Raw genomic sequence first — 72089 nt, forward strand, 5'->3', positions numbered from 1 at the left:
ATACATTTCACAGCTGGGCCTCCGGGGGGAGCTAAGGGTGCTATTCATTAGGCCACTCCCCACCATAGTGGGTAAACTGGGGGTCAGGCAGGAAGTTAGATCAGAAAGCTGACTGGATTGGACGAAGCAACACCTTGTGGCAGAGGGTGTTGTGGAGGAAGAGACAGTAGGGTCTCTGTCAGGGGTGGGATCCTGACAGAGGCTTGGCATTGAAAAGAACGTAACGGGTCCGCGCCAGCTCCGGGAAGCGGCGGGACCCAAGAAAGGATTAGAAGCAAGATAGATTGTGCTGAGTGAGAAACGGGATCACGCAAAGGAGAAATACCAGTAGGAGTCGTGCTGTAAGACCGAAGCAACATCCTACTGAGGCGCATAACCGGTGGCCGGAACGCCGAGGGAGTAGAATAACATTCAGCTTCAAGCAATACTCCAAACAGCGGCAGGGCAGTCAGTCTCAGGCGGGCTGTCTAACTCAAATCACCTATGAAGTCTTGGGAGGCAATTGCGGGAGAGGGGCGTCTCTAGGGTCCCAGAAGAACTCCAGGCCTACCCGACAAACGGGTGCCGTTCCGACCCGAACCTCAGGGAGGGACAAGACTAGCAGAACATCATCTAGTCGAGTTGTGAGGGAACATCAGAAACAGACACAACAGTTGTGGGGTACTTTCCGTAAGCACAACAGGGAAGGACTACAACACATAGCGCTAGGGGGAAGGCACAGATTTCCTCCTGTGAAGAGAACTCTGGACGTGTCATTGGACCGGCCGGACTTGCGTAGCCTGGTGAGCCGTATTCTGGATTGAGGACTCAGAGATCTTCAGTAAAGAGGTAAAGAGACTGCAACCTGGTGTCCTCGTTATTTACCGCGACCTGCACCTCACAACTGCACCGTTACAACACCACTTATTGCACCGGACGTCCCCCACTGACAGACAGGGCCACGGACCGGGTCTAGCCACCGTGACAACCCCAGGACTGAGATCCCAGAGGCCCGGCTCCGGGTACCCCTCGGCCCTGCGGCGGTGTGGGGGCGCTCCAGTATCGCTCAACACTAGTCAGGAGGACTGGGGCCCACAGCGTTATGGAACTGTTGTAAGATTCCGCCTGCAAGGAGGTTGGGGTTTTATTAAAGAACCAAGCCTCTATCCTGAGGTATTTGTGAACCGGCGTGATGTGAAGGCACACCTCATGGAGGGACACCCAGGCCGGGATCTGTACCCTGGTGACCGTGTCACATATACGCGACATTGGGGAGACAAGGGTTGGTATGACCTCCATGTTCACAAGTACAAACTTGAAACCACCGCATCACCATCTCACAGCCCTGATCCCGCATCAAAAGGAACACTACGATCTTCACCCGAACAGGTGACCCCTGCACCGGTCACCATGTGTTCCAAGTGTACCAAAACAACTGTGGCGCGGAGAACTGTGAGTACACAGACCCCCATCAGGAGTGCGGATGCACTCTATGTAGTACCAGGTAGTCGCCCGTATCCAGCAGGACTACTTCCGCTGGTGCTACCTCCAGAACCGTTTAAGTAGAGAAAAATCGACAAGAATGTAAATAGTTCCTAAAAACATTTCCTTTTTCTTACCTTAAAACCCGTCCAGGGTTAACTTTTAAAGGGGTCCCCTGCTTAAAGGATCCTATGTTTTGTTTGCACCAGTTTGCACAAGTTCATCATTGCCTTAAAAACTGCAGGATCATGGACGGTGAATGATTCCTTAACTGCTTGTAAATAGTTTGTACCTTCTTAAAGGTGCTTCCTACTGGTTTTACAAAGGAGGCTTTTACAGAGACTTCCTCTTAACAGAAACTGCTGTTAATATTACTGTAAAAATAACTTTGCTTTTCAGACATGAAGAAAAACCATTGATGTGGCAGAATTCCGGGTCAGGATTACACTGTGTTCCAAATTATTATGCAAATTGGATTTAAGTGTCATAAAGATTTAATTGTTTTGTTTTTCAAATAAACTCGTGGATGGTATTGTGTCTCGGGGCTCAATGGATCACTGAAATCAATCTTAAACACATGTGATAATTGGTTTTCCAGGTGATTCTAATTAAAGGAAAACTACTTAAAAATGATGTTCCACATTATTAAGCAGGTCACGGTTTTCAAGTAACATGGGAAAGAAAAAGGATCTATCTGCTGCTGAAAAGCATCAAATAGTGCAATGCCTTGGTGAAGGGATGAAAACATTAGAAATTTTCAAAAAACATAAGCGTGATCATCGTACTGTTAAGAGATTTGTGGCTGTATCTGAGCACAAATGTGTTTGTGCTGATAAAGGCATAATGAGGAAGATTTCTGCCAGGCAAGTTCATCAGATTAAGAGAGCAGCTGCTAAAAAGCCATTACAAAGCAGCAAACAGATATTTGAAGCTGCTGGTGCCTCTGTAGTCCCTCGAACCTCAAGGTGTAGGCTCCTTCAAAGGCTTGCTGTGGTGCATAAACCTACTATTCGGCCACCCTTAAACAGTGTTCACAAGCAGAAATGGTTGTATTGGGCCCACACATACATGAATACTAATTTCCAAACAGTCTTGTTTACTGATAAGTGTTGAGCAACCCTGGATGGTCCAGATGGATGTAGTAGTGGATGGTTGGTGGATGGCCACCATGTCCCAACAAGGCTGCAACGTCAGGGAGGAGGTGGAGGAGTCATGTTTTGGGCCAGAATCATGGGAAACAGCTGGTAAGGCCCTTTAAGGTTCCTGAAGGTGTGAAAATGACCTCTGCAAAGTATATAGAGTTTCTGACTGACAACTTTGTTCTATGGTCTAAAAAGCAGAAACGTGCCTTCAGGAGCAAAATCATATTCATGCTGACAATGCCCCATCTCATGCTGCAAAGAATACCTCTGAGTCATTCGCTGCTATGGGCATAAAAGGAGATAAACTCATGGTGTGGCCACCATCTTCCCCTGACCTCAACCCTATAGAGAACCTTTAGAGGATCATCAAGCAAAAGATCTATGAGGGTGGGAGGCAGTTCACATTCAAACAGCAGCTCTGGGAGTCTATTCTGACTTGATGCAAAGAAATACAAGCAGAAACTCTCCAAAAACTCACAAGTTCAATGGATGCAAGAATTGTGAAGGTGACATCAAAGAAGGGTCTTATGTTAACATGTAACTTGGCCTGTTGGGATGTTTTGGCGTTAAATAGCTTTTTTGTTCAGTGAATGTAACCTCCTAATGCTGCAAATTCCACAAATGAGCATTTTCAGTTCTTTAAAACATATCAAATGTATAAAAATTCTACTGTGCATAATAATTTGGAACAGTGCATTTTGAGTTTTTATTCATTTTGGAGATTATACTGTTATCATTGGGAGGTTTCTTCAATAAAATTCGATGTATAATCTAACGGGTGATGACTTTTATTAGACTGACTGTCATTTGCACCGACCATTTGGGAAAATCTGAGAAAAATTTAATTTGCATAATAATTTGGAACATAGTGTACACGTCTTGCAGCCCACCCAAACCAACGTTGGGGGTTCGTCACGGGTCCCTCGCATCACGTCACCTTTAACTAGACTTGAATATTGATGATGTGATTGCTTGCACTACATCAGAAAAGACTTGAATGTTGTTTTGCCCTTAAAGGGAATGTTGAATTCTTGCACCTTGATAAACAGTTAATATATTATAAAGTTAATATAATAGATAGTGAGTTCATATAATAAAGATAAATAATTAATTTGAATTTAAATAGTCATAATGTTTACATAGCTGATAGTATGTAGACTAGGAAATAGTTTGAAATGATGTACTCTGAATAAAATTGAAGGAAGATACAGTGAGCCCGTAGGGGGGGTGATAAACTGTTCTGCATTTCAATAAAGTGAACCCGTAGGGGTTAGTGAATTAGTGAATTAGTGAGTTAGTTGGTTAGTTCAAAGTTTGCACTTAGAGGAGAATAACTGTTTTACACTTGAATAAAGATAAGATGCTCGCATATACACTTAGTAAATAGTATACTTGTATGGATAGTTATATTTCATAGTAGTTAGTCATCTAGTATTGGTCAGATTGAAGCAAGGAAATGTAAATATGTTATTGTTTGTAACGTTCAAGTGTCCTCACCTCCCATAAAGGGAAGCATAGTTAAATTAATTTGTTTTATAGCATTTCAAAAATATTGCATGTCTTTTTGCTAATGTATTGTTGTTTTCTTTTCCCAGTCCGGGAGTACTGGATTTAACAGGGGGTAAGGGGGAGTGCAGCGCCCCAGAGTCCAGGTAATTGCAGTCTTGTCATTCTTCCACCAGGGGGAGTGATGTTATGTCTGAAGGCAATAAAGGAGATCACTTTACCTGGTATCACAAACAACACAACACACTTCACACTCCAGTCCGCCAGGGGGAGCTATGCTCCTATTTAGTAGGGCACTCCTCAGAATTAGGTAAAACTGGTGGGCTGGATAGGAAGTTAGGCAGAAGCGAGCTGGACTTCACCCAGTAAGCTGCTATCTGAGCTCCGCTCAGGTTGTGGGTCCCTGACAGGGGTGGGATCCTGTCAGAGGCCTAGACAGAAGGCCACAGAGCTGCACCTGCCCCACGTGCGGCAGCATCCTAAGAAAGAGACAATGGAAGAGAATTATTTTTCGGAGGGTGAGAAACGAAGTCATAGCAAAAGGAGAGGAAACCAGAAGGAGTTCTGCCCTTTAAAAGGCTGCCTCATACCTGAGGCGCAGGATCCGGTAGCCGGAACACTGAGGGAGTCATTGTCTCCAAGCCTAGCTCCAGAGACCGACAGGACAGCTAGTTCCATATTAGTTGCCCGACCTTATACCCAGGAGGCACGGTGGCAACTGTGGAGGCCGGGGCGTGCTAAAGTCCCTGTAAAAAGCCTCAGGCCATCAGTCATACGGGTTTGCCCTATCCTTACCATCAGGGGACAGGGAGAAAGACATAACATCTAGAACATCTACAGCAGTTGTGAGGACCTTACCGAGACGCACAGCAGGGAGTTACTACAACACCCAGGCTCTAGAGGAAGGCCACTGATTTCCACCTGGATAAGGGGACTCTGGATTTGTCTTCAGACCGGCTGGACCCTGCCAACCCTGTGATCTGGTGCTCTGGACTGTGGATGCTGAAGCCTTCAGTAAAGGTAAAGAGACTGCAACCTTGTGTCCTCGTTCTTCACTGCGCCTCACACCATCCACCATCTACAACTCTGGGAAGCCCTGGGCATACATTTCACCTGTGGGAAGGTATACCATCTAGCTGCCATAACATCACCCCAGTGGACCCCTCACAGCAGAGTCGGTCACCCTGACCGAATACCACAGGTGGCGTCACGAACATTTTCCCTTTAAAGACCTTTCCCCCAATTCACAACAGACTTCCCTAGGGCCATGGACCAGGTCAGCCACCGTGACATCCCCATCGAGAACCGAAGGGCCCAGTACCGAGTACCCCGCTGCCCTACTGGGGGCGATCCATAAGCAGGTTGCGGGATGCAGTGATATGCAGAAGGCAGAGCAAGGGTTAACAAATATAACAGTTTTAATTTAACAAGGGTTAACTCCTCGCAGGGAGGTGCAGCGTTAAATGGGTAGAATAACAGTCCAATTGTAAAGGATATGCAGAGTTAAGGAACAATGAATCAGATAACAGCAGTTCTTGTGAATGCTCCGGGGGAGGCATTAGCGCCAACAGTGGCTGGAGCGGTGCTTGTACAAGAAGGTTTCAGCTGGTATCGGTGGTCCATCTTCTGGCAGCAGCGGTCGGTGTCCGGTATCTTCCGCTGAGCCACTAGTCCATGAACATATGCGGCCGGAGAAAACAAGGCCTCAGCACAATCAGAGTCTCATGTGGGCGGAAAGGTATACGTTGGTAAGGTGGGCTGAAAACATCTGTCCAGTACCCGGTTCTCTCTTTGCAGCACGTGTGCTGTACTCACGGTCACGAAGCACACAGCACCTCACTCTCTGCCAGCTACTCTGCATGCTGCACTTCTCTCTCTATGCTGCATGCTGCCTGTTCCCACCAAGACTGAAGCATTGACAAGAGCTGGCATGCAGTGCTTAGCTCAACAGGGCTCCCAGCTCTTTCCTTATTATTGTGGTGGGATCCGGCAGCGTCCAGGCATCGGATCGGTAGCGTCCTGGCATCGGATCGGCCACGTGTCATTGCGGCCCAGCTGCGTACCCCTCAGAGCCCGCTGCACATGCACCTTGCCTCTGTCACTGCCAACGGGAAACTGCCTGATGGTGCGTGAGCTTTTAATTATAACCGTGCCCCTAGCTTGCGGGTCCGGGTCTGTCCAGTACCCGGTTCTCTCTTTGTGGCACGTGTGCTGTACTCACAGTCACGAAGCACACGGCATCTCGCTCTCTGCCAGCTACTGTGCGTGCTGCACTTCTCTCTCTATGCTGCGCCCTGCCTGTTCCTGAAGCATCGACAACAGTTGGCATGCAGTGCTTAGCTGAACAGGGCTTCCAGCTTTTTCCTTATTACTGTGGTGGGATCCGGCAGCGTCCTGGCATCGGATCGGCTGCGTGTCATTGCGGCCCGGCTGTGTACCCCTCAGAGCCCGCTGCTGACGCACCTTGCCTCTGTCACTGCCAGCGGGAAACTGCCTGATGGTGCGTGCGCTTTAATAATAACTGTGCCCCCAGCTTCTGGGTCAGAGAACCTGTCTGGGCCTTTTTGTCTGCCCCTGGACAACATGGGACGCAGCCTCAGCAGTTCCGGACCCAGCATGATGCAGGCACCTGTAGCCCGGTCTTCCTCCTTGCACTGCCGCCTTCTTTACTACATGGGTTTGCTGCATCCTGATGGTGCATTTGTTCAATGACCTGGGCAGGTAAACACTGCTGGCCCTTTTCTGCTGTATTAATACTTGAATTTTTGGAGGATTTTTAGTCCTCTTTTTGTGGCTTTGCTATTAAATGTAAGTATTGTGCTCATTCACATAGACCAGCAAATAAAACAGGGAGCACCCAGCAGTTGCAGAAAAAATTATAAATACATAAATTAAATAAATTAAATTAAATTAAAAAATAATTGAGCTAATCAATAATTATTAATACAAAAATAAAAATCACGACACATTACCTTTATTGACATTGGCTTTATGATTGGGGCTGTTGTCCTGTTGCAGAATAAATTTTAAGTCATTAGGACTCTTCCCTGAAGGTACTGCCTGACAGATAAGAATCTGCTAGTGTTTCTCAGAATTGAGGAGACAATTAATCATGACTAGTGTTGAGTGATATCTTCCGATATTCAAAAGTATTGTATCGGATTGGATTTGCCAATATTCGAAAAATATCGGATATCGCCGATACCGATACCCGATACCAATGCAAGTCAATGGGACCAAAATATCGGAATTAAAATAAACCCTTTCTTTCCTTGTAGGTTCATTCTACAGGGAAACAACAAATAATAATGTAGGATGTATTGGGTGAGGTGGAGGAGACATTAAAGGCATAGAGGTTTAGCCCAATCAACTGGAATAGCAGGAATTAAAAAAATTTTTAAGACGTTTGGAGTTTTCAAAGATATTGACTATGTTAATATTTTTTATATTTTGTCAGATATTGATGTTTCACTAATTCCATGCTCTTCACCTTCTTTTTTACTTCTCCAACACTTTCTTCTTCATCATCCTCAGCAGCAGCATCTTTTACATCTACTTCTTCTTCACCTTAATCATCTTCTTTTTCACCTTCTTCCTATTATTCTTTTTTGTTACATTCTTCATATTCTTTTCATTAAACTATTATTCTTCTTCATATTCTACTTCTTCATCATATTCTTATTTGTGACAGGCATTCCTGTAGTTGTGATCTATTAGGGTATGTTTCACGTTCAGGAAACGATGCGTTTTTGACGCTGCGTTTTTCCGCAGCGTCAAAAACGCAGCGTCCAGATGTTACAGCATAGTGGAGGGGATTTCATGAAATCCCGACTCCACTATGCGTTAAAAAACGCATGCGTTTTTGCTGCAAAAACGCATGCGCGGTGCGTTTTTTCAAAACGCAGCATGTTGCTACAATGAGCAAAACATGCAGGAACACCGCAGGTGACCTGCCAGTGACCTCAGGTGCAGTTTTGGTCAGGATTTTACTTGCATAAAATCCTGACCAAAGCCTGAAGCAAACCTGAACGTGGAAACATACCCTAAGGGTATGTTTCCACGGTCAGGAAACGCTGCTTGTTTGACGCTGCGCAGAGCTGCAGCGTCAAACAAGCAGCGTCCAGATGTTCCAGCATAGTGGAGGGGATTTTATGAAATCCCGTGTCTACTATGCGTGGAAACCCGCACGCGGCGGCCCTGCGACTCCGGACATGCTGCGCGTCTTTTCAGATCGCAGCATGTCCGTACACCTTGCGGGGACGCAGCGTCCCCGCAAGGCATATCACAGGGCCCTATGGGACAGAGCGATCATCCCGGATGTGAAGAGTTAACACATCCGGCATGATCGCGTCCCAGAAAGGGGGCGGGGCTTAGCGCCGAGCGGCTTCGCCGCTGCGGCGATACCGCCGGCCATCCTGAACGTGGAGACATAGCCTAAGGGTATGTGTCCACGTTCAGGAAATGCTGAGTTTTTGACGCAGCGTTGAGCAGCATGCATAAAAAACGCAGCGTCCAGATGGTACAGCATAGTGGAGGGGATTTCATTAAATCCTGTCTCCACTATGCAGTAAAAGACGCATGCGGCACACCCGAGAAAACTCACATGCGGCGCGTCTTTTAAGAACGCAGCATGTCCTTACATTGCAGAAAAAACTCAAGGACAACGCAGGTGACCTGCCAGTGACCTCAGGTGCAGATTTGGTCAGGATTTTACCTGCATAAAATCCTGACCAAATCCTGAAGCAATCCTGAACGTGGACACATACCCTAAAAGTTTGAAGATTACACCTTCCGTTCTGCCTGTCACAAACGAGTTACAACAAGATTTGTCCGCGTTCAGTTTGGCCTGCAGCAGCAGGCTTTTTCCAGGGGCACCACGAGGGGGAACAGACTCACCCCCATACACTGCTTAGTCTTCTTCTGCTTATAATTTAGATAATATCTTTTGCTCTGATGTCTAGTTTTATGCTTAATGTTCTTCTGCTCTTTGTTCTGCAGCTTCTTGTTCTTCTGCTTCTCGGTCTTCAGGGTCGTCATCTCCAGGGTCGTCGTCTCCAGGGTTGTCGTCTCTGGGGTTGTTGTCGTCTTCGGGGTGGTCTTCAGGGTTGTCGTCTCCAGGGTCGTCGTCTCAGGGGTCGTCGTTTCTGGGGTCGTCGTCTTCAGGGTCTTGAACTTGGAAATGTAGCAGAAGGTACAAGAAGGCTGAGGAAATGCCGAGAACCAGCTGATGGTACTGGAACCCGGATGGCTACCCGAAGGTCCAAGAGCCAATGGAACTACCAAGGACCAGCTGACTGTACTGGAACCCGGTTACTACGCAGGAGGTACCCATGCCAGAAAGCACTACCAAGGACCACCTGACGTTGGTGGAACTCGGACACCGAGTAGGAGGCACCTAAGCCAAAGGCTCTGCCCAGAACCAGCTGATGGTACTGGAACCAGGATGGGTAGCCGAAGGTACAAGAGCCAATGGAACTACCGAGGACCAGCTGATGTTACTGGACCCCGGTAACTAAGCAGGAGGTACCCGTGCCAGAAAGCACTACCAAGGACCACCTGACGTTGGTGGAACTCGGATACCCAGAAGGAGGCACCTAAGCCAAAGGCTCTGCCCGGAACCAGCTGACGGTACTGGAACCAGGATTGGGAGCAGAAGGTACAAGAGCAAAAGACACTGCCGAAAACCAGCTGACGGTACTGGAACCCAGATGGCTACCCAAAGGTCCAAGAGCCAATGGAACTACCGAGGACCAGCTGATGGTACTGGAACCCGGTTACTAAGCAGGAGGTACCCATGCCAGAAAGCACTACCAATGACCACCTGATGTTGGTGGAACTCGGATACCCAGAAGGAGGCACCTAAGCCAAAGGCTCTGCCAGAACCAGCTGACAGTACTGAAACCAGGATGGGGAGCAGAAGGTACAAGAGCAAAAGACACTGCCGAGAACCAGCTGACGGTACTGGAACCCAGATGGGTAGCAGAAGGTACAAGAGCCAATGGAACAACCGAGGACCAGCTGACGTTACTGGAACCCGGTTACTAAGCAGGAGGTACTCGTGCCAGAAAGCACTACCAAGGACCACCTGACATTGGTGGAACTCGGATACCCGGAAGGAGGCACCTAAGCCAAAGGCTCTGCCCAGAACCAGCTGACGGTACTGGAACCAGGGGACCTATTCAAGATTGTCTTCCTAAGAACCAGCTAATGGTGCTGGAACTCAGATAGGCAGCAGAAGGTCCACAGAAAAAACAAAAGTTGCTAGGCCGCGAGCCGGCCGTAGTTACCAAAAATCCACAGTCCTATACAGGGGGAGCTTGTCCTATTGGCACTGCGGAACCAGCCTTGATTTCCAGTTCCCGCAGCCCACATAGGAAGCTCCTAAACTGCATGCACCATAGAGTTGGCTAGCCCGACCGCAACATGACAGGGCAACGTATTGGAGGCAAAGTGACCTTGACACTACCCGGAAATAGCTGTCATGCTGGAACCAGGCTGGGCAGGAGGGAGTACCCGTGCCAAAGACACTTCAGAGCAGCAACTGGCGGTGTTGGAGCCCAGGGATTACATGACAAACAAAGTGTAGGCTGAGGCCTAATTGGAGCAAGTTGAAAGGGAACCTTTAACCTCCCAGGCGTTAGCAACTAGAAGAGCCACCTTGTGCAGCAGTAATGCTGCACAAGGAAAAGGTGGCTCTTTTAATTATGCTCCTTGCACACGCTGAACGAAACACTTATAAAGTTTGGCCCCTCATATCGTGAAACCGTCACGGAGGCGGGACTTTCCTTCATAATGAGACGCAACACAGCCATCATTCCTACCCCCTTGGCGCCGGGTGCCGCCTTCTCAGCGTTGTTTGATTCTGTCCCATAGCCTGCGCTGTTATGTTAAAACTTGGCCATGCGCAGTTAGCGCTGCCCGTCTTCTGACATCATTTGGTGTCAGGCTGACTGTGCCTGTGCGGTCGCGCTGTCCGAGATCACGCCCCGCAGTGCCTTCTGATTTATTCACACTGCGGGGCTGGGATTCATGGCCTTGCGCAGTGCATATGTTCACCTCTCACTCATCTCTTTCTGCCTTCTTCTGACTGTGCGGCGTCAGCTGATCCCTAATCACATGCCACGGCCGTGATGCCGCACAGTCTGAAGAAGGCGTAAGGAGATGAGTGAGAGGCGAAGATATGCACTGTGCATGCCCATGAATCCCAGCTCCGCAGTGTCTTCTGATTTATTCACACTGCGGAGCTGGGATTCATGGCCTTGCGCAGTGCATATCTTCGCCTCTCACTCATCTCCTTACGCCTTCTTCAGACTGTGCGGTGTCAGCTGATCCCTAATCACATGACACGGACGTGAAGCCGCAAAGTCTGAAGAAGGCGTAAGGAGATGAGTGAGAGGCGAAGATGTGCACTGTCATGCCCATGAATCCCAGCCCCGCAGTGTCTTCTGAGTTATTCACACTGCGGGGCTGGGATTCACGGCTTTGTGCAGTAAATATCTTCCTAGTAGAAAAAATGCACATTGATATAACTCACATAGGACGCCAGTCACACTGATAAGTGTGGTGCAGTGTCTGGTATGCAACCTATTAATGACGCCCCTTGTATTAACAGGCAGGCTGCCCAGCACTATAATATGCAGCACACAGTGACAGACGCCCCAGAAAAACCTAACCAACATAGAGGCCTGGCCACATCCTGCAAAAAAGGATATGATATAGTGCAAAAAAAATGCATGCATATGACAAACACATACACTATATGAGGTATTGGTTTAATATATTGGCCAAAATAAAGATAGCCCGCAACCCAACGTCAAGGGTCCTCATTATATTGTGGGTTCTACCACTAATATAAAAAAACAGCTAACATAGAAAAAAAACTCAGAAAAAATACATACAACAAGATACGGCCTTCCCAGAACCCTGTCTGATGACAAATGCAGACTTAGCAGGATGCAGCAGGCCTCCACTGATAAAGGCTAGGAGCGGCACATGTGCAAACTACTTGGTAAAAACAACCACCCCCACCCTCCAAACATTGCAGGGGTTGGCTGCCTAGTAGAAAAAATGCACATTGATATAACTCACATAGGACGCCAGTCACACTGATAAGTGTGGTGCACAGTGTCTGGTATGCAACCTATTAATGACGCCCCTTGTATTAACAGGCAGGCTGCCCAGCACTATAATATGCAGCACACAGTGACAGACGCCCCAGAAAAACCTAACCAACATAGAGGCCTGGCCACATCCTGCAAAAAAGGATATGATATAATGCAAGAAAAAAAAAATGCATGCATATGATAAACACATACACTATATGAGGTATTGGTTTAATATTTTGGCCAAAATAAAGTAAGCCCGCAACCCAACGTCAAGGGTCCTCATTATATTGCGGGTCCTACCACTAATATCAAAAAACAGCTAACATAGAAAAAAAAACTCAGAAAAAATACATACAACAAGATACGGCCTTTTCTACTAGGCAGCCAACCCCTGCAATGTTTGGAGGGTGGGGGTGGTTGTTTTTATCAAGTAGTTTGCACATGTGCCGCTCCTAGCCTTTATCAGTGGAGGCCTGCTGCATCCTGCTAAGTGTTCATTTGACATCAGACAGGGTTCTGGGAAGGCCGTATCTTGTTGTATGTATTTTTTCTGAGTTTTTTTTTCTATGTTAGCTGTTTTTTTATATTAGTGGTAGGACCCGCAATATAATGAGGACCCTTGACGTTTGGTTGCGGGCTTACTTTATTTTGGCCAAAATATTAAACCAATACCTCATATAGTGTATGTGTTTATCATATGCATGCATTTTTTTTTTGCACTATATCATATCCTTTTTTGCAGGATGTGGCCAGGCCTCTATGTTGGTTAGGTTTTTCTGGGGTGTCTGTCACTGTGTGCTGCATATTATAGTGCTGGGCAGCCCACCTGTTAATACAAGGGGCGTCATTAATAGGTTGCATACCAGACACTGTGCACCACACTTATCAGTGTGACTGGCATCCTATGTGCAGTAAATATCTTCGCCTCTCACTCATCTCCTTACGCCTTCTTCAGACTGTGCGGCGTCAGCTGATCCCTAATCTCATGCCACGGCCGTGGCGCCGCACAGTCTAAAGAAGGCGGAAGGAGATGAGTGAGAGGCGAAGATATGCACTGCGCATGCCCAAGAATCCCAGCCCCGCAGTGAGAATAAATAAGACACTGCGGCCGCACAGGTGCAGTCATCCTGGCACCAAATGATGTCAGAAGACTTGCAGCGCTAACTGCGCATTCCCAAGGTTTAACATAACAGATTCAAACGACACTGAGGAGGCGGCGCCCGGCGCCAAGGGAGTAGGACCGACGGCTGTGTTGTGTCTCATTACGAAGGAAAGTCCCACCTCTGGGACAGTTTTACGGTATGAGGGGACACATTTTATAAGTGTTAAGTTCAGTGGGTGCAAGGAGCATAACAAAAAGAGCCACCTTTTCCTTGTGCAGCATTACTGCTGCACAGGGTGGCTCTTTCAGATACAAATGCCTGGGGGGAAGGGACAGGTTCTCTTTAATGTTGACACTACAATCTCTGTTGTAGTGTCAGTGTGGCAGTCTCAGGACACATTGCCGGATACACAGCAGGGGAGCAGCTGGCGTTACTGACATCATTTGGTGTCAGGCTGGCTGCGCCTGTGCGGCCGCCCTGCCCGAGATCCCACCTCGCATTGTCTTCTGATTTAATCACACTGCGGGCCTGGGAATCATGGGCATGCGCAGTGCATATCTTCACCTCTCACTCATTTCCTTCAGCCTTCTTCAGACTGTGCAGCGTCACGGCCATGGCATGTGATTAGGGATCAGCTGATGCCGCACAGTCTGAAGAAGGCGGAAGGAGATGAGTGAGAGGCGAAGGTATGCACTGCGCAAGGCCATGAATCCCAGGCCCGCAGTGTGATTAAATCAGAAGACACTGCGAGGCCGGATCTCTGGCAGCGCGGCAGCACAGGCGCAGTCATCCTGACACCAAATGATGTCAGAAGACGAGCAGCGCTAACTGCGCATGCCCAAGGCTTAACATAACAGCGCAGGCTCCGGGACAGATTCAAACAACGCTGAGGAGGCGGCGCCTGGCGCCAAGAAGGTAGGAATGATGGCTGTGTTGCGTCTCATTACGAAGGAAAGTCGCATCTCCGGGACGGTTTTACGGTATGAGGGGACACATTTTATAAGCGTTAAGTTCAGCGGGTGCAAGGAGCATAACTAAAAGAGCCACCTTTTCCTTGTGCAGCATTCCGATAATACACTAGCAGCAGGGCAACCAGCACCTCCAATGCATACTAGCTTAGCTCTGGCCATGTATCCAGCTTAGAGACCCAAAATTTGAAGGGGGCAGAGCCGTCTGGGAGTACAGTAAGAGGGCAAGACATGTAGTCTGTCACCATCTGACGGAAACGTTGCCTCCTGCTGACTGGAGCTATCTTTGATGGTGTAGACATTTGTGGCGGGCACACAAAACTTTGCCACAGTTGGGCCATACTGGTCTTGCCTTGTACTGAGGCACAGCTTCTGCTCCCTCTTTGTGCAGAGCTTCCTCCACTGCCTTGACGCACTGAGCTGCTTTGTAAAGCACTAGCAGCACTGCTCTCAATTGGACTAGAGAAGATGATGGACTGCACCAGTGTGTCTTGGTACTCCTACATTTTATGCTCCCGGTTCAACGGTGTAATGAGGCTTTGAAAGTTGTCCCGGTAGCGAGGATCTAGGAGGGTGTACACCCAATAATCAGCCGTGTTGAGAATGTGGACGATGCGGCGGTCATTTCTCAGGCACTGCAGCATGAAATCAACCTTGTGCTGCAGACTGCCAACTGGCCAAGAAACGCTGTCCCCTGCTTGAGGCGTGATCTCTGCCTGCTCTGCATCACCCCACCCTCGCTCTACACACTGACTACTGGAGAATTGTGTAACTCCCTCCTCTGGACAGATGACTTCCTCCTCCATTGACTCCTCCTCATCCTCCTCACAAAGTGTCCCCTGCCTAGGCCTTTGTGAGGAACCACATTGCGCTGACTGTCCAGAAGCAGATGGAATTGTTTACTCCTCATCCTCCACCTCTTCCACAACATCATCCCTTAGCGCTTGCAGTGTTCTTTCAAGCAGGCAGATAAGGGGGACAGTCATGCTGACTAGTGCATCATCTGCACTCACCATCCGCGTGGAATCATCGAAGGCACGCAAAACCTGGCAGACGTCCTTCATAGTGGCCCACTCAGTGGTTGTGAATGGCGCGCATTGCGACTTCTTTGCGCCTGATGCAGCTGGTACGCCATTACTGCTGGCTGCTGCTCACACAACCGCTCCAACATATGTAACGTGGAATTCTACCTGGTGTGTAGGTCACATATGATGTGATGTTCCGGAAGGCGGAATCGGCGCTGCAGAGCTGCAATGCGCGATCTTGCCATGCTGGAACGCCGCAAGTGAGCACACTGTAGGCGGACCTTGTGCAGCAGTGCATCAAGATCCGGATAGTTCCTCAAAAAACTCTGCACGACCAAGTTGAGCACATGTGCCAGACATGGGATGTGAGTGAGGTTGCCTAGGGCCAGAGCTGCCACCAGATTTCGGCCATTGTCACACACTACCATGCCTGGCTGGAGATTCGCTGGCACAAACCACACGTCGCTCTCCTGCTTGATGGCATTCCAGAGCTCCTGCACTGTGTGGCTTCGATTCCCCAAAGAAATTAATTTCAATACGGCCTGTTGACGTTTGGCCACAGCTGTGCTCATATCGGTCGTAACAGGTAAACGTTCACGGGTCCATGTGGAGGTGGACTGTGACGGCTCCTGCAGTGCTGATTCTGAGGAACTTGAGTATGAGGAGGAGTCAATGTGTACAGACTGGATTCCTGCAATCCATGGAGTTGGCAGAACACATCCTGCGCCACTCGCACAATCTGTACCCGGCTCCACAACATTTACCCAATGGGCAGTGAGGGAAAGGTATCGCCCCTGTCCATGGTGACTGGTCCATGCATCGGTGGTGAGGTCAACCTTGCTACTGACGGCATTCAGTAGCGCGTGTTTTATATTTCCCTCCACATGCTTTTGCAGGGCAGGGACAGCTTGCCTGCTGAAATAAAAGCGTCTGGGCACATTGTATTGTGGGACTGCCAATGCCATCAAGTTACGGAAGGTGTCAGTCTCCACCAGCCTGAATGACAGCATTTCAAGGGACAGTAGTTTTGCAATGCCAGCATTTAGAGCCTGTGCTCGGGGGTGGTTTGCCGAGAATGGCCACCTTTTCTCCCATGCCTGTGCTACCGATGGCTGTAGACAGGGCTGGGAGTGTGAGGATGACTGGGAACTTGGTGCTGTGGGTGGAATTACACTGGATGTCTGGACTACAGTGTCAGAGGTTCTTCCATGGAGATCCTGTGAGGAAGCTGAACCAACTGTGTGTGAGCTGGAGAAAGAGGCAAAAACATGAGCTGAAGAGGTGGTAGGTGCCGCTGTAGGTTGGCCTAGGTCTTCAGTGTGTTTTTGTAACTCCACCGCACATGTTTCCACAAATTTGTGGTATTGAGGTTGCTGACACTTTTCCCTCTTTTGACTTTCTGATGACACACCTTGTATTTGACTAAGGAAATGTCATCTGCAACTGTGTCAAAAAAGGACCAGGCACTGCAAGTCTTGGGAGTGCCCGTTTTGGCTTTTTGAAGAGGCATGCTCCTAACGGGTGCCAAAGTGGAGGCTACAGGCACCACAGTCTTCCCCCTCCCTCTCCCTCTTTGGGCCGTTCGGGGAATCTCTTCCTCAGAGCTGCTTCCACCACCTTCCTGTACCTCACGCCATTATGGGTCAATGACCTCATCATCTACACTACCCTCTTCCACCTACTGCTTCTCCTAGGTAGTCTCAGCAGCACAGTAAGCACCTGAAAGTGGCGCCTGAGTCTCATCATCAAATGCGTACTGAGGTGTGCTGATCGGAGGCACTGGCCCACCCGTCTCTTCAGAGTCAGAGAGACAAAGCTGCATACTGCCTCTTCTTCCATTTCTCCAATGCTGCTTGGCTGGCCCCCTCTTTCCAAGCCAAGAGATTCAGAGAACAGAAGTAGAGATGGCTTCTGTCCTGGGCTCTATGACTGCCTGGGCAATTTGGCAGGTGGTGAAGAGACAGATGGGTGCTCTTCAGTGCTCTGTGCCTGAGAGGATGTGGCACTAATTGAAGTCGATGCGTTAGCTGCCATCCATCTGACAACGGCTTCCATTTGTTCATCCCGCAGCAGCGGGGCACGGCGAGCTCCTACAAAGCTGCGCATGAAGGAATTTTCCCTGCTAAAACTGGGGGATGATGAGTCACCAGTGCCCGCAGCAGGCACAGTATCCCCACATCCTCTCCCTGCTCCGCCTCCATGCCCATGCCCACGTGCCTTACTCCCTACCTTCTTCATCTTGGTAGACTGATAAAGATAGGCAGAAAAGTACTAAGGGCTTAGTGTGCTTATTCCTGAACAGCTGCTAACAGGTATAAGGAACACTAATTTTATCAAGTGTGGACTAGACTTTAATATGAGCTAATGTGGCCTACACAACTCTAAAGTGGAGTGTTTGGTGAACTTTATAAACTTTTTGTTTTTTCAGCAGAACAGACTACAGAGTGAGCTGCACTCACAAAGAGACCGTGCACACAGCCGTAAACGGCGCTGCAAGGCCAAAAAATGCTCCACTATGTAATCCTATATAGTGTTTTTCCACAATCTAGCAGGATACGGATGGAAAGCCTCTAATAGGATAAATTTGAAAAAATGTGCAGCAGGCTGCACTAATTGAGAAACGGACAATGGAACGGTATGAGGCAGTGATGCACCCTGAGCTGACTACAACCGGCTGTGGCGGCAGAACAGACTACAGAGTGAGCTGCACTCACACAGACACCTTGCAGAGAGCCGTGAACAGCGCTGCAAGGCAAAAACAAGGTTCTCACACAGCGGTTGCTAAATTAGTGTGGGTAAAGCACAATGAAGCAAATCGCTATCTCTAAACTGGCCCTCAGTCAGAACACAGTGTCCTGTCTGTAACTGAATTCACAGCAGAGTGAACCCAAAATGGCGGCGGCGACTTTTATAGTGCATCATGACATCATTTTAGCAGCCAATCACAGCCATGCTAGTACTTACATGCCTACCATGCAGAACAGGATGTGCCCACACTTCTAATCATTCCTCATTGGCTGAATTCTGGCTCTTTGGATTATGGGAACTTCCGATTCCAGTATCCGATATACTGAAAGTATCGGAACTCGGTATCGGAATTCCGATACCGCAAATATCGGCCGATACCCAATACTTGCGGTATCGGAATGCTCAACACTAATCATGACCAATTCCCCAACTCCATTTGCTGAAATGCAAGTAGTGGATCTTGACAATTTGCATGCCCAAGTACATTCAGCGTGACAGAGCTTTCCTCAGCAATAGTGATGACCAAGCATGCTCACCACTACTCGGTGCTCGCCTGAGCATCGCAGTACTCGCGATGCTCGGAGAGCGCCGAGTATTTCCGGCTTTGCTCGGCGGAAGTTCGGATCCGTGCCCTGCATGTTTGGCGCTCTTTAGAGTGCCAATGAACATGCAGGGATTGTCTGCCACACACTGTATTTCCGCAGCCATGTTGGTTGGCATTGCAGTGATTGGCTGGCCGCACAGCGTCATCAGGTCTATATCAGACCTGGTGCCACCATGCTCATCCCAGTCTGCTCCGGAATCAGGCAGTGTAGGAAGAGTTGCTGCTGAGCTAGTGAGAGATATGTTTGTTTGTTTACTTAGAGTGGGTATATCATATATTATACAAATATCCATCTCAGCTAACAGTCCTTCTGAGGACTAATAAAGCTGCAGAGATATCAGTGCTAGGCTGGCAGGCAGTTTATGTGGCAGACTGCAGTACATATAGCAATAAGGTCCATTCCAATTCTGTCTGCTGCTGCCTATTGCAGATATTTATAGACATAGCCCCAGGTATCAGGGGCCAGTAATAATTTTTTAAAAATCTTAATCCGCATTATTTGCTTTAAAAGCAATCCAGAGAACACCATTTCTGTGCTCCATTTGCGTGTTGGCACTGCAGATTACAGCCAGATCCTTTCCATATTACAGTGCTAATAATTCAGCTATTTTAAACTGGGGTTTGTCCGTCCCATGATCACATATCAGTGTGCTCAAAATTGTGTCATTTCAGGACTCCATTTAAATTTTTTAGCAGTGACTTAGCCAAGTTATTGAGACCAGTTTGCTGGAAAAAAATAGTTACCTACAGGCCAGATTTTTCAAACAGTGGTTTGTCTGTGCCACGGATCACATATCAGTGTTGTCAAAATTGTGCCAATTCAGGCCTCCATTTACATTTTGTTGCAGTGTCTGTTACGGCTGGCGGAACGCACCGAGTAATGATATGGATTGCTATTGGTGCGTTCGCAGCCTGGGGTCCACCGTGCAGGAGAGAAGCCTGCTGCAAGAGGAATGGCGGCCCTATATGGCGGTATAATGTCAAATTAGATGCGAGCTCCATCACTCGGTCAGTATAGCACGACCCCTGTTGCTTCACAGGGTCGTAGAATGATTAGTGGGACTAAGATGCTAGGCCAAGCGACTAATTGCCCTCACTGATGCTAGCTACCTGCCTAACAGAATTCCCACGGCTAACGGACACTCTCCATGTGTAGCCTGAGTAGCAGAGTAAGACTAGCAACAAAATAGAAGTGATATTAGTGCATGGCCATGCGGCCATGCAAACCTTTTATAGCTGCTGCAACTTCAGGACCTTCCTAGAGGACCAATGGGAGCTGCTACAGGACCTGAGCGTGTGACCCCCGACCTCCAATGAATGGTCCTCCCTTGGGCATGCTCAGAAGGGAAAAAGCAGGATTTAGTCCCAGAGACGTCTGTTCGCCATAGACCAGTACTGGCTACAATGGCTGAGCCTGGAAGAGCAGCAGTAGCCAAGCGCAGAGTATCAGCCTGAGCCAGACGCTGGGACCGACGCCTCCGCTGAGCAGACTCCACTGTGGCTGGAGGAGAATGAGAGACCGCAGCGGAGGTGGCTCGAGATTCTCACTGTGCAGCGGCGGGAACTCAACACCTTTTTCAGCCATTTGTAGTGAACGTGGAAAATATTATAGTTCATTTAAAATGGGCAAGGCGTGTGGCAATGGATAGGGAACTCGACGTGATGGTGATGGTGCATGCAGAGGCCGAGGCTGTAGACAAGCTGAAATTGTGCCACAACAAACACCCACATCTTCTCACAAGACCTTCCTGTCCCTATTACAAGGGGACCGCAGCACTATTGAACCCAGAGCAGTGTCAAAAGGTTGTTGGTTGGATAGCAGATAATGCTTCCAATCACTTAGCAACCACTACCATCCTGTCTTCCTGATGGTCAAGTCTCAGTAGCCATGAGTCTAGACCGCATATTCCTTACCGTGATCCTCCTACCTCCCAACATGCCAAGTGCCTGGAGACAACTGGTCCACATTTGGACACTCTGAAGAGCTATTCACTTTCCCATTTATAGATTCGGGCCTCTTGCCCTGTCCACTTGAAGCGGGGCAAGAGGAGATCGCATGTTGCGATGCCCTAATATTTTAGCAGCCACGGTCACACGAAGTCGACCGTGGGACAGTGTCACAAGAGGTGGACGATAATGAGACACAATTGCCAGAAAGTCAGGAGAAGGACCAGGGTGCAAAAGTGGAGGACGAGGTGGTGGATGATATAGTAACTGACCAAAGTTGGAAGGAGGACATGCAGCACACATGGAGAGGGAGGTGTAGCACCCCAGCAGGCAGTAAGAAGCAGTGTGGTGGCTGCAGACAGAAGGCAGGCAACTGTTCCCCATAACACCAACACGATGGAAGTTTCCAGTCCAAATATTAGGTCTTCCCAGGTCTAGTTGCTTTTTAAAGACTCTGCCGATAAGCCCAAACAGGCCATTTGCACCACCTGCCATGCCTGCAGCAGCAGAAGTAGCAAAACTACCAGTCTGACCACCAACAGCATGATCAGGCACATGGCAGCAAAGCACCTGACTTTGTGGGCCAAACCCCATGGTCCAGGAACAGTGTCTGCGGGTGACATCACTGCTTCTTCTGCTGTTGTGCATGCAAGCCAATCCCCTGTCCATGGTGCATGCAAAGATGCCTCCTGCCCTACATCTGCTGTTTCACACACTCAACCAGCACCATCATGAAGCACGTCCACGTTCTCGATGTGCCATCTCAGCCACGTCCACGTTCTCGATGTGCCATCTCAGCATTACACAAGCACATGTCCCACACCATCAACCATGCCCTCAACAATGCAGTTAATGGGAAAGTCCACCTAACCACAGACATGTGGACAACTGCTTGTGGGCAGGGACCGCACATCTCGCTGACAGCACACTGGGTTAACATAGTGGAAGGCGGGACTCAGTTGGACCTTGGGATGGAACATGTCCTCAGCTCTGAAAGAGCAGGCAGATCTGTGGCTGACACCACTGAACCTAGAGCCAGGCATGGTCATGTGTGCCAATGGCCGGAACCTGGTGGCAGCTCTGAGGCGAGGTGAGCTCACACACGTACCATGCCTGCTCCATGTGCTTAACCCGTGGTACAGTGGTTTCTCAAAACCTATCCAGAACTGCTGCATCTGCTTGCCAAAGTACACCGCCTATGTGCCCATTTTAGAAAGTCAGAAACAGTTTCAGCCGCCTTTGTCTTGCTTCAGCAGTGTTTGCAGCTTCCGTCTCACCGACTGGTGTGTGATGTCCCCACGCATTGGAACTCTACACTGCAGATGTTGGAAAGGATTTTTGAGCAGAAGAGGGCAGTTGTTGACTACCAGCATCAACAAGGCCATTAGTATTCAGTTCAGACTCCACACATAAGACCTCAGGAGTGGACATGTATGTCAGGCATATGTACCATCCTCAAAAACTTTGAGGACTCCACCGAGATGGTGAGAGGCAATGAGCCATAATTAGTATCACATTCCCCACTTCTCTGTGTTCTGAAATGCTCTCTGCTCACAATCGAAGAAGATGCATTGCAGGCAGAGCATGATGAGATGGAGCAAGGAACCATACAGGGTGATTACCCACTGCCCAACCCCATCTCATTCCAATGTAGATTGGGTGACAATGAGGAAGAGGAGGAGGCAGAAGAGGAGGAAGAACAAGAGCTAGTTTCATGCTCTATAGATGGTACTACAAGCACAATAGAGAGTATGAGACCTCTTATTGATCGGATTAAATTCCTAGGTCATATCTCATATTAATTCATGTACAAAGTTCTATTGACTGCATTGTATCATATTAAATCCTCATATTATATCTTTGGATTATAATTCGGACTTTATGTCCTGATTTTTTTTTCCATGGACACTTGGACCTTCTTTTGCCTGCAACATTTGCCAGTTGCCATTTGCCATTATCATATTGCCACTTAGGTCCTCTTTGGATAGCGCATTTATTAATTATACTCAATTAGGTCCCCCTTCTTTTGATATCAGATTTGTCCTCTTACTTATTCTATAAACGTCCTATAAACTATTCACCATCTTCTTTGACCACTTCACCACCTGGCTACTTCATTTCCTTTCCGCGGACATCCCCACTATCATCATGGGCGACTTCAACATCCCCATTGACACGTCCCTCTCAGCTGCCACTAAACCTCTATCTCTCACTTCCTCCTTCGGCCTCACTCAATGGTCTTCTGCAGCCACTCACAAAGATGGTCACACACTGGACCTCATCTTCACCCCCCTCTGCTCCCTATCTAACCTCTCTAAATCACATTTTCCTCTTTCTGACCACAACCTTCTCACATTCTCTTCCATCTCCACTCCATGTCTACAATCCCCACCCCACAAACTTTCACACCCTCGCAGAAATCTTAAACATCTTGACCTACATTCATTCTCTGAATCCCTCCTCCCTCTCACAGATATAAGTTCCTTACACAATGCGGATGACGCTGACGCTCTATATATTTGACAAAAAAAACTGACCGTCACATCCATACATAGACTAAGTGTGAACAGGTGCTGAACCTAGAGTAACCAACTCATATATAGTCAAGTAAAAAAGGCAGCACACTGCAGCGCTAAGACATGCAAACATGAAACATGAAAACTGAACTGCAATACTGCACTAGAAATATGAAAAATGAGACCAGTCTAGGAAGAGGTTTTCACAGGTACACATTCACATGGAGACGTTTATTCTCAGCGAGGTAGGCAAGCGTAGGACCTGATATACGAGAGATGCCGTAAAGGGGCTATCAGGTACACATAAAATTGGCCATTTTTTATGCGCTAAACGCTCTCATTTTTCATATTTCTAGTGCAGTATTGCAGTTCAGTTTTCATGTTTCATGTTTGCATGTCTTAGCGCTGCAGTGTGCTGCCTTTTTTACTTGGCTGACGCTCTATATAACACCACAATAGCTGTAGCTTTGGAATCTGCTGCCCCACTTACACATACCAAAGCTCACAAAATCAACAGACAACCCTGGCACACCAGCTTGACCAAAGAACTGAGGCGAGCTTCCAGGGCTGCTGAGCGCAGATGGAAAAGATCCCACTCCAACGAGCACTTCATCGCATTCAAACAGTCCCTCACTACTTTCAAGACCACACTCGCCACAGCTAAACAAACCTACTTCTCATCTCTCATATCCTCCCTGTCTCACATTCCTAAACAGTTATTCAACACCTTCAATTCTCTCCTCCGTCCCCCAGCACCTCCACCCTCCCCACTTATCTCAGCTGAACAATTTGCCTCATTTTTCAAGCAGAAGATTGATAACATCAGAGACAGTTTTGGTCAACAACCCCCAGAGCCCTTCCTCCCAACTTCCCAGCCCTCCACCTTCAAAACCAACTTCTCCACCATTACAGAAGATCAACTCTCCACTCTACTCTCAAAATCACATCTCACCACCTGGCACTTGACCTGCTCCCATCCCACTTCATCCCAAACCTCACCACAGTCTTCATCCCAACCCTAACCCATCTCTTCAACCTATCACTAACAACTGGTGTTTTCCCCTCAAGCTTTAAACATGCCTCCATCACACCTATTCTCAAAAAGCCCTCTCTTGACCCATCCTCTGTATCTAGCTATCGCCCTATATCACTTCTCCCTTATGCCTCCAAACTACTGGAACAACACGTCTACCTTGAACTGTCCTCCCATCTCTCTTCTTGCTCCCTCTTTGACCACTTACAATCTGGCTTCCGGTCACACCATTCCACTGAAACTGCCCTAACTAAGGTCACCAATGACCTCTTAACCGCCAAGAGCAAGCGACACTACTCTGTCCTCCTCCTCCTCCTGTCGGCTGCCTTTGACACAGTGGACCATTCCCTATTATTACAGACCCTCTCATCCCTTGGCATCACAGACTTGGCCCTATCCTGGATCTCATCATACCTAACAGACCGGACATTCAGCGTCTCCCACTCACACACCACCTCCTCACCTCACCCCCTATTTGTCGGAGTCCCACAAGGTTCAGTCCTTGGGCCCCTGCTCTTCTCCATTTATACACCTTTGGCCTGGGGCAGCTCATAGAATCTCATGGCTTTCAGTATCACCTCTATGCTGATGACACACAGATCTACATCTCTGGACCACATATCACCTCCCTACTAACCAGAATCCCTCAATGTCTGTCCACTATTTCATCCTTCTTCTCCGCTAGATTTCTGAAACTTAACATGGACAAAACAGAATTCATCATCTTTCCCCCATCTCACGCGACCCCCCCAACGAACCTTTCCATTACAGTACATGGCTGCCCACTCTCCCCAGTACCACAAGCTCGCTGCCTCGGGGTAATCCTTGATGCTGATCTCTCCTTCAAACCACATATCCAAGCCCTTTCCACTTCCTGCCGACTTCAACTCAAAAATATTTCACAAATCCGTACTTTCCTCAACCAAGAATCTGCAAAAACCCTAGTCCATGCCCTCACCCCCTCTTATTGCATGCAGACCTTTATTGCAGACGGACTTTTACCGACAGGGGCACCCACTTGGACACTTGGACTCTTTACCCAGCCACCCCGTGGACGCAGTTTGCTCCAGGCCTGATCCAGTTGAGTATCGTCGGCATACTATGCCTTTTCATTTATATAGGAGTGCTTTACAGCCTGCCTTGTGATCATTTTTTCACTTAGGCGCTACTTCCTCCTACAATAGGTAACTCAGGGATTCAGTGCATGCAGCATTGCACTACTTTTTTCATCAGGCTTACCATACAGGTCCTTTAGAGCCACGGCCCGGGCATGGGCTATCAGGTGGGGCTGGGTCTAAGGGTTGTTTTAGTGGAACAGGTCTTTGCATTATGTTATACACTATGTTCCAAATTATTATGCAAATTACATTTTTCTCAGATTTTCCTAAATGGTCGGTGCAAATGACAGTCAGTCTAATAAAAGTCATCACCCGTTAGATTATACATTGAATTTTATTGAAGAAACCTCCCAATGATAACAGTATAATCTCCAAAATGAATAAAAACTCAAAATGCACTGTTCCAAATTATTATGCACAGTAGAATTTTTATACATTTGATATGTTTTAAGGAACTGAAAATGCTCATTTGTGGAATTTGCAGCATTAGGAGGTTACATTCACTGAACAAAAAAGCTATTTAACACCAAAACATCCCAACAGGCCAAGTTACATGTTAACATAGGACCCTTCTTTGATGTCACCTTCACAATTCTTGCATCCATTGAACTTGTGAGTTTTTAAAGAGTTTCTGCTTGTATTTCTTTGCATCAAGTCAGAATAGACTCCCAGAGCTGCTGTTTGGATGTGAACTGCCTCCCACCCTCATAGATCTTTTGCTTGATGATCCTCTAAAGGTTCTCTATAGGGTTGAGGTCAGGAGAAGATGGTGGCCACACCATGAGTTTATCTCCTTTTATGCCCATAGCAGCGAATGACTCCGAGGTATTCTTTGCAGCATGAGATGGGGCATTGTCAGCATGAACATGATTTTGCTCCTGAAGGCACGTTTCTGCTTTTTAGACCATAGAAGAAAGTTGTCAGTCAGAAACTCTATATACTTTGCAGAGGTCATTTTCACACCTTCAGGAACCTTAAAGGGCCTTACCAGCTGTTTCCCATGATTCTGGCCCAAAACATGACTCCTCCACCTCCTCCCTGATGTTGCAGCCTTGTTGGGACATGGTGGCCATCCACCAACCATCCACTACTACATCCATCTGGACCATCCAGGGTTGCTCAACACTTATCAGTAGTGTTGAGCATTCCGATGCTGCAAGTATCGGGTATCGGCCGATACTTGCTGTATCGGAATTTCCGATACCGAGATCCGATATTTTTGTAATATCGGATATCGGTATCGAAACAACATTAATGTAAAAAGGTGTAAAAGAAAGAATTAAAATAAAAAAAATCGCTATACTCACCTGTCCGACGCAGCCGGGACCTCGGCGATTGTAAGCGGCAGCGTTGTTTCTTTAAAATTCGCGCTTTTACTTGCTTACGTGAATTCCCGGCTTCTGATTGGTCAGGGCGGCCATGTTGCCGGGACTCGGACCAATCACAGCAAGCCGTGACGAAATTACGTCACGGCTTGCTGTGATTGGTCCGCGTCCCGGCAACATGGCCGCCATTAACCAATCACAAGCCGTGACGTCACGGGAGGCTGGACACGCGCTTATTTTGAAAAGCGCGCGTGTCCAGCCTCCCGTGACGTCACGGCTTGTGATTGGTCACGGCGCCATATTGCCGGGATGCGGACCAATCACAGCAAGCCGTGACGAAATTACGTCACGGCTTGCTGTGATTGGTCCGCGTCCCAGGAACATGGCCGCCATTAACCAATCACAAGCCGTGACGTCACGGGAGGCTGGACACGCGCTTATTTTGAAAAGCGCGCGTGTCCAGCCTCCCGTGACGTCACGGCTTGTGATTGGTCACGGCGCCATATTGCCGGGACGCGGACCAATCACAGCAAGCCGTGACGTAATTTCGTCACGGCTTGCTGTGATTGGTCCGAGTCCCGGCAACATGGCCGCCCTGACCAATCAGAAGCCGGGAATTCACGTAAGCAAGTAAAAGCGCGAATTTTAAAGAAACAACGCTGCCGCTTACAATCGCCGAGGTCCCGGCTGCGTCGGACAGGTGAGTATAGCGATATTTTTTATTTTAATTCTTTATTTTACACATTTATATGGTTCCCAGGGCCTGAAGGAGAGTTTCCTCTCCTTCAGACCCTGGGAACCATCAGGAATACCGTCCGATACCTGAGTCCCATTGACTTGTATTGGTATCGGGTATCGGTATCGGATTGGATCCGATATTTTGCCGGTATCGGCCGATACTTTCCGATACCGATACTTTCAAGTATCGGACGGTATCGCTCAACACTACTTATCAGTAAACAAGACTGTTTGGAAATTAGTATTCATGTATGTGTGGGCCCAATACAACCATTTCTGCTTGTGAACACTGTTTAAGGGTGGCCGAATAGTAGGTTTATGCCCCACAGCAAGCCTTTGAAGGAGCCTACACCTTGAGGTTTGATGGACTCCAGAGGCACCAGCAGCTTCAAATATCTGTTTGCTGCTTTGTAATGGCTTTTTAGCAGCTGCTCTCTTAATCCGATGAACTTGCCTGGCAGAAATCTTCCTCATTATGCCTTTATCAGCACAAACACATTTGTGCTCAGATACAGCCACAAATCTCTTAACAGTACGATGATCACAGTTATGTTTTTGGAAAATTTCTAATGTTTTCATCCCTTCACCAAGGCATTGCACTATTTGATGCTTTTCAGCAGCAGATAGATCCTTTTTCTTTCCCATGTTACTTGAAAACTGTGACCTGCTTAATAATGTGGAACATCATTTTTAAGTAGTTTTCCTTTAATTAGAATCACCTGGAAAGCCAATTATCACATGTGTTTAAGATTGATTTCAGTGATCCATTGAGCCCCGAGACACAATACCATCCACGAGTTTATTTGAAAAACAAAACAATTAAATCTTTATGACACTTAAATCCAATTTGCATAATAATTTGGAACACAGTGTATATATATGTCCTTTTGCACATTTATTTGACTATTATGGTTACAGATTTGTATAGGGGTGTTGTGTTTTCATTTGTTTTAAATGTTTTTATAACTGTTGTGGTGTTGAATAAAAAGGTTTTCTATTTTTTCATATCATATGTTTGTGCGTGCCTGTTTTAGTCCAATACTTTTTTCTCTGTCTTGGTACTACTTATATAATTGGACTAGGCATCGCACCCTTTCTACATACCTGATCTACAGCCTGATGCACCCTTCTTTTCTTTAGTTCATGCCCTCATCATCTCTCGCCTTGACTACTGCAACCTCCTGCTCTGTGGCCTCCCCTCTAACACTCTCGCACCCCTCCAATCTATTCTAAACTCTGCTTCCCGACTAATCCACCTGTCCCCCCACTATTCCCCGGCCTCTCCCCTCTGTCAATCCCTTCACTGGCTCCCCATTGCCCAGAGACTCCAGTACAAAACCCTAACCATGACGTACAAAGCCATCCACAACCTGTCTCCTCCATACATCTGTGGCCTCATCTCCCGGTACTTACCTACATGCAACCTCCGATCCTCACAAGATCTCCTTCTCTACTCCCCTCTTATCTCCTCTTCCCACAATCGTATACAAGATTTCTCTCGCGTATCACCCCTACTCTGGAACCATCTACCACAACACATCAGACTCTTGCCTACCATCGAAACTTTCAAAAAGAGCCTGAAGTCCCACCTCTTTCGACAAGCCTACAACCTGCAGTAACCACCGATCGACCAAACCGCTGCATGACCAGCTCTATCCTCACCTACTGTATTCTCACCCATCCCTTGTAGATTGTGAGCCTTCGCGGGCAGGGTCCTCTCTCCTCCTGTACCAGTTATGACTTGTATTGTTTAAGATTATTGTACTTGTTTTTATTATGTATACCCCTCCTCACATGTAAAGCGCCATGGAATAAATGGCGCTATAACAATAAATAATAATAATAATAATAATAATAGGAACATTGCTTTCAGGTGGCCATCCAAGACGTCTGTTCAAAGGGTTATTGGGGTTCATCCAAATTAGGAGCAGGACTTGCATTTACTTCATGGGCCAACAGTATGGAAGTACAGAATTAATAAAAAAGGGAAATTTGTTTTCATGTGGCCATCCAGTATGTCAGATCAAAGGGTTTTTTGGGGGTGTGTAACTTTGGGACAGGTCAGGCCTTGCATTCAATGCATAGGTAAACAGTATGAGAGTACCAAATTTCGAATAATGGGAACAATGGTTTCAGGTGGCCATCCAGGACGTCTGTTCAAAGGGTTATTGGGGTTCATCCAAATTTGGAGCAGGCCTTGCATTTACTTCATGGGCAAACAGTATGGGAGTACACAATTAATAATAATGGGAACTTTGGTTTCATTTGGCCATCTAGTATGTCAGTTCAAAGGGTTTTTGGGGTGCGTGTAACTTTGGGGCAGGGTAGGCCTTGCATTCAATGCATAGGCAAATATTGCATTCAATGCATAGGCTGATTAACTCCCTCAGCACATAGCATCCTGAAAAGAAACTTATAGGTTTCTACATCATGGAAGAAAGCAATCTCCCTTACATATCTCCCCTCACATACAGTGCCAGTGACCCTGTCACAATATATATACAGTGGGTACAGAAAGTATTCAAACCCCTTTAAATGTTTCACTCTTTGTTTCATTGTACCATTTGGTAAACTCAAAAAAGGTCATTTTTTTCTCATTAATGTACACTCTGTGTTAGGGTTGGGGGAACGCACCGAATATATATATTTATTAGAAGACGTTGGTGCATTCTCAACCCGGGATCCACCGTGCAGGAAAGCACCTGCAGCTAGATATGGTGGTACAATTTAGTAATATAAACAGACTCTGTTACTTCACAGAGTCTGTTAGCAAGGATAACGCTGTGCCCTGTTTGGCTCACAGAGGAACACAGCTACTTAGTAGAGCAGATGGTGGTCATGAAGTCAAATGCAAACACGCAGCTCCTCGCCGGATGTGCCAGCATTCTAGGGGCTTATTTCAGCCGGGTCCCTGAATACACACACAAACATGACCACACTGGCGCAGAGCTCGTACAGACCACAATTTGGGATTTGTTCCCTTCTTGGTGAGGGCTACCAAGGGAGCTACCAAGGTTGAGAATTGAGGAATGAACTGGCGATAATAGTTAATGAACCCCATAAAGCGCTGCACCGCTTTAAGGGAATGGGGTTCTTGCCAGTCCATCACAGCCTGCATTTGGCAGGATCCATAGCCAATCCTTGGGCGGAGATGATATAGCCCAGGAAAGGTAAGGACTCCTACTCAAACACACATTTCTCCAACTTGGCGTAGAGGTAGTTAGTTCATAAGAGGTCAAAGACTCTGCAAACATCTCTCCGGTGGGAGTCAATATCTGGAGAGTAGATGAGAATATCATCCATATAGACTACGACCGAGGTGGAGAGCATATCCCGGAAGATATCGTTTACAAAGTCTTGGAAAACGGCTGGGGCATTACAGAGCCCAAAGGGCATCACTAGATATTCATAGTGCCAATCCCTGGTGTTAAAAGCCATCTTCCATTCGTCCCCCTCACGGATGCGAATCAGGTTGTAAGCACCACGCAGATCTAGTTTAGTAAACACCCTTGCACCCCGAAGCCTATCAAAAAGCTCAGATATCAGGGGCAGAGGATATTTATTCTTAAGGGTGATGGCTTAAAAACCGCTGTAGTCTATGCATGGACGCAGTTCTCCACTCTTCTTCTGCACGAAGAAGAACCCAGCCCCTGCAGGTGATGCTGACTTTCTAATGAACCCTCTTGCCAGATTTTCCTGGATGTACTGAGACATTGCCTCTGTCTCCGGGAGAAATAACGGATAGACTCGACCCCGGGGAGGCTCAGCACCAGGCAATAGGTCAATGGGACAGTCATAGGGGCGGTGAGGCGGAAGGGTCTCCGCAGCCCTTTTGGAGAACACGTCAGCATAGGACCAATATTGCTTGGGCAGAGAGGAAAGATCTGCGGGTACCTCTGTTGTAGCAACCTGAACGCTCTCCCTCTGACATCTACCCCCACAAGATTCACCCCATCCCAAAATTCTGCCTGTGGACCACTCGATATGAGGAGAGTGGTACCGTAGCCAAGGCATCCCTAACAGGACCTCATCAATTCCTTCAGGAATGACGAGCAGAGAAATAATCTCCTGATGAGACGGCGTCAAGGAGAGATTGAAAGGGATGGTCTGGTGTGTAATCTGTGAGGGCAGTGTCGACCCATTTACCACACGTACTGTTACTGGTTGAGCTAACATTACCAGGGGAATTGCGTGAAGTTGGGCGAAGGCAGAAGACATAAAATTGCCCTCCGCCCTAGAATCCACGCAGAGCTCTACCGAGTGGGTAAATGAGCCTTTAGTAATTGTCCCCTTAAAGGACAATTTGGAGGCAAACGTCGCCGTGTCTAGTGTACCTCCACCTACTACCACTAGATGCTGACATTCCCTCGACCGTTGAGGACATCTGGTGGCAAGATGTCCTGACTGCTGGCAAACATGACAAGCCTGGAGTGCACGAGCGGTCCGGGACTTAGATCCCGCTCGTGACCCTACCATGGCCTCATGCGATTCAGGGACCAGGACCGGAGATTCCAGAGGTTTGGCAAAGGTGGGAGCCAGCCGAAACCTCTGCCTACACTGGGCTTGCTCTAACCTCCGCTCGTGAAAACGGAGGTCAATATGAGTGGATACAGTTATTAACTCCTCCAGTGTGGCGGGAATCTCCCTAGTGGCCAGAGCGTCCTTCACGTGGTCAGCCAGCCCCCTCCAAAATATCGGAATAAGGGCCTTATCCGCCCACTCCAGCTCAGATACTAGGGTGGGAAAGTGGATGGCAAAATGGCTGACCAAGGACGAGCCCTGAGTCAATGCCAACAGCTGGAGCGCAGTATCATGGGTGACACGAGGTCCTAAAAAGACCTGTTTCAGAGTGCTCAGGAACCACATGATCGCCACGCTCCCACAGCGGCGTAGCCCACTCCAACGCCCTGTCCAACAGGAGAGACACAATAAATTCCACCTTAGCCCGCTCTGTGGGCCAGAAGCTCGAGATGTATAGAGCACTGGCTCACAAAACCCCTACAAGATTTACTATCACCCGAAAATTTTTCTGGCAGCGGGAGGCGAGAGAGAGTCGGAACAGGGGTGGCAGTGGACATGGTTGCTGCAGCCACGCTAGCAGCCTGTACAGCAACTGTGGTTACGTCCACAGCTGAGGTTATGCGCTCGAGAGCCGCCAACCTACCCTCCAGCTGCTGGATGTACCGCATGGATTGCTGTGTGTCCGCCATAACTAGCCAGATCCTGGCAAATAGTATGGGAGTACCAAATTTCGAATAATGGGAACAATGTTTTCAGGTGGCCATCTAGGACGTCTGTTCAAAGGGTTATTGGGGTGCATCCAAATTTAGAGCAGGAATTGCATTCACTTCATGGGCAAAAAGTATAGGAGTACAAAATTAATAATAATGGGAACTTGTGGCAAATCACCTGCTGGTTTATTATGGAACAGCATAAACCACAGCAGGGTTCAGCAAAGTAAACACTGCCTTTCTGGCATAAGAGCAAAGCAAAAATATAACATATAGCAAATTCCATATGACTGAGGGGTTCGCTGCTCAGACTACTATGCGTCTTCAACTCTACCTGGAGCCACGTCTAGAGTCTCTCTTCTCCAAACTACTACACAGAGAAAAACAACAGTGGCTGTACATTTAACATCCCAGCCACACCATTGATGTGGAGATATCTTGAGCAGGCGTCCCGCCCATCTCTTACCTACTTATTTACAAACCCATCCCAAAACATGGCTGGCGGAATGCACCGAATATATATATTTATTAGAAGAAGTTGGTGCATTCTCAACCCGGGATCCACCGTGCAGGAAAGCACCTGCAGCTAGATATGGCAGTACAATTTAGTAATATAAACAGACTCTGTTACTTCACAGAGTCTGTTAGCAAGGATAACGCTGTGCCCTGTTTGGCTCACAGAGGAACACAGCTACTTAGTAGAGCAGATGGTGGTCATGCAGTCAAATGCAAACACGCAGCTCCTCGCCAGAGGTGCCAGCATTCTAGGGGCTTATTTCAGCCGGGTCCCTGAATACACACACACCAAACTCCTCGCTGGACGTGCCAGCATTCTAGGGGCTTATTTCAGCCGGGTCCCTGAATACACACACAAACATGACCACACTGGCGCAGAGCTCGTACATAAATTGACACTAGCGCATGGCCGTGCGGTCATGCGCACCTCTTATAGCTGCAGCAAGTACAGGACCTTCCTAGAAGGACCAATGAGAGACTGCCACAGATGTTGAACACCTTCAGGACCTTCCTAGAGGACCAATAGGATTTGCTGCAGTACCTGAGCATGTGACCCTTGATTTCCAATGAGAGATCTTACCCTGGGCATGCTCAGAAGAGGAAAAGTAGGACTTAGTCCCAAAGACGTCTGCTCGCTGCTGACCAGTAAAGGCCACAATGGCAGAAGCTGGAAGTACAGCAGTAACCCTTCGCACAGTGTCAGACTGAGCATGATGCTGGGACTGACGCTGTTATGATCCTTAGTGGTTGAGGATCACGAATTACTCCAGCTAAGTAACAAACATAGGACAAGCTCTAGGGAGGTGGCAAACTGGACTAACCACAAATCTGAAATCCAAACACACTAGAAGTAGCCGGTGAAAGTGCCTAAAAAATCCTAGACGTCTCGAGCCAGCCTGAGGAACTAACTACCCCTAGAGAGAAAGAAAGACCTCTCTTGCCTCCAGAGAAATAATCCCCAAAGATATAGAAGCCCCCAACAAATAATAACGGTGAGGTAAGAGGAAGGCACATACACAGGGGTGAAAACAGATTCAGCAAATGAGGCCCACTAATACTAGATATCAGAAAATATTAAGGGGTCTGTGCGGTCAGTAAAAAACCCTAACAAAATATCCACACTGAGATTTCAAGAAACCCCGCACCAACTAACGGTGTGGGGGGAGAAAACTCAGTCCCCTAGAGCAACCAGCAAGCGAGGAGATCACATCTTAGCAAGCTGGACAAGAAACATGATGAATGCTGATAATCAAAAAATGAACGGACAAAAACTTAGCTTGTCTTGGAGAGGCTGGGAGCAAGGTAATCACAAGGAATCTGAAGAGCACTGAATACATTGATAGCAGGCAAGGAACTGAGTATCCAGGTGAGTTAAATAGGAAACTAACCAAGGATAACGAACCAGCTGATGCAGCCAACCTGCAGAAGACAACACTACACAGTACCGCTTGTGACCACTAGAGGGAGCCTAAAAATAGAGTTCACAACATGACGCCTCCGCTGAGCCGGCTCCACTGCGGCAGGAGAAGCATGGGAGACTGCAGCGGAGATGAATCGAGATTCCCCCTGTGCAGAGGCAGGAACTTGACCCCTAACATTCTGCACCCCAGTTTGACTGGAAAAAAACTGAAATGTAGAAATCTTTCTTAAATTTATTAAAAAAGAAAACGGAAATATCACATTGTCATAAGTATTCAGACCCTTTGCTCAGTATAGAGTAGAAGCACCCTTTTGAGCTAGTACAGCCATGAGTTTTCTTGGAAATGATGCAACATGTTTTTCACACCAGGATTTGGGGATCCTCTGACTTTCTTCCTTGCAGATCCTCTCCAGTTCCGTTAGGTTGGATGGTGAACGTTGGTGGACAGCCATTTTCAGGTCTCTCCAGAGATGCTCAATTGAGTTTATGTCAGGGCTGTGGCTGGGCCAGTCAAGAATGGTCACAGAGTTGTTCTGAAGCCACTCCTTTGTTATTTTAGCTGTGTGCTTAGGGTCATTGTCTTGTTGGAATGTGAACCTTCACTCAAGTCTGAGGTCCAGAGCACTCTGGAAGACGTTTTCATGAAGGAAATTTCTGTTCTTGACTGCATTCAAACTCCCTTCAATGGCAACCAGTCATCCTGTCTCTGCAGCTGAAAAGCACCCCCACAGCATGATGCTGCCACCACCATGTTTCACTGTTGGGAATCGTAATGGGCAGTTGATGAGCAGTGCCTGTTTTCTCCACACATACCGCTTAGAATTATCACCAAATAGGTCTATCTTCCTCTCATCAGACCAGAAAATCTTATTTATCATAGTCTGGGAGTTCTTCATATGTTTTTTAGCAACCTATGTGGGATTTCATATGTCTTGCACTGAGGAGAGGCTTTCGTCGGGCCACTCTGCCATAAAGGCCTGACTGGTGGAGGGCTGCAGTGATAGTTGACTTTGTGGAACTTTCTCCCATCTCCCTACTAAATCTTTCGAGCTTAGCTACAGTGATCATGGGGTTCTTCTTTACCTCTCTCACCAAGGCTCTTCTCCCATGACTGCTCAGTTTGGCTAAACCTCCAGGTGTAGGAAGACTTCTGGTGGACCCAAACTTCTTCCATTTAACGATTATGGATGCCACTGTAATCTTAGGAAACTTGAGTACTGCAGAAATTGTTTTGTAGCCTTGGCCAGATCTGTACCTTGTCACAATTCTGTCTCTGAGCTCAGTGGCAAGTTCCTTTGACCTCATGATTCTCATTTGGTCTGACATGCTCTGTGAGCTGTGATGTCTTACATAGCAGCTTTGATAAAGAACATGCTATTGTTCGAAACACGTTGCCTGCTACTCACTATTATGTGAATTATTTGTCTGGACTTTGCATTTAATACTCAATAAATCTGGAATTTTTTTGGAAGCTGGATTTTTCCCTTTTTTTCTGAATACGTATGACCATGTGATATTTCATTTTTGTCTTTTTTAATAAATTTGCAAAAATATCTACATTTCTGTTTTTTGTTCCAGTCCAAATGGAGTGCATAGTGTACATTAATGAGAAAAAAATGCACTTTTTTTGAATTTACCAAATGGCTGCAATGGAACAAAGAGTGAAAAATTTAAAGTGGTCTGAATACTTTCCGAACCCACTATACTGTATGTATATATATATATATATATATATATATATATATATATATATATATATATATATATATATATACACCACATCAAAACACTGTCATGGGCAACACAATCTCCTGACATGAACCCCATTGAATACCTCTGGAATGTGATCAAGAGGATGATGGATAGTCACAAGCCATTAAATAAAGAAGAACTGCTTACATTTTTTGCACAGTGTGAAAGACTGGTGGAAAGCATGCCAAGTCGCATGAAAGCTGTGATTAAAAATCATTGTTATTCCACAAAATATTGATGTCTGAACTCTTCCTGAGTTAAAATATTAGTATTGTTGTTTCTAAATGATTACAAACTTGTTTTCTTTGCATTATTTGAGGTCTGAAAGCACTGGTTAATTTTTTTTTATTTCGACCATTTGTCCTTTTCAGAAAAAAAATACAAAATTATTGCCTGGAAATTCGGGGACATGTTGTCAGAAGTTTATAGAATAAAAAAACAATTTACATTTTACTCAAAAATATACCTATAAAGAGAAAAATTAGACAAACTGAACATTTTGCAGTGGTCTCTTAACTTTTGCCAGAGCCGTACATACACATATATATATGTGTTAGGTGTCAAGTTCCCACCTCTGCACAGGGGGAATCTCAAGCCATCTCTGCTGTGGTCTCCCATTCTTCTCCAGGCGCAGCGGAGACGTTGGTCCAGGCGTCTAGCTCAGGCTGATACTGGATGACCGGTTCCTGCTGCCCTTCCAGGCTCTGCTTTTGCAGCCAGCAATGATCAGCAGCGAGCAGGTCTTTCTGGGACTAAGTCTTGCTTTTCCCATACTGAGCATGCCCACGGGACAACCTCCCATTGTAGGTCGGGGGTCTCATGCTAAGGTCCTGTTGCGGCTCCTATTGGTCCATCTGGAAGGTCTTGTAGCACTGCTGCTATAAAAGGTTTGCATGCTTGCTCGGCCATGCGCTAGTGTATACTTGAAAATGTGTGTGTGTTGATGAGTGAAAGTCATTCATTAATCATCCCCTCCCTTGTGTATGACTGCTCGTGTAAGGTGGATGTCTGCTATCTAGTGCCCGGCTGAGCTATCAGCAATAAACACACAAAACAACATCTAATTACTGTGACCGCCAGTGCGGCGCCGTGCCCTATTAGAGCACTTTTCTATCCCAAGTCTGGGTGGTTAGTGGCGTCCGCCAGAGTGGCACTACACGTACTCTTGTGCATTTAAAGGGAACCTGTCACCCTCCCAGTCGTTTCAAACTAAAAGAGCCACCTTGTGCAGCAGCAATGCTGCATTCTGACAAGGTGGCTCTTTTAGTTCTGGGTGCTGTAACTAGAGAAATAATCTGTTTTTTAATTTGTCAGAAATATCTTGTCTTCAGTCAAGGAGGCAGGCATTTCCCCCCTGCAGCAGATGCCACACAGCCATCACTCAAATCTTCTTGGCGGCGCCGGGCGCCGCCTCCTCACCGCTGTTTTGAAAATAGCCGGCGCCTGCGCTCTTTTTTTCTGCCTGGTGCAGGCGCAGTGAGCGCTGCCCGTCTTTCCTCATATGCAGTCTCGGTGACTGCGCCTGTGCAGCCGCCCTGCTTGTGAATCCCAGCCCCACAGTGTGAATAAATCATAAGTCACTGCGGGTCTGGGATTCACAAGCAGGGTGGCCGCGCAGGCGCAGTCACTGAGACTGCATATGAGGAAAGATGGGCAGCGCTCACTGCGCCTGCACCAGGCAGGAAAAAAGAGCACAGGCGCCGGCTATTTTCAAAACAGCACTGAGGAGGCGGCGCCCGGCGCCAAGAAGATTTGAGTGCCGGCTGTGCGGCGTCTGAAGCAGAGGAGAAAAATATGAAAAAAATCCGGCACTCAAAGAAGAATTTCTTAATGTATATATTTATTTCATGTCCCAGTACATTTCAATGTAACGTTTCGGTCATTTTGACCTTCATCAGACAAATGATTATGGGAAATAACGTTGTAAATATAGTTGGAGTAAGGCTACTTTCAGACATAGCGCATTTTTGAGCGCTATTTTGCGGGCGCTTTTCAAAAATGCGCAATGTCATTTTCGTCTGCCGGCAAAGTGAATGAGAAATTCACTTTGCCGTTCAGACACACCGCAAAAAAACGCGGCGCTTTTGTCTGCAAACACGCCGGCGTAAAAAGAATTGACATGTCAATTCTTTACGCAGCGGCGTGTCTGCGTATCCCCCTAGGGCCCCATATTAACGTGCACACACAGCGCCTTTGTCCTGGGTGTCGGCGTCTTTGTACGGAGGGGTTGACACCCAGGACCGGACGTGACGTCGGACAGGAAGAGGGAAGCCCCCGCCCCCCAGTGAAGCAGTGTGTGTGTGTGTGTGTTTGTGTGTGTGTGTGTGTGTGTGTGTGTGTAGCGACGCTGCAGCGATAGCGACAACGATGCCGATCGCTGCAGCGTCGCTGTTTGATCGCTGGAGAGCTGTCACACAGACCGCTCTCCAGCGACCAACGATGCCGAGGCCCCCGGGTAACCAGAGTAAACATCGGGTTACTAAGCGCAGGGCCGCGCTTAGTAACCCCATGTTTACCCTGGTTACCAGCGTGAAAGTAAAAAAAAAAAAACAGTACATGCTCACCTGCGCGTCCCCCAGCCTCCGCTTCCTGACACTGACTGAGCTCCGGCCTTAACAGCAGAGCGGTGACGTCACCGCTCTGCTTTCACTTTCACTTTAGGGCCGGCGCTCAGTCACTTTGATACGTGGCACTTTGATACGTGGCACGTGGCACTGAAATATGTGGCACTGAAATATGTGGCACGTGGCACTTTGATACGTGGCACGTGTCACTTAAATACGTGGCACGTGGCACTTTGATACGTGGCACTTTGATACGTGGGACTGAAATATGTGGCACGTGGCACTTTGATACGTGGCACGTGGCACTTTGATACGTGGCACTGAAATACGTGGCACTGAAATACGTGGCACGTGGCACTTAAATACGTGGCACGTGGCACTGAAATACGTGGCACGTGGCACTGAAATACGTGGCACTGAAATACGTGGCACGTGGCACTGAAATACGTGGCACGTGGCACTTAAATACGTGGCACTTAAATACGTGGCACTTAAATACGTGGCACTTAAATACGTGGCACTTAAATACGTGGCACTTAGGCTATGTTCACATTTGCGTTGTGCGCCGCATGCGTCCTTTTTTTGATTGATTTTGGACGCAGCAAAAATGCAACTTGCTGCGTCCTCTGCGGCCGGATGCGTGCGCTGCAGTGACGCATGCGGCCGGCGCAAAACGCAAGTGCGACGCATGTCCATGCGCCCCCATGTTAAATATAGGGGCGCATGACGCATGCGGCGCCCGACGCTGCGGCGCAGACCGCAAATGTGAACGTAGATTTAAATAGCTGGATAGAGCTGGATCCGCGGGCTGTGATCTGGCCTACGCTCAGCACTCTGCGGAGCGCTGTCATTCAAAACACGTCCACTCATTTTGGTGTTTAGTCCCAAAATGGAGGATGGAAGAAGAAAAGGGTTGGACAAGGAAATGACATCATTTCTTTTTTTTTTCCCCCACTGCAGTTAAAGCTTTATTTGTGTCAAACACAGACAATCTGCAGAGAAAACTGCATAAAAAACCGCACTAAAAACCGCATCAAAAACCGCATCAAAAACGCACCAAAAACGCACCTGCGTTTTCTGCCAAGAGCTGCGGTTTTTGTCCTGAAAAAAAAGGATTGAAATCAGGATCGTGTGAACATACCCTTACCGTACAGGGTTACGAGGGGGGGCGTCTGACTGACACCTGCCCTAGTAACCTGGGGTTAGTGACAGTGGGGTTAGTAAACCCCAGCTGATGTCTGTTCCGCTTGCTGAGGCGTCTTTGGCTCAAGGCCATTGCAGCTGGCAGAATCGACATGATGTTAACTCCAGTGTGTATTGTATTCTGAGTCATAAAGACAGGAAATGACCTCAATGACTCTCTTTTTTTTTTTCCCCTTTTTTTTTTTTTCAAACAAACTTTATTTTCAGTACACAATGCTGAAAAAAACGCAGCTGCAAAAAACGCAGCAAAAAACGCTGTGTGTGAAAGCAGCTGCGTTTTTTGCCTGCGTAAAAAAACGCAGGTAAAGCAGCAGCAAAATACGCGCGCGTAAAAATACGCAGCAAATATGCTGTGTGTGAAAGTAGCCTAAGCCCCTTACTCAGGTGCAAAACTCCATAGAAATACACTACACAGAGGTAGGAGGGGGCGGTCGGGCGATGGTCCCTTTGAAGCAGAGGAGAAACGCCTGCCTCCTTGACTGAAGACAAGGTACTTCTGACAAATTAAAAAACGGAATATTTCTCTAGTTACAGCAACCAGAACTAAAAGAGCCACCTTGTTAGAATGCAGCATTACTGCTGCACAAGGTGGCTCTTTTAGTTTGAAACGACTGGGGAAGGGGGGGTGACAGGTTCCCTTTAAGCTATTTTTGCAGTTAATCTGACACCCCAGTTGCGGTGTCGAGCGCAAGAGGTCTAGACGAACTCTAATCCTGTGTCTGGGGATAGAGTTCTGAGACTTCTTGCTTGCGCTCTTGGTGCGGTACCGTGGCCCTGTGATGCAACAGGGTTTGCATCCTTCACACAGGGTGAAGTTAACTGCCATATAGTCCGTTATTACTCAGCAGCAGGTTCCATCTCTACACGGTGGACCCCGGGCTGCGAACGCACCTTATACCATCTCTCTAATTATTTGGTGCGTTCCGCTAGCCCTAACACACACATATATATGTATATATATATATATATATATATATATATATATATATATTATTATTATTATTTATTGTTATAGCGCCATTTATTCCATGGCGCTTTACAAGTGAGGAGGGGTATACATAATAAAAACAAGTACAATAATCTTAAACAATACAAGTCATAACTGGTACAGGAGGAGAGAGGACCCTGCCCGCGAAGGCTCACAATCTACAAGGGATGGGTGAGAATACAGTAGGTGAGGATAGAGCTGGTCATGCAGCGGTTTGGTCGATCGGTGGTTACTGCAGGTTGTAGGCTTGTCGAAAGAGGTGGGACTTCAGGCTCTTTTTAAAAATTTCGATGGTAGGCAAGAGTCTGATGTGTTGTGGTAGATGGTTCCAGAGTAGGGGTGATACGCGAGAGAAATCTTATATACGATTGTGGGAAGAGGAGATAAGAGGGGAGTAGAGAAGGAGATCTTGTGAAGATCGGAGGTTGCGTGTAGGTAAGTACCGGGAGATGAGGCCACAGATGTATGGAGGAGACAGGTTGTGGATGGCTTTGTACGTCATGGTTAGAGTTTTGTACTGGAGTCTCTGGGCAATGGGGAGCCAGTGAAGGGATTGACAGAGGGGAGAGGCCGGGGAATAGTGGGGGGGGCAGGTGGATTAGTCGGGCAGCAGAGTTTAGAATAGATTGGAGGGGTGCGAGAGTGTTCGAGGGGAGGCCACAGAGCAGGAGGTTGCAGTAGTCGAGGCGAGAGATGATGAGGGCATGGACTAGGGTTTTTGCAGATTCTTGGTTGAGGAATGAACGGATTCGTGAAATATTTTTGAGTTGAAGTCGGCAGGAAGTGGAAAGGGCTTGGATATGTGGTTTGAAGGAGAGATCAGCGTCAAGGATTACCCCGAGGCAGCGAGCTTGTGGGACTGGGGAGAGTGGGCAGCCATTTACTGTAATGGATAGGTTTGTTGGGGGGGTCGCGTGAGATGGGGGAAAGATGATGAATTCTGTTTTGTCCATGTTAAGTTTGAGAAATCTAGCGGAGAAGAAGGATGAAATAGTGGACAGACATTGAGGGATTCTGGTTAGTAGGGAGGTGATATCTGGTCCAGAGATATAGATCTGTGTGTCATCAGCATAGAGGTGATACTGAAAGCCATGAGATTCTATGAGCTGTCCCAGGCCAAAGGTGTAAATGGAGAAGAGCAGGGGCCCAAGGACTGAACCTTGTGGGACTCCGACAGATAGGGGGCGAGGTGAGGAGGTGGTGTGTGAGTGGGAGACGCTGAATGTCCGGTCTGTTAGGTATGAGGAGATCCAGGGTAGGGCCAAGTCTATATATATATATATACACTCACCGGCCACTTTATTAGGTACACCATGCTAGTAACGGGTTGGACCCCCTTTTGCCTTCAGAACTGCCTCAATTCTTCGTGACATAGATTCAACAAGGTGCTGGAAGCATTCCTCAGAGATTTTGGTCCATATTGACATGATGGCATCACACAGTTGCCGCAGATTTGTCGGCTGCACATCCCAAAGATGCTCCATACAAGGCAGGATGGATCCATGCTTTCATGTTGTTTACGCCAAATTCTGACCCTACCATCCGAATGTCGCAGCAGAAATCGAGACTCATCAGACCAAGCAACGTTTTTCCAATCTTCTACTGTCCAATTTCGATGAGCTTGTACAAATTGTAGCCTCAGTTTCCTGTTCTTAGCTGAAAGGAGTGGTACCCGGTGTGGTCTTCTGCTGCTGTAGCCCATCTGCCTCAAAGTTCGACGCACTGTGCATTCAGAGATGCTCTTAGGCCTACCTTGGTTGTAACGGGTGGCGATTTGAGTCACTGTTGCCTTTCTATCAGCTCGAACCAGTCTGCCCATTCTCCTCTGACCTCTGGCATCAACAAGGCATTTCCGCCCACAGAACTGCCGCTCACTGGATTTTTTTTCTTTTTCGGACCATTCTCTGTAAACCCTAGAGATGGTTGTGCGTGAAAATCCCAGTAGATCAGCAGTTTCTGAAATACTCAGACCAGCCCTTCTGGCACCAACAACCATGCCACGTTCAAAGGCACTCAAATCACCTTTCTTCCCCATACTGATGCTCGGTTTGAACTGCAGGAGATTGTCTTGACCATGTCTACATGCCTAAATGCACTGAGTTGCCGCCATGTGATTGGCTGATTAGAAATTAAGTGTTAACAAGAAGTTGGACAGGTGTACCTAATAAAGTGGCCGGTGAGTGTATATATGTATATATATATATATATATATATATATATATATATATATATATATATATATATATATACATATATGTATATATATATATATATATATATATATATATATATATATATATATATATATATATATATATATATATATATACATACAATGGGGGAAAATAAATGTTTGATCCCTTGCTGATTTTGTAAGTTTGCCCACTAACAAAGACATGAGCAGTCTATAATTGTAAGGGTAGGTTAATTTTAACATTGAGAGATGGAATTTCGAAAATAAAAACCAGAAAATCACATTGTATAAATTATATAAATTTATTGCATTTTGCAGTGAGAAATAAGTATTTGATCCCTGTGGTAAACAAGACTTAATACTTGCTGGCAAAACCCTTGTTGGAAGACATACAGTCAGAAATTTTTTGTAGTTGATGATGAGGTTTGCGCACATGTCAGGAGGAATTTTGGTCCACTCCGCTTTGCAGATCATCTCTAAATCATTAGGAGCGTCAACTCTCTCCATAGGTTTTCTATGGGATTCAGGTCTGGAGACTGGCTAGGCCACTCCATTACCTTAACTTGTTTCTTTTTGAGCCACTCCTTTGTTGCCTTGGCTGTGGCTGTATGCTTCTTCCAAACACGGCGAGTTGAGTTAAGGTACCGTCACACTCGTTGTGTTTGACACGCAGCGGCGATCTGGATCCTACTGTGCCATCGCTGGTCGGAGCTAGAAGTCCAGAACTTTATTTTGTCGCCAGGTCGGCGTGTATCATCATGTTTGACATCAAAAGCAACGACGCTAGCAACGAGCATAGGGGGCATCACAGCGTCTCCTTCTAGCCAGGTAGGCGTGTTACATTACAAAAGGAGACGCCCTCAGCCGCGACGACCTGAGAGGGAACTTGCAGCAGGAACAATGGTTGTTAGCTGGGCGGAAATGAGTGGCTGTGACGCCGTCTTCCTGTGAATGCTGATAGACCACAGCGGGATCATCTGTAGCTGCGTTCCAGAATATAAACCGCGACTCTACTCAGTCCTTCCTTTGCGATCACTTGTGCGTCCTGCCCGGAACGTCCCTCCGCCACCTACGAGCCTCACGGGAGCATCCTGTCCGGAACTCTGCATACTCCCGACGTCTTTGTCCTCTATCTCTTTCAGCTTTCAACGGTTAGTAATATCTTTGTGCTGTTTGTTTCATCTGACATGCAGCAATGCTAATTTATGTGTATTGTAGAGTGATGTATACTACATCCCTGCAGAGATCTGTTTGAGCTTGCAAGTTTGTAAACAAATACGCTTTTGCGCTGGCTGGCATCCATTTTGAGCATTCGCTTTATGGAAAGGTAAACAAAAACGATTTTGCGCTGGCTGGCAGCCATTTTGAGTGTTCGCTTTATGGAAAGGTAAACAAATACGCTTTTGCGCTGGCTGGCAGCCATTTTGAGCTTTCACTTTATGGAAAGGTAAACAAATACGCTTTTGCGCTGGCTGGCAGCCATTTTGAGCGTTCGCTTTATGGAAAGGTAAACAAAAACGCTTTTGTGCTGGCTGGCAGCCATTTTGAGCGTTCGATTTATGGAAAGGTAAACAAATACGCTTTTGCGCTGGCTGGCAGCCATTTTGAGCTTTCGCTTTATGGAAAGGTAAACAAATACGCTTTTGCGCTGGCTGGCAGCCATTTTGAGCATTCGCATTATGGAAAGGCAAACAAAAACGCTTTTGCGCTGGCTGGCAGCCATTTTGAGCGTTCCCTTTATGGAAAGGTAAACAAATGCGCTTTTGCGCTGGCTGGCAGCCATTTTGAGCTTTCGCTTTATGGAAAGGTAAACAAATACGCTTTTACGCTGGCTGGCAGCCATTTTGAACATTCGCTTTATGGAAAGGTAAACAAATACGCTTTTGCGCTGGCTGGCAGCCATTTTGAGCTTTCGCTTTCTTGCTTGCTGTAACTTTACTATTTCTTTCAGATGTCTGCCAATGACCAGGAGTTTGTTCGGGAACTCATCGACATGTACCACTCCCTGCCCTGCTTGTGGAAGATCCAGTCTGCGGATTACAGCAACCGCTACAAGAAGAAAGCTGCGTACGAGAAACTGGTTGCCCTCTACAAGCAGCATCATCCCACTGAGACGGTGGATGAAAACATTGTGTGTAAGAAGATCCAGGCTCTCCACACAGTCTACAAAAAAGAACTGAACAAGGTGGAAAAGTCCGTGAAGTCTGGGGCCGGAACCAACGACGTGTATGTGCCCAAGTTGTGGTACTATGACCTGCTGGCGTTCACTCGGGACCAGGAAATCCCTCGCCCGTCCAAGACCGTGACAAACCTTTGTGCGCCATCTGCTGAAGAGATCCTGCCCGAGTCTCCTGATGAGCATGTAAGTACCCCCTAGCTTCCCTGCTTGTAGCATGCCCTGTGTCTTGTATGTTTATGATACTGCACGGTTTCCAATAATAATAATTCCCATTTTTCATGTTTAATCCACCAGATAATAACAGTTGCCACTTCCTGTTCAGATAAGTATAGTCCAAACAGTCCTTCCCTACCTTTAAATGCTGTCTTATTTCAAAAGTCGAAAATAAAATAAAATTTTGTGTCTTCCGCAGATTCATACAGTATAGCCAGCAAAAGTAGTTTAGCCCGGCTCTGTAACCCCTGTGGTTTGCTACCTAGATGACTGTTCCTCATAGCTTCCCACGGACGGGCATAGAAGTGTTGGGGAGGTGGGGGTTCTCTAGGGCTGATGTGTTTGTATGTTATTGACTGTTTTTTTTTTTTTTCCTGTACTCGCAGGTGCCTCCTGAACATCTCCAAACACCGGAAGGCAACGATGACGAGACCCCTCAGTCCTCCATAAGCCCGTGTGTCGAGGAGCAGACACGTCCACAGCGCCCATCTCGCAAAAGAAAGGCGACTGCGGGCACACCTGTGGATCTCCTGGCACTGGCCAGCAACATAATGAGCCAGCATGCCTCAACCCAGCTCACCGTATTCTCATCCTTCGTTGCGGAACGCTTAAATAGATTGGACATTACCCAGAGAACGTACGCGGAGAGAGTGATGTTTGAGGTTTTGAACACGGCAGCCGCAGGCAAACTGACTGAGACAACAACATTGACCAGCAGCGACCGTCAGCCCAGTGGCCAGTTTTCTTGGGGACACCAGCAAGAGCCCATGCACAGCACTCCTGTCCGCAGACCGGCCCCACATCATTTCCAGTTCCGGCCACCACCTACACCCCCTTTTGGTGACTTTTCGCAAGGACCTTCTACGCCCACACACCAGTACAGCGAGATGGACACCTACTATCAACATCTGTAGTGTTCTTGGACTGAAAACGATAGAGACTTCTTTTTCCTAAGCACTTCATGCGTTCACATTTACCGGTAGTTTTGTGGGCCATAATTTTCGATGAATTTTGGTCCGTATACACACGGCCGGCAACTCGCTGTGGTTAACCACGGCCATACATACGGGAGGAGCTGACATCGGCAGAAGAAGGGATGCATATTTGTTCCTTCTGCCGATGTCAGCTCCTCCCGTATGTACGGCCGTGGTTAACCACAGCGAGTTGCCGGCCGTGTGTATACGGACCAAAATTCATAGAAAATTGTGGTCCGTATACACATGGCCGGCAACTCGTAGGAAAACATGGCCGTACATACGGGAGGAGCTTTCATCAGCAGAGGGACGCATATGCGTTCCTTTTGCTGATGCTGGCTCCTCCCGTATTTACGGCCGTGGTTAATCACAGCGAGTTGCCGGCCTAGTGTGTATACGTACAGAAATTCATAGAAAATCTGTAAATAAACGATTTGTTGCATGTATCGTTACTGTTTGTGTTGAGGAACCAGTTAACTGCTCGATCTTAACATTTGGTTCGCATGGCCTCGAATTTCCCGTTACTGTCACTTGTTGCTGGTTTAATATGTCAATAAACTTTATTAGCTTCACATGGTCTCTTTTCTTTAGATTTATTGTTTACATATTCACATAATGTATAAGTGAATATAATATATATATATATATATATATATATATATATATATATATATATATATCTCAGGAATGCGCTAGGGCAGAGGATGCTGCGGACTCCCAGGATTTGTATGTTTGCTACAGAACTAGAGTATGTGCATAGATAGATATATTTATGTAGACATTGAGATAGAAAAAGGAATTGCATGGGTGATCAACAAAATGGTACACGAGAGCACATCAACCAAAAAAAATGTATTCCATAATACATGGAACAAGGAAATGGCAACAGTTGCGCTGCTGCTGGAGATGCTGCCATGGGACAGCCCCTGGCCCATTGAAAAAGTCACAGTATTTCTCCCTGCAAATCATCGCATCATCAGAGTTCCTTCCAGATCCAAGACTTTCCAAGCCTGAAACCCTGTGCTCGTCGAGACGCCATTCGCCCTGGGGTACATTTGCAGGGTCAACAGAGTCTACATATTGTGGAGGGCTGTATGCAGTGGCATCACGGCGGCGTAGAGAGTTGTGCAGGACGCAGCAGGCAAGCACCACAGAGTCAATACACGAGAGTTTCATATTGAGTGGAGTGTGGAAAACCCGAAATCGGTTTGCCATAATACCAAAAGCATTCTCCACAACGTGTCGAGCTCTGGAAAGTCTGTAATTAAAAATTCGTCACTCTGGTGTCAGAGTTTTCTGGGAGAAGGGCTTCAGAAGGTTGGGATGCAGTGGGAACGCCTCATCTCTGACAAACACAAAGTTCATGTTTTCAGTAGTGTCGCTGTTGGGCGGAAAGGACAGTTTGTGTTCTTTCAAGCGGTCCCCAAAATCGGTGTGCTCAGAAACTCCGCCATCAGATACTCTCCCATTGATCCCTACATCCACACTTATAAATTCATAGTTTGCATTAACGAGGGCCATCAGAATAACGCTGAAATAACCCTTGTAATTGTAGAAAAATGAGCTGGAGTGTGGTGGTTGGGTGATGCGGACATGTTTCCCATCCAAGGTCCCACTGCAATAAGGGAACTGCCATTGCTGCTGAAATCCATGGGAAATCTGTTTCCAATCATCCTGGGTCTCCGGGAAAGGCATGTAAGTGCGGTGTAAAGCTGAGACGATTGCATTACATGTCTCTGGGATGATGACGCTGAGCAGGGATCGGGAAATAGCTGCGCAGTAATGCAAGTCTTGCATAGACCTGCCAGTCGCCAGGAACCGCAGCGTGACAGCCAGTCTCTCATCCACAGGGACAGCAGCTCGCATCCTGGCATTTTGCCGCCTGATAAAAGGTTCCACAGCAGCAAGTAGCACATTAAAGGAATCCTCCGACATTCGCAGGTAGTTCCTGAAATCATGGGGGTTGTTCTCCTGCAGTTCCCTTATTAGGCCCATATGGGACAATTGATTCCTCTTCTGCAGCCACTGTCTGGTCCACATGCGGCGCTGTCACTTAGGCCGGGGACACACATAACGTTTAAAAAATCGGTCCGTTTTTCACGGACGAGAATCGCACAAATGTTTCCAAAACAGTGATCCGTGTGCAGTGCGAGGATGCGATTTCCTCGCATCAAATGATCCTTTTGACATCCGTGTGACATCCGTATGGCATCCGTATGCCGAGATTTTCTCGCAGGCTTGCAAAACCGACATCTAATGGATTTATGTGCTCAAATGTTCGTTAAAACATATATACAGTATGTGTATATATATATATATATATATATATATATATATATATATACAGTTAGGTCCATATATATTTGGACAGAGACAACATTTTTCTAGTTTTGGTTATAGACAATACCACAATGAATTTTAAACAAAACAATTCAGATGCAGTTGAAGTTCAGACTTTCAGCTTTCATTTGAGGGTATCCACATTAAAATCGGCTGAAGGGTTTAAGAGTTTCAGCTCCTTAACATGTACCACCCTGTTTTTAAAAGGACCAAAAGTAATTGGACAGATTCAATAATTTTAAATAAAATGTTCATTTTTAGTAAAAAGCAAAAAAAAAAAAAAAAAAAAAAAAAGAGCATGAACCGCACATCCCAAAATCATACGTTGATCTAAAGCCGCTAGGCAAAAATTTAAATACTGAACATGAGGTTTTCAGTTTAACATTCTGATCAGACTGTATGAAGCCCACTGCCCCTTCACGGCAAACCTCGTAGTGGGTCCTAACGCCCTAACGGAGCGGAGCCGTGCGGCGACCACCGCCGCAGCGGCCATGCACCAGCAGGGCGGACGGCCTGTTGCCCCACAGCACCCATGCTGCGAGACTGAGTCCCCAAGACTCCAGACCGCGCCGCCCCACCAGCACAAAGCCACAGCAACAATGGCCGCCACACAGCACCAGCACCAAAATGAAGGGAGCATTTCAACTCACCTTCCTCCAGCTCTTCAGTGAGAGCCAAAATGGGCTAGACCCCTTACTTTGCAGTCTCCTGCTAATTAAAATCACCTGAGCCAAATGGGAGGAGTGCTGGTCGAAAAAGGGGCAGTGGGCTTCATACAGTCTGATCAGAATGTTAAACTGAAAACCTCATGTTCAGTATTTAAATTTTTGCCTAGCGGCTTTAGATCAACGTATGATTTTGGGATGTGCGGTTCATGCTCTTTTTTTTCTTTTTCCACAAAGCATGTACTTGTCTCTTTTTTTCGACCAGCACTCCTCCCATTTGGCTCAGGTGATTTTAATTAGCAGGAGACTGCAAAGTAAGGGGTCTAGCCCATTTTGGCTCTCACTGAAGAGCTGGAGGAAGGTGAGTTTAAATGCTCCTTTTCATTTTGGTGCTGGTGCTGTGTGGCGGCCATTGTTGCTGTGGCTTTGTTGCTGGTGGGGCGGCGCGGTCTGGAGTCATGGGGGCTCAGTCTCGCAGCATGGGTGCTGTGGGGCAACAGGCCGTCCGCCCTGCTGGTGCATGGCCGCTGCGGCGGTGGTCGCCGCACGGCTCCGCTCCGTTAGGGCGTTAGGACCCACTACGAGGTTTGCCGTGAAGGGGCAGTGGGCTTCATACAGTCTGATCAGAATGTTAAACTGAAAACCTCATGTTCAGTATTTAAATTTTTGCCTAGCGGCTTTAGATCAACGTATGATTTTGGGATGTGCGGTTCATGCTCTTTTTTTTTTTCTTTTTGCACAAAGCATGTACTTGTCTCTTTTTTTGGACCAGCACTCCTCCCATTTGGCTCAGGTGATTTTAATTAGCAGGAGACTGCAAAGTAAGGGGTCTAGCCCATTTTGGCTCTCACTGAAGAGCTGGAGGAAGGTGAGTTTAAATGCTCCTTTTCATTTTGGTGCTGGTGCTGTGTGGCGGCCATTGTTGCTGTGGCTTTGTGCTGGTGGGGCGGCGCGGTCTGGAGTCATGGGGGCTCAGTCTCGCAGCATGGGTGCTGTGGGGCAACAGGCCGTCCGCCCTGCTGGTGCATGGCCGCTGCGGCGGTGGTCGCCGTACGGCTCCGCTCCGTTAGGGCGTTAGGACCCACTACGAGGTTTGCCGTGAAGGGGCAGTGGGCTTCATACAGTCTGATCAGAATGTTAAACTGAAAACCTCATGTTCAGTATTTAAATTTTTGCCTAGCGGCTTTAGATCAACGTATGATTTTGGGATGTGCGGTTCATGCTCTTTTTTTTTTTTTTCTTTTTGCACAAAGCATGTTCATTTTTAGTACTTGGTTGAAAACCCTTTGTTGGCAATGACTACCTGAAGTCTTGAACTCATGGACATCACCAGACGCTGAGTTTCCTCCTTTTTGATGCTCTGTCAGGCCTTCACTGCGGTGGTTTTCAGTTGCTGTTTGTTTGTTGGCCTTTCTGTCTGAAGTTTAGTCTTTAACAAGTGAAATGCATGCTCAATTTGGTTGAGATCAGGTGACTGACTTGGCCATTCAAGAATATTCCACTTCTTTGATTTAATTAACTCCTGGGTTGCTTTGGCTTCATGTTTTGGGTCATTGTCTATCTGTAGGATGAAACGACGACCAATCAGTTTGGCTGCATTTGGCTGGATCTGAGCACACAGTATGTCTTGGAATACCTCAGAATTCATTTGGCTGCTTCTGTCCTGTGTCACATCATCAATAAACACTAGTGACCCAGTGCCACTGGCAGCCATGCATGCCCAAGCCATCACACTGCCTCCGCCGTGTTTTACAGATGATGTGATATGCTTTGGATCATGAGCTGTACCACGCCTTCGCCATTCATTTCTCTTTCCATCATTCTGGTAGAGGTTGATCATGGTTTCATCTGTCCAAAGAATGTTCTTCCAGAACTGTGCTGGCTTTTTTAGATGTTTTTTAGCAAAGTCCAGTCTAGCCTTTTTATTCTTGATGCTTATGATTGGCTTGCACCGTGCAGTGAACCCTCTGTATTTACTTTCATGCAGTCTTCTCTTTATGGTAGATTTGGATATTGATACGCCTACCTCCTGGAGAGTGTTGTTCACTTGGTTGGCTGTTGTGAAGGGGTTTCTCTTCACCATGGATTATTCTTCTATCCTCCACCACTGTTGTCTTCCATGGGCGCCCAGGTCTTTTTGCATTGATGAGTTCACCAGTGCTTTCTTTCTTTCTCAGGATGTACCAAACTGTAGATTTTGCCACTCCTAATATTGTAGCAATTTCTCGGCTTGTTTTTTTCTGTTTTCGCAGCTTAAGAATGGCTTGTTTCACTTGCATGGAGAGCTCCTTCGACCGCATGTTTACTTCACAGCAAAACCTTCCAAATGCAAGCACCACACCTCAAATCAACTCCAGTCCTTTTATCTGCTTAATTGAGAATGACATAACGAAGGGATTGCCCACACTGTTATGACCCCAATGGCGAGGGTCTCAGAGATATCAGCAAGTCTGCGAAGTACAAAAATCCAGCTCATAGGGCAGTGGTAACTGGGTTGACCATATATCTACTCCTAACGCCAACACTAGAAGTAGCCGGGGAACATGCCTACGTTGGTCGCTAGATGTCTCGCGCCAGCCGGAGGACTAACTACCCCTAGAAGAGGAAAACAAAGACCTCTCTTGCCTCCAGAGAATAGACCCCAAAAGTTGGATACAAGCCCCCCACAAATAATAACGGTGAGGTAAGAGGAAATGACAAACACAGAGATGAACTAGGTTTAGCAAAGAGAGGCCCACTCACTAATAGCAGAATGTAGTAAGATAACTTATATGGTCAACAAAAACCCTAACAAAAATCCACACTGGAGATTCAAGAACCCCCGAACCGTCTAACGGCCCGGGGGGAGAACTCCAGCCTCCCTAGAGCTTCCAGCAAGGATAGGATACAGATTATGTACAAGCTGGACAAAAATGCAAAACAAAAACAATAGCAAAAAGCAAGAAAGCAGACTTAGCTTAATCAAGCAGGAACCAGGATCAGTAGACAAGAGCACTACAGATTAGCTCTAATATCAACGTTGCCAGGCATAGAACTGAAGGTCCAGGGAGCTAATATAGCAACACCCCTGACCTAACGACCCAGGTGAGCATACAAGGGATGATAGACATACCCAGAGTAAAAACACTAGTAGCCACTAGAGGGAGCCAAAAGGTAAATTCACAACAGTACCCCCCCCCTTAGTGAGGGGTCACCGAACCCTCACCAAGACCACCAGGGCGATCAGGATGAGCGGCGTGAATGGCGCGAACTAAATCGGCCGCATGCACATCAGAGGCGACCACCCAGGAATTATCCTCCTGACCATAGCCCTTCCACTTGACCAGGTACTGAAGCCTCCGCCTGGAGAGACGAGAATCTAAGATCTTCTCCACCACGTACTCCAACTCGCCCTCAACCAACACCGGAGCAGGAGGCTCAGCAGAAGGAACCACAGGCACAACGTACCGCCGCAACAAGGACCTATGAAATACGTTGTGAATGGCAAACGACACCGGAAGATCCAGGCGAAAGGATACAGGATTAAGGATCTCCAATATCTTGTAAGGACCAATGAATCGAGGCTTAAATTTGGGAGAGGAGACCTTCATAGGAACAAATCGAGAAGACAGCCATACCAAATCCCCAACACGAAGTCGGGGACCCACACCGCGGCGGCGATTGGCAAAACGCTGAGCCTTCTCCTGTGACAACTTCAAGTTGTCCACCACATGATTCCAGATCCGCTGCAACCTATCCACCACAGAATCCACTCCAGGACAGTCAGAAGGCTCCACATGTCCCGAGGAAAAACGAGGATGGAAACCGGAGTTGCAGAAAAATGGCGAAACCAAGGTGGCAGAACTAGCCCGATTATTAAGGGCAAATTCAGCCAACGGCAAGAAGGTCACCCAATCATCCTGATCAGAAGAGACAAAACACCTCAAATACGCCTCCAGAGTCTGATTAGTTCGTTCCGTTTGTCCGTTAGTCTGTGGATGAAAAGCGGACGAAAACGACAAATCAATGCCCATCCTACCACAAAAGGATCGCCAGAACCTGGAAACAAACTGGGATCCTCTGTCCGACACAATATTCTCAGGAATGCCGTGCAAACGAACCACGTTCTGGAAGAACACAGGAACCAGATCAGCAGAGGAAGGCAGCTTAGGCAAAGGAACCAGATGGACCATCTTGGAGAAACGATCACATATCACCCAGATGACAGACATGCCTTTAGACACCGGGAGATTTGAAATGAAATCCATAGAGATGTGCGTCCAAGGTCTCTTCGGGACAGGCAAGGGCAAGAGCAACCCGCTGGCACGAGAACAGCAAGGCTTAGCTCGAGCACAAGTACCGCAGGACTGCACAAATGACCGCACATCCCTTGACAAGGAAGGCCACCAAAAGGACCTGGCCACCAGATCTCTGGTGCCAAAAATTCCCGGGTGCCCTGCCAACACTGAGGAATGAACCTCGGAAATGACTCTGCTGGTCCATTTAGCAGGCACAAACAATCTGTCAGGTGGACAAGAGTCAGGCCTACCAGCCTGAAATCTCTGCAACACACGTCGCAGATCTGGAGAAATCGCTGACAAGATAACTCCTTCCTTAAGAATACCCTCAGGTTCAGCGACTCCAGGAGCATCAGGCACAAAGCTCCTAGACAGAGCATCGGCCTTCACATTCTTAGAACCCGGTAAATACGAGACCACAAAGTCAAAACGGGAGAAAAACAATGACCAGCGGGCCTGTCTAGGATTAAGGCGTTTAGCAGACTCGAGATACATCAAATTTTTGTGATCAGTGAAGACCACCACCCGATGCTTAGCACCCTTGAGCCAATGACGCCACTCCTCAAATGCCCACTTCATGGCCAATAACTCCCGATTGCCCACATCATAATTTCGCTCTGCCGGCGAAAACTTCCTAGAGAAAAAGGCACAAGGTCTCATAGTAGAGCAACCAGGGCCTCTCTGCGACAATACGGCCCCTGCCCCAATCTCCGAAGCATCCACCTCAACCTGAAAGGGAAGTGAGACGTCAGGCTGGCACAAAACAGGCGCCGAAGTAAACCGGCGTTTCAACTCCTGGAGAGCCTCCACGGCAGCAGGAGCCCAGTTAGCTACATCAGAGCCTTTCTTGGTCATATCCGTCAGCGGTTTAACAACGCTAGAGAAATTTGCGATAAAACGACGGTAGAAGTTAGCAAAACCCAAGAACTTCTGAAGACTCTTAACTGACGAGGGTTGAGTCCAATCATGAATAGCTCGGACCTTGACTGGATCCATCTCCACACCAGAAGGGGAAAAAATGAACCCCAAAAAGGGAACCTTCTGTACACCAAAGAGACACTTTGAGCCTTTTACAAACAAAGAATTCTCACGCAAAATCTCAAAAACCATCCTGACCTGCTCCACATGCGAGTCCCAATCATCAGAAAAAAACAGAATATCATCCAGATAAACAATCAAAAATTTATCCAGATACTTCCGGAAAATGTCGTGCATGAAGGACTGAAAAACTGAAGGTGCATTAGAGAGCCCAAATGGCATCACCAAGTACTCAAAATGACCTTCAGGCGTATTGAATGCGGTTTTCCATTCATCGCCCTGCCTAATGCGCACAAGGTTGTACGCACCACGAAGGTCTATCTTGGTGAACCACTTGGCACCTTTAATCCGGGCAAACAAATCTGACAACAACGGCAAAGGATACTGAAATTTGACAGTGATCTTATTTAAAAGCCGATAGTCAATACAAGGCCTCAAAGATCCGTCCTTTTTGGCCACAAAAAAGAATCCCGCACCAAGAGGGGAAGAAGAAGGACGGATATGCCCCTTCTCAAGAGACTCCTTGATATATGATCGCATCGCGGTATGTTCAGGTACCGACAGATTAAACAGTCTCCCCTTAGGAAACTTACTGCCAGGGATCAAATCTATTGCACAGTCACATTCCCTATGAGGAGGCAGTGCACTGGACTTAGACTCGCTGAAGACATCCTGATAATCAGACAAATACGCCGGAACTTCCGAAGGCGTAGAAGAAGCAATAGACAAGGGCAGGGAATCTCCATGAATTCCATGGCAGCCCCAACTTGACACTGACATAGCCTTCCAGTCCAAGACTGGATTATGGGTCTGTAACCATGGCAAACCCAAAACAACCAAATCATGCATTTTATGCAGAACAAGAAAACGTATTACCTCCCGATGTTCAGGAGTCATGCACATGGTAACCTGTGTCCAAAACTGCGGTTTATTTTTTGCCAATGGCGTAGAATCAATACCCCTAAGAGGGATAGGATTTTCCAATGGCTCAAGAACAAATCCGCAGCGCTTGGCAAATGACAGATCCATAAGGCTCAGGGCAGCACCTGAGTCCACAAACGCCATGACAGGATACGATGACAGTGAGCAAATCAAAGTTACAGACAGAATACATTTAGGTTGCAAATTACCAATGACGACCGGACTAACAACCTTAGTAAGACGTTTAGAGCATGCTGAGAACATGTGTAGAATCACCACAGTAGTAACACAAGCCATTCTGGCGTCTATGAATTTTCCGCTCATTTCTAGTCAGGATTCTATCACATTGCATTAATTCAGGTGCCTGTTCAGACAACACCATGAGGGAATTTGCGGTTTTGCGCTCCCGCAACCGCCGGTCGATTTGAATAGCCAGGGCCATAGAATCATTCAGACCTGTGGGAATGGGAAAACCCACCATCACATTCTTAATGGCTTCAGAAAGACCATTTCTAAAATTTGCAGCCAATGCACACTCGTTCCACTGGGTCAGCACGGACCATTTCCGAAATTTTTGGCAATACACTTCAGCCTCGTCCTGGCCCTGAGACATAGCCAGCAAGGCTTTTTCTGCCTGAATCTCAAGATTGGGTTCCTCATAAAGCAAACCGAGCGCCAGAAAAAACGCATCAATATCAGCCAATGCCGGATCTCCTGGCGCCAGCGAGAAAGCCCAATCCTGAGGGTCGCCCCGTAAAAAAGAAATAACAATTTTCACTTGCTGAGCGGAGTCTCCAGAGGAACAGGGTCTCAGGGACAAAAACAATTTACAATTATTCCTGAAATTTCTAAACTTAAATCGGTCTCCGGAAAACAGTTCAGGAATCGGTATCTTAGGTTCTGACATAGGATTTCTGGTAACATAATCTTGTATGCCCTGCACCCGAGCAGCAAGCTGGTCCACACTTGTAATCAAGGTCTGGACATTCATGTCTGCAGCAATCACAAGCCACTCAGAGGTAAAGGGGAAAAGAAAAAAAAAATGAGAGAGAGAAAAAAAAACTCAGAACTTTCTTTCTTATAATCCCGCTTCTGCAATGCATTTAACATTTAATACTGGCCTGGCAAACTGTTATGACCCCAATGGCGAGGGTCTCAGAGATATCAGCAAGTCTGCGAAGTACAAAAATCCAGCTCATAGGGCAGTGGTAACTGGGTTGACCATATATCTACTCCTAACGCCAACACTAGAAGTAGCCGGGGAACATGCCTACGTTGGTCGCTAGATGTCTCGCGCCAGCCGGAGGACTAACTACCCCTAGAAGAGGAAAACAAAGACCTCTCTTGCCTCCAGAGAATAGACCCCAAAAGTTGGATACAAGCCCCCCACAAATAATAACGGTGAGGTAAGAGGAAATGACAAACACAGAGATGAACTAGGTTTAGCAAAGAGAGGCCCACTCACTAATAGCAGAATGTGGTAAGATAACTTATATGGTCAACAAAAACCCTAACAAAAATCCAAACTGGAGATTCAAGAACCCCCGAACCGTCTAACGGCCCGGGGGGAGAACTCCAGCCTCCCTAGAGCTTCCAGCAAGGATAGGATACAGATTATGTACAAGCTGGACAAAAATGCAAAACAAAAACAATAGCAAAAAGCAAGAAAGCAGACTTAGCTTAATCAAGCAGGAACCAGGATCAGTAGACAAGAGCACTACAGATTAGCTCTAATATCAACGTTGCCAGGCATAGAACTGAAGGTCCAGGGAGCTAATATAGCAACACCCCTGACCTAACGACCCAGGTGAGCATACAAGGGATGATAGACATACCCAGAGTAAAAACACTAGTAGCCACTAGAGGGAGCCAAAAGGTAAATTCACAACACCACACCTGTTCATGAAATAGCCTTGGAGTCAATTGTCCAATTACTTTTGGTCCCTTTAAAAACAGGGTCGCACATGTTAAGGAGCTGAAACTCCTAAACCCTTCATCCAATTTATTGTGGATACCCTCAAATGAAAGCTGAAAGTCTGAACTTCAACTGCATCTGAATTGTTTTGTTTAAAATTCATTGTGGTAATGTCTATAACCAAAATTAGAAAAATGTTGTCTCTGTCCAAATATATATGGACCTAACTGTATATATACAGTTAGGTCCTTATATATTTGGACAGAGACAACATTTTTCTCATTTTGGTTATAGACATTACCCCAATTTAATTTTAAACAAAACAATTCAGATGCAGTTGAAGTTCAGACTTTTAGCTTTCATTTGAGGGTATCCATATTAAAATTGGATGAAGAGTTTAGGAGTTTCAGCTCCTTAACCTGTGCCACCCTGTTTTTTAAAGGGACCAAAAGTAATTGGACAATTGACTCCAAGGCTATTTCATGGACAGGTGTGGGCAATCCCTTCATTATGTCATTCTCAACTAAGCAGATAAAAGACTGAACAACACCCCTCATCATTAATGAAGGGAAAATTAGAGGCAACAGCCAAAATTACGGGTATATTATAAAATTTATTAATTTATTTCATACACAAAAATTAAAATTGACAAGAGAACATCACCAGAAGTTCCGAGGATAGTACAAAAATTATATGTATTAAGGAAAAAAGGACACACCTAATGTAATAAAGCAATGCTGAAATGCCCGATTAGCCTGATAAATGGTTGCCTATAAACCAGGGTAGAAAACTACTAAATAGCAGAATCCTATACTTAAAGTGACCGTGCAAAAAACATATAACAGGCAAAAATAGAGCTGTGTGTCTATGTGCCAAATAACTCTCAATAGAAACTGCTCAATGTCAGAGTCCTAGTTAAAAATGGCAAAAAACATATAAAGAACAAAAGCAAAGCTGTATGTCTGTGTGCCAAATAACTCTCAATAGAAACTGCTCAATGTCAGAGTCCTAGTTAAAAATGGCAAAAAACATATAAAGAACAAAAGCAATGCTGTATGTCTGTGTGCCAAATAACTCTCAATAGAAACTGCTCAATGTCAGAATCCTAGTTGTAGGATGGCCATGCTGATTGCAAAAAGTACCAACATACAGCAGCCTATATCAGATACGCAGTATTAAGGCATGCTACTTACATGTGACTTTTACACCTTTAAACCTCGTATGTACTACCGCGGACATCCCGACAGCGCCGTTTCGCCATGTGGCTTCCTCAACAGGGGGCATATGTGTTAATGGTGCAGCTACGGTCTAAATATACTAGCGGTCACAGCTGTCTGCAATGTCCGTATCACCGGTATCACACTGCGCATGCGCCGGTCCATGCGTCTCCTCACAGAAGTGAAACATGGACTTCCTGCACTTCACTTTAGAAGTGATTTGGATCAGATGTTTCCTACAGAGATTGAAAAAGAAGCTCTGAAAAATTTGGAAGATCTTATGGAGGAAAACACCTTGAATGAGGAGGGTAAGTTTCCAAACCATGTGTTAGGTAAAAGCAGTAAATTTCCCAGTCTGAATACATGTTCAGCGGTGGAAATTTTTGTTAAAATGGTCACTGAGGAGGTAGAAAAATTACCGGTGGTTCCTGGGTGGGTATCTAATCTAACTATGGTAGAAAATAAGGCATTGAAAGAACTACAAGAGTTAAAAAATGTGGTAATAAAACAGGCCGACAAAGGTGGCAATACGGTTATTTGGCCGAATGCCTTATATGAGAAACAGGCTAAGAAAATCTTGGGTAATAGTAATTGCTATAAGAAACTTCAATATAACCCTCTACCGGAATTCCAGGATGAATTGATCAGCATCTTGGAGACCGCATATGAAGATGGTATTGTTCCTAAAAAAATGGTGGAAGTGATTAGCAAATTACAACCAAAACTGGCCACCTTTTACTTATTACCTAAGGTGCACAAAAACCTGTTAGACCCGCCCGGGAGGCCCATTGTGTCAGGGATGGCAAGCCACTCATAAGTGTCAAGAATAAAATGGCTAGACTGGACTTTGATAAAAAACATCTAAAAAAGCCAGCACAGTTCAGGAAGAAACATTCTTTGGACAGATGAAACCAAGATCAACCTCTACCAGAATGATGGAAAGAGAAAAGTATTGTGAAGGCTTGGTACAGCTCATGATCCAAAGCATACCACCTCATCTGTAAAACACGGCGGAGGCAGTGTGATAGCTTGGGCATGCATGGCTGCCAGTGGCACTGGGTCACTAGTGTTTATTGATGATGTGACACAGGACAGAAGCAGCCAAATGAATTCTGAGGTATTCAGAGCCATACTGTGTGCTCAGATCCAGCCAAATGCAGCAAAACTGATTGGTCGTCGTTTCATACTACAGATGGACAATGACCCAAAACATGAAGCCAAAGCAACCCAGGAGTCTATTAAAGCAAAGAAGTGGAATATTCTTGAATGACCAAGTCAGTCACCTGATCTCAACCCAATTGAGCATGCATTTCTCTTGTTAAAGACTAAACTTCAGACAGAAAGGCCCACAAACAAACAGCAACTGAAAACCACCGCAGTGAAGGCCTGGCAGAGCATCAAAAAGGAGGAAACACAGCGTCTGATGATGTCCATGAGTTCAAGACTTCAGGCAGTCATTGCCAACAAAGGGTTTTCAACCAAGTACTAGAAATTAACATTTTATTTAAAATTATTGAATCTGTCCAATTACTTTTGGTCCCTTTAAAAACAGGGTGGCACATGTTAAGGAGCTGAAACTCCTGAACCCTTCATCCAATTTTAATGTGGATACCCTCAAATGAAAGCTTGAAAGTCTGAACTTCAACTGCATCTGAATTGTTTTGTTTAAAATTCATTGTGGTAATGTCTATAACCAAAATGAGAAAAATGTTGTCTCTGTCCAAATATATATGGACCTAACTATAATTGTCATTGAGACACACACATATATATATATATATATATATATATATATATATACTGTATTTAGAGATATGTGAAAAGCCGGTAATTCAATTGCCAGCTTTTCATTTCTCCTTCACAAACCCGACAGGATATGAGACATGGTTTACATACAGTAAACCATCTCATATCCCTTTTTTTTTTGCATATTACACACTACTAATGTTAGTAGTGTGTATGTGCGATATGTGGGCGCTGTAGCGTGTAAAATAAAGGGGTAAATGGCGGAAAAAATTGGCATGGGCTCCCGCGCAATTTTCTCCGCCAGAGTGGTAAAGCCAGTGACTGAGGGCAGATATTAATAGCCTAGAGAGGGTCCATGGTTATTGGCCCCCCCTGGCTACAAACATCTGCCCCCAGCCACCCCAGAAAAGGCACATCTGGAAGATGCGCCTATTCTGGCACTTGGCCACTCTCTTCCCACTCCCGTGTAGCAGTGGGATATGGGGTAATGAAGGGTTAATGTCACCTTGCTATTGCAAGGTGACATTAAGCCAGGTTAATAATGGAGATGCGTCAATTATGACACCTATCCATTATTAATCCAATTGTATGAAATGGTTAAAAAAAACACACACACAATATTGCAAAGTATTTTAATGAAATAAACACACAGGTTGTTGTAATATTTTATTGCTCTCTCAATCCACCTGAAGACCATCGATCTGTAACAAATTAAAAATAATAAACCAACAATATACATACCTTCCGTAGATCTGTGACGTCCCACGATGTAAATCCATCTCTATTTTACAGGCAGGAGCTCTGCTATAATGCAGCTGGGAATGAAGGTAATGTAGGTCAATGACCTATAGTTACCTTCAGTCGCGGTGATGCGCCCTCTGTATAGGATTGAACACCAGAGCCCCCAGACAATGCAGAGTATAGCATCACTGGAAAGAGTGATCTCTATTTGCAATATATGTACGTACATTTGGCGACTAAAAATTTCATTTGGCTCCTAACTTTTGACGCCAATGGTGCCTAGGTATTTTTTTTTTATCTGGAGCCCTGTACTTTTGGTGTCTAAACATTGCAGTTCTTTAATTTTTGTGTAGAGATACGGCGCCGGGAACAGGGGTCGTCATCTGCCAGCACTGGCACAGAGTGCCCATCATCCGCCACCAGCGGCAGCCCACAGCCCGTCACGTATGTTAACCATCATTCATTGCGACTTTATTACTGCATACGGGACATTAGAGGGGAGCTGAAATATTGTATACATTACAGATGCAGTTAGGACCAGGCGCGGTAGAACCCCTCCACCATCCTCGACACCTTTCTTCCGCCACTTGCCTTCTTCCTCCGGGTCAGCGGTGTTCTCCCCAGAGGTGAGCAGTGGATCAATTGGTAAGTGACCAAAACTGCGAGCGGTTCCCCACAGCGTGTTCAATTGTTAACCAGATATGTATTTGCTTCCTTAGTCGGTGCGGCACAAGCAAGGGGTTGGGAGGTTAGCAGCTCTTCCGGGGATGAGCAACCGGCATCCCTTCTCCGTAAGTAGACAGACAGTGGGAGGGGTTATCGGTGGGATGTCACATTTGACAGCGAGAAAAAAAAGGGTGGCTTCACACACAGTGAGATCGCAGCCAATCTCGCTGCTTAGTGATTATTTTGCTCTGTGTGTGACAGCGAGCAGCGAAGGCACCCCCTGCTGCGCCGTCACTGCCCGCTGAAGAAAGGTTGTACCGTACATAGCCTATAGCCCCGTCACAGTCAGCGATGCGGGGAAGACGCTGAAAGCGAGCGCATCGCTGCCGGCGTCTTCCCCGCATCGCAGGAGCGGCACTGCATCACGGCCATACAAGCCGACCGCGCGGCAGTGACATCACGGGGTCACGACATCACACTTTGCAGCAAGATCTGCAGCGATCTCGCTGTGTGTGACAACGTTCTCGCCCTCTGTGACAGGACCAAATTGAGTGTGTAGTAAATCTCAGGGTATGTTCACACATGCCGTATTTGCAGCGTAATCTCCGTCCGTTCTGTACGCAGGACAAAAATATAGTTCACACACTGCGTACGAAAATACGCTGCGTATTTGAACACAAGTGCGTATTTTGCATACGCAGCATGTCAATTTTAGCACCGTATACGCAACTGATTTTATAACATGGAGTCCTATGGCCCGGCCAAAAACGCATAGAAATGAGGTAAAGCAGTTGCGGATGCTACACGGAGCATAGAAAACGCTGCAAATACGCCATGTGTCTACATACCCTTACTGCTACCTCTTCTATCCACAGAAACGCACACCGCGAAAGAGCTGCTGTCCAGGCAGAAGCGCCTGGAGAAGACGTCAGCGCGCCTGCTGGAGGCCGCAACAGATCTTGCACAGCAGGTCAAGCTCCAGGGACGCACGCTACGCCATCTGTTGGCCCACCGCCGTGGGAGGTTTTGATTTTTTTTCCATTTTATTTTATACTTCTTAGAACTTTTATTTTATTGGTTATTTCCTGGAAGTTTTGTTTATTTTTTTCATCTTTTTTCTAATAAATGTGTTATTATATTACCGTTATGTTGTGTGCTGATATAATTAACTAGCGGAGCAGGCCAGGGCCAGCCAAGCCAAAGCAGGCACAAAACAGTTGGTTTACCTTTCCATATAGTCTGCGCACAAAATGGCTGTCAGCGCAAAAGAGTTGGTTTACCTTTCCATATATTTTACGCAGAAATGGCTGCCAGCGCAAAAGTGTTTACTAACCGCCTCCTAAAGTGCCTCCATCTTGTGCGTCCGCTTGTCAGATGCACAAGATGGCTGCCAGAGATGTTTTATACATCATTTTACCAAGTACATAGATAAGCATTGCTGCATAGCCATAACTATACACAGAAGAAACAAACAACAACTCAAAGATATTTCATACCGTTGATGAGCAAGAAAAGATCCGATGAAAATGCCTGCAGTATACTGAGTATGGCGTTTCCGGACAGGACGCTCCCGGGAGAAGAGGATCGTAGCTGGCGGAGGGTCGTTCCAGACAGGATGCTGGAAAGGCAGAACGTGAAGACGCAGCTCGCAAAAAATATGGAAAGACTGAATCGCTGTAGAGTCGCGGTTTATATTCTGGGATGCCGGGACGTCACATCCTGGGTGTCTCCCTGTGGAGAAACATGCCTATCTGGCTACACTGCAATGCCCCTAGATGTGTGTCGGGTCGGTACACTCCGGCTGTTTGACATGGAGCTATCAACCAGCGAGAACGAGAAGTGAGTCACCGTTACGTCACTGGATCGATCCTGCATCGTTCTGGAGTTGCTGTGTTTGACGTCTCTACAGCGACCTAAACAGCGACGCTCCAGAGATCTAGTTTAGGTCGGCTCGTTGTCTATATCGCCGCAGCGTCGCTGAGTGTGATGGTACCTTTAATGCCAAAGTCCTTAATTTTTGTCTCATCTGGGTGGTTCCGCCCATTCAGGAAGTATCACCCACTATAAATAGATGCTATGGCCAGCACACAGTGCTCCTTGCCTCCACACTGAAGCGGTCACTAACAAGGACACAGGTACTGTCTACCTTCACTTAAGGATCTGCAACACTACTATAATATCCCTTTGCAATAGCTAATGCCTTCTCTGCCTTTTCTCCTGCTACTAGGGTGGGAGCCACATGCCAGCTACAGCCTTCCCAATGGTATGTGCCCCATATAGATACACAGTATATATAGATGTAGCATCCACAAAAAGGTTTTCTCCCTTTTTCTTTTATACAGAACAGTGAGTAAAGCTCATTGTGGTCTAACTACCTCTTACAATACCTTAGGCGCATTCCATTACTTTTGAAAGGTAACTTGACTCACTTTTTTCCTACTGTATAAATTTAGTAGCATCTTAAGCGGTGTACGCGTGAGGGGTCAGGCACGCGCACCCCTGCATCAAAGCATCACGGCAGCTAAGTATTGAGATGCCGCAGTTATTTCAACGGCCGGGAATTAACATCCATCTCCTCTCTTCACAAAGGTACAATCTCTGCTTGCTGTCATCTGCTGCCTATCATCCTGCAACAATTCCTTCAATGGTGCAATCTCTGCTTGCTGTCATCTGCTGCCTATCATCCTGCAACAATTCCTTTAATGGAACAATCTCTGCTTGCTGTCATCTGCTGCCTATCATCCTGCAACAATTCCTTTAATGGTACAATATCTGCTTGCTGTCATCTGCTGCCTATCATCCTGCAGCAATTCTTTTAATGGTACACTCTCTGCTTGCTGTCATCTGCTGCCTGTCATCCTGCAACAATTCATTTAATGGTGGATGTTGACTGGAGAAGCTGAGGAGGCTATTCCGGTCCGTGGGTTTGGTGTAAAGATCGGTGCTGAGTTATTTCAATGGCAGTTAGTCACAGCAGGAGTCAGGACCCCACTCTATGTATCTGTCTCTTTTGGTGTTTGCTCCATTAATCTTCACTCTCCTTCGCTATCCCCAAACCCCAGCACCCTCTAACCAACTAATCATCTCCCCTTCCCTCTTACCTACCCACCTGTCCTCCTCTGCTGACCTGCTCCTCAACCTCAAATCTGTCTTAATAAAACATAAAACAAGCCGGTCACTCTCCTTCTCCCACCTGCTCTCCCTTTCTCTGCTTTTTCTCACTGATGGCGCCATATCTCCTAGCCCTGGACCCCCACAGCTCATACCTCCCTTTTCTACCCCCTCTTACCGCACTCTATCTAATACGAACTACTGCAATCTTTCCAACTTAAAACCCGTGCCCCTGACGCCCACACCCCTACTTCCTCTCTCTGGAGCAGTCTGGAATGCCTGCTCAATCTGCAATAAGCTTCATGCAATTCATGATCTTTTTCTCTCTCACAAGCTTGCCTTCCTCGGCCTCACAGAAACATGGCTAACACCCTCTGACACCGCCTCCCTTGCTGCGATGTGTTACAGCGGCCTCCACTTCACCCACACCCCTCGCCCTGGCAATAGACATGGTTGAGGAGTGGGTCTTCTCCTTTCTTCAAACTGCACCTTTAATCCAATCCCACCTCTACCCTCCCTTATCCTTCCAACGTTTGAAGTCCACTCTGTCCGCATCTACTCTCCCTCCAACCTCCAAGTGGCTGTCATATACCGACCTCCGGGCCCGGCCACTGCCTTTATTGACCAATTCTCCACCTGGCTTTTTCACTTTCTCTTTGTTGACATTCCCACCATCATCATGGATGACTTCAACATCCCCACTGATACCCTTCAGTCAACAGCCTCAAAACTTCTGTCCCTTACTTCATATTTTGGACTTACTCAGTGGTCCTCCACAGCCACCCACACAGACAGACATACACTAGACCTGGTCTTCACCCGTCTCCTCACCGGTTACCCATGTCCAGCAACATGCACACCCCCACAGAAACCTTGTACACCTAGATGCCCACATACTCTCTGACTCTATCCTACCACTGGCATCCATATCCTCACTCCCCAACACAGACAGTGAAACTGCATTCTACAGTGCCACTCTCGCATCAGCTATTGACATGGTTGCCCCTCTCGTTCATGGCAGAGTGTGACGAATCAATAGACAACCCTTGAACTATAACACCACTAAAAAGCTCCGGCAGGTGTCCAGCATTGCAGAATGGTGTTGGAAAAAAACACATTCGCAAGATGACTTCACTGCATTCAAACAGGCAACACTTGCTTTTAAATCTGCTCTCACCTCTGCTAAACAGGTCTACTTCATAACCCTCGTATCTTCCCTATCCTACAACTCCAAACAGTTATTCAAAACCTTTAACTCCTCTCCTCCTTTGGCATCAAAGACCTCACTCTATGTTGGATCTCCTCATACCTTTCCAACTGCACATTCAGTGTCTCCCACTCCCACACTACCTCCTCATCCCACCCTCTCTGTGTTGGATTCCCCCAAGGCTTCTAGGACCCCTACTCTTCTCAATCTATAAACTTGGCCTGGGACAACTCATAAAGTCTCATGGATTCCAGTACCACCTTTATGCTGATGACACTCAAATCTACCTTTCTGGCCCAGATGTCACCTCTCTGTTGTCCAGAATCCCGGAGTGTCTATCAGCCATATCCTCCTTCTTCTCCTCTCGCTTCCTCAAACTCAATGTGGACAAATCTGAACTCATCATCTTTCCTCCATCTCATAGATCTTCCTTACCTGATCTATCTATCTCAATTAACAACATCACGCTTTCCCCCATACCGGAAGTCCGCTGCCTCGGAGTAACCCTTTGTCTCTGCCCTGTCATTCTATCCGCACATCCAAGCTCTTTCCACCTCCTGTCGACTCCAGTTCAAAAATATCTCCAGAATCCATCCTTTCCTCAACCGTCAATCTACTAAAATGCTTGTGCATGCCCTCATCATCTCCCGCCTTGACTACTGCAAAATCCTTTTCTGTGGCCTCCCTGCTAACACCCTTGCACCTCTCCAGTCCATCCTTATCTCTGCTTGCCAACTAATTCATCTCTCTCCTCGATACTCCTTGCTTCCCCCCTCTGCAAATCTCTTCACTGGCTCCCATTCCCTCAGCGTATCCAGTTCAAATTACTAATACTTACCTGCAAAGCCATCCATAACCTGTCTCCTCCATATATCTCTGAACTAATCTTCTGATATCTTCCCTCACGTTATCTCCGGTCCTCCCAAGACCTCCTTCTCTCCTCCACACCTATTCGCTCCTCCCCAACCGCCTACCAAGACTTCTCCCGAATATCCCTCATTCTCTGGAATTCTTTTCCCCAACACGTCCGACTATCAACCATATTCGGATCCTTCAGACGGAACCTGAAAACCCACCTCTTCAGGAAAGCTTACAGCCTGCACTGAGCCCCGCTACCTCCTCATCACTACTGGAGCTACTGTCTCACCAACCCCAGAGCTGCTGCAACCTTCAACCTATTGTCTCCTTCCCCACCATCCTGTAGAATGTAATCCCGCAAGTCTGTAATTGTTAGTTTACTGTAAGTGATATCTGTAATTTGTATGTAACCCCTTCCGATGTACAGCACCATGGAATCAATGGTGCTATATAAATAAATAATAATTTTTACCAACCCACAGTATACTGACCATATTACCTATACCCATGAACTGCTATACTTACGTACATGATATATTTCTAATCTCTAGATACAAAGGCTAAGGCTGGTTTCACACTTGCGTTTTTATCTGCATGCGTTTTTTTAAAAAACGCATGTGTGAAAAAACGCATGTAAACACGGTAAAACGCATGCGTTTTTTAGACGCATGCGTTTTTATAGAAAAACACAAGAAAACAAGAAAAAAACAAAAAACCCTAACCCTACCCCTAACCCTAACCCTAACCTGAAATGCGTGGCACTGAAATACGTTTATATACGTATATACGTATATATGTATATAAGTGCCACGATATTTCAGTGGCCACGTATATAAGTGCCACGTATATAAGTGCCACGTATATAAGTGCCACATATTTAAGTGCCACGTATTTAAGTGCCACGTATTTAAGTGCCACGTATTTAAGTGCCACGTATTTAAGTGCCACGTATTTCACGTAAATGCCACGATATTTCAGTGCCACGTATTTCAGTGCCACGTATTTCAGTGCCACGATATTTAAGTGCCACGTATTTGCGTGCCATGATATTTCAGTGCCACGTATAACCACGTAGTTATAGTATTTACAGTACGTGGCACTTAAATACGTGGCACTGAAATATCGTGGCACTGAAAGACGTGGCACTGAAAGACGTGGCACTTAAATATCGTGGCAGTGAAATATGTGGCACTGAAATACATGGCACTGAAATACGTGGCACTGAAATACGTGGCACTGAAATACGTGGCACTTAAATACGTGGCACTGAAATACGTGATATGTGGCACTGAAATATGTGATACGTGGCACTTAAATACGTGGCACTTAAATACGTGGCACTTAAATACGTGGCACTGAAATACGTGATACGTGGCACTTAAATACGTGGCACTATGACTGTCAGAAAATATTCATTAAACGGTTAGGGGTGAGGTTAGGGGTAGAGTTAGGGTTAGGGTTTGGATCCCTTTATCATCTTGATGGTGGTGGGTGGCTTTTCAGTGTGTTTTCTGTTTTTTTTCTATAAAAACGCATGCGTTTTTAACGCAAACAAACGCATGTGCTTAAAAACGCATGCGTTTACATAGACAGCAATGCATTTTTTTGCCGCGAAAAAACGCATGCGTTTTTTCGCGGCAAAAAAACGCGCAAGAAAATGCTACAGGTTGCATTTTTGAAAATGAACGCATGCGTTTACAAACGCGACCAAACGCGTGCAAAAAAACGCATGCGTTTTCAATGTTAAACATAGGGGGAAAAAACGCATGCGTTTTTTGTGCAAAAAACGCTGCAGACAAAAACGCAAGTGTGAAACCAGCCTGTCTACCTCAATACATCTGTATTCCTAGCAATTGATAACAAAGGTAACCATCCCTCTCTCATATGTAGACACTCCAAAAAAGCTAGAGATAATTGTCTTAAATCCTTCACTTACCTTTGTCTAACAGGATAGTCCACTATGGATGTGAACGGTTTCATTTAATTCCATTCTGCTGGCCAATCAAGGCAGTTATGAGAGCAATGTAAATAATGTAAGAAAAGCAAATGGATAGGTAACCTCCTTTCTTTCATATAGACCACTTTTGACAGACTTCCATAGGACAATCAGAGAGCCCGGGACCTACTGTACATTCAATATAACTACCATAAGGTGGACCGTACCATGTATTCCCTTACCTCTATTTATGTGCTTTTCTATCTGCTCCATTATAACACCATTTCTTAGAATCTATGACCTTTTTTTCTTTTCAATCCTCTTGTTTCCCCACCCAAGCACTACAACACCATCTAACTTTAAAAAGCGGTTTCAGCATGCACACCAGATAACGTTATATAGTAATATCATGTAGAATACGTGAGATAATTAAAACATGTACCTATGTTTTCTTTTGTTTATTATTCTTTTGATTTTGGTTGTAATATATGCTTTTTTGTTATTATGCATGAACAGATTGTCTTCCTGACGAAGTCTCATGCTTGAGCTGAAATGTTGGAAACCATTCTCTTTTGCAAAAGATAAATTAGAAAAACTTTGAAAGGAACAGTTCTGTCGTCACATATTTGGAGTGTTCCAGGGTTAGATCTTTTGTATTGTCTTACTGTTTTACCTCTGAGCACCTAACAGTGGTTGAGCCTGATCCTATCTGCTTTTAGTTTGTTTTAGACTGGAGACCAAGCTTAGTTCCTCATTGGGGACAGTCGAGTCACAAGAGTTGTCTCGTCCCCATACATCCAGGTCAGCCAGCAGTGTCGTCATTTTCTCAACAAGGTCTGCTAGATACTGAGTCGCTGCATGCTAGTGTCTCCAAAGAAAGGGAAGTGGACGCAATGTTCCCACACAGTCCCGACAATTGTTCCAATGATCTGGCTCCAGGAACCTCCCCGCCTCTTGGATGTATCTCCTTGGAGATTCGGCAGCAGATGGACCCAGAATAGGTATCTTCAGTAGTGTTGAGCATTCCGATACCGCAAGTATCGGGTATCAGCCGATACTTGCGGTATCGGAATTCCGATACCGAGATCTGATACTTTTGTGGTATCGGGAATCGGAATCGGAAGTTCCCAGTGTATGGTTCCCAGGGTCTGAAGGAGAGGAAACTCTCCTTCAGGCCCTGGGATCCATATCCATGTAAAAAATAAAGAATTAAAATAAAAAATAGGGATATACTCACCCTCTGACGCGCCCTGGTAGTAACCGGCAGCCAGCTTTGCTTAAAATGAGCGCGTTCATTGAGAAAATGAGAATTCGGAATTTAGGACCTGAAAATGACGTCATGGCTTGTGATTGGTCGCGTGGCGGTCACATGAGCGGCACGCAACCAATCAGAAGCCGTGACATCATGGAAGGTGCTGAACGCGCTCATTTTAAGCAACGGAAGCTGCCGGTTAACAGCGGTAAGGTGCAGGGGCCTCCGGACAGGTGAGTATATCAATATTTTTTATTTTAATTCTTTATTTTACACATTCATATGGATCCCAGGGCCTGAAGGAGAGTTTCCTCTCCTTCAGACCCTGGGAACCATAAGGGATACCTTCCGATACTTGAGTCCCATTGACTTGTATTGGTATCGGGTATCGGTATCGGCGAGATCCGATACTTTTCGGGTATCGGCAAATACTATCCGATACCGATACTTTCAAGTATCGGACGGTATCGCTCAACACTAATCTTCAGCCTCTAATAGGTCTGGAGAAGATAACGTCAAGGTGGTGGCATCTTCCAAGTTTCTGAAATCCATCTACCAGGCAGAGGAATTCCATTTGGTCCTTGAATACTTCAGGGTGGTAGCTGATCTCAGCGTACAGAGAGATACTTTGCAATGTCTAATTCCTGGTACTATTGTAGAATTGCAGGAATGCAGGATGCAGTAATAGTCAGAGGTAGAGCAAGAGTTAATGGATTTATTTCAGGGAATACTTTATGCAGGGAGATAATGAATTAAGTAAGGTGGTGTTGAAAATGAGGAACAGAAAGGAGCAACAATTATTGAAACAAATAAACTTATCAGTCTGTTGATCTCCTGGCTGTTGGGGCTTGCAAACCCATGGTGGTGCCCATGCAAGTGGCGTGTGAAGTCTCTGGCATGGTCCTGAAGATGTTAGGGATCTGGCTGCAGATGTAGGCGGTGTATCCGGGTTGTCCTAGTTGAGGTCCTGTATTCACGGTTCATCCTGTGTGATATGGCACAGTCTGTTACACTGCCGGAGTGTGACTCAGTTCGGCAGTGTAAGTGAGGAAGAACCTACTCGGCTCTGTATGGATCACCCGTTTAGTCTTAGAAGGGGTGACCCTTACAGTCTTAGGCTGCACACTAACGTCAATTATCGGGACGTGCTGGTCAGCTTCTCAGTCATGGGAGGATGTCTCCCACACAGCCACCTCCTGCTCACAGCTCGTCTGCACAAAGGCCGGGTGAATACAGTGCGAGCCTGCACTATCACACTTCACACAGAGGAGAGCATCAACCTTCCCCTGCCGTGCGCTCTGCCTTAACGCCAAGTGTCCTGCTTTCCCGTTCACAGCCCCTTTTTTGTCTGACATGCCCCCTGCTGTCAAGGTCAGCTAGAAAGATTTCCCCACTGGAACAATGGTGACAGTCCCGACAGTACCGGGACCGGCGCCAGAGAGGTACCTCCGGTCCAGTCCACCTTCCTACACTCCCCCTCTCCTTTTGCTCACCATTCCACGTGTGATAGTTCTTGTAATACGTGTTGCCACTCTTCTATACCTTGTATGAGTTGTTACCAAATAAATTGATCCTGATTGTATTGATTGTTGATTGGGGGATATTCTGGCTGTTGTTCACTCTGAA

At 46.6% G+C, this 72089-nt stretch overlaps 1 protein-coding gene across 1 annotated transcript; it reads left to right on the top strand.

Moving 5' to 3' along the window:
- The first annotated feature begins 1188 nt into the window (after positions 1-1188).
- On the top strand, positions 1189-46513 carry LOC143775108 (uncharacterized). The gene is made up of 3 exons (XM_077262954.1): positions 1189-1368; positions 45159-45569; positions 45986-46513. Exons 1-3 carry the CDS (start codon positions 1189-1191, stop codon positions 46511-46513), a joined length of 1119 nt encoding a protein of 372 aa, XP_077119069.1.
- Positions 46514-72089: the final 25576 nt, after the last annotated feature.

This window comes from Ranitomeya variabilis, chromosome 5, assembly GCF_051348905.1.
Source record: "Ranitomeya variabilis isolate aRanVar5 chromosome 5, aRanVar5.hap1, whole genome shotgun sequence".
NCBI lineage: Eukaryota > Metazoa > Chordata > Amphibia > Anura > Dendrobatidae > Ranitomeya > Ranitomeya variabilis.

Bases quoted from the DNA above. Each gene is read 5' to 3' on its own strand.
- LOC143775108 (XM_077262954.1), top strand. From the start codon at position 1,189: ATGGAGGGACACCCAGGCCGGGATCTGTACCCTGGTGACCGTGTCACA. The intron at 1,369-45,158 runs GTGACCCCTGCA...TATTTCTTTCAG, and splicing joins TACGATCTTCACCCGAACAG to ATGTCTGCCAATGACCAGGA. The intron at 45,570-45,985 runs GTAAGTACCCCC...CTGTACTCGCAG, and splicing joins CCGAGTCTCCTGATGAGCAT to GTGCCTCCTGAACATCTCCA.